The sequence below is a fragment of the Aythya marila genome, assembly GCF_965140915.1.
Source record: "Aythya marila genome assembly, chromosome: 1".
Lineage (NCBI taxonomy): Eukaryota > Metazoa > Chordata > Aves > Anseriformes > Anatidae > Aythya > Aythya marila.
This window is the reverse complement of record NC_139042.1, coordinates 71,432,839-71,504,927: the sequence shown is the minus strand read 5'-3', so window position 1 is coordinate 71,504,927 and position 72,089 is coordinate 71,432,839. Positions and strand designations below refer to the sequence as shown.

The 72,089-nt window shown below is 40.3% G+C and overlaps 1 protein-coding gene across 1 annotated transcript; it reads left to right on the top strand.

The window, feature by feature from the left end:
• The first annotated feature begins 38,665 nt into the window (after positions 1–38,665).
• Positions 38,666–54,069, top strand: CRLF2 (cytokine receptor like factor 2). Its single transcript, XM_082762796.1, has 8 exons — positions 38,666–38,768; positions 43,983–44,094; positions 44,850–45,022; positions 47,148–47,287; positions 48,007–48,169; positions 50,391–50,505; positions 51,637–51,721; positions 53,122–54,069. The coding sequence occupies exons 1-8, from the start codon at positions 38,693–38,695 to the stop codon at positions 53,392–53,394; spliced, it is 1,137 nt and encodes a 378-aa protein (XP_082618922.1). The 5' UTR covers positions 38,666–38,692; the 3' UTR covers positions 53,395–54,069.
• Positions 54,070–72,089: the final 18,020 nt, after the last annotated feature.

Genomic DNA, 72,089 nt, shown 5'->3' with positions numbered 1-72,089 from the left:
ACCTACAATGTAAATGATTCTAAAGATAAAAATGATGTTGAGAAGATAAAAATGCTTTGGTGCCTGGTGCAGCACTGGGTTGCACTGTGTTGTATCTCTGCATCTTATCAGAATATTGTCTCCCTGTACTCAGCTCTGGTGAGGCCACACTTTGAGTACTGTGTATTGGGCCCCTCACCACAAGAGGGACATCAAGGCCCTGGAGCGTGTCCAGAGAAGGGCTATAAAGCTGATGAGGGGCCTGGAACACAAGTCCTATGAGGAGCAGCTGAGGGAATGGGGGTTGTTTAGTCTGGAGAAGGGGAGGATCAGGGGAGATATTATTGCTCTCTACAACTGCCTGAAAGGAAAGTGTGGGGAGCTGGGGGTCTGCCTCTTCTCACAGGTAACTAGTGATAGGACTAGTACTAGAGGGAATGTTCTCAAGTTGCACCAAGGGAGGTTTAAATTGGAAACTAGGACACATTTTTTCTCAGAAAGACCAGTCAAACATTGGAATGGGTTGCCCTGGGAGTTGGTGGAGTCACTATCCCTTGAGGTGTTTAAGGAAAGGTTGAACCTGGCGCTTAGGGACATGGTTTAGTGGGTGACTTTGGTGGTGGGGTGATGGTTGGACCAGATGATCTTGGAGGTCTTTTCCAACCTTAATGATTCTATGATTCTATGATTCTAGTCACGTCAACATCTTTTTGTTAATCTCCTTGGAAAAAGCCAGGTGAAAAACAGAGTTTTGAGTGTAAATTGTTTATAAACCCTGTATCCATGCCTCTGGTTCTTCTGACATCTGACAGGCAATCAGTGACAAACTCCAACCATGGGGCTTTGGACAAATCATTTGATAATATGTTTTTGGTCTTTAGTTCAGATCATCTGGAGTGATACAAACCCAGAGAACCAGTGAACACCTGTGTCTAAACTATCATGGCTTTACTCAGACTTCTTATTACCACCCTCCAGTTCTGTAAAATCTTCTAAAAACACAGTGATACTTAGCTAGCTGCTGTAAATCCAAAAGTTATGAACATAAAAAAAAAAAAAAAAAAAAAAAAAAGAAAGAAAATAAAGCATTTATAATGCATAAGCAAAACAAAACTTTAACGAAGAAAGAAAGAAGAGATGGAAGCTGAGGGAAAGAATGAAAGAATTAGTATTTCAGTTCACTCAACAATATTTTTATGTTATTACTGTTTTGCACAGATTAATCTGGGTCTAGCAAGCTACCACTTCACATTTATATAAATGAAAAATAATCGTATTTGGGCTTGTTTGGGCTTCTGTTTTTTATTTTTATTTTTATTTTTTTTAACGGTATGGAAAATGAGAAATATGGTGATTATGTAAATATTCTAGATCATGCTAGCTATCTGATAATCTTTTCATCCTTGATTTTGTTCAAGAGGCCACTATGTGGGGAAATCTTTATCTGCATTTTAAGCTATAGGACTGCTTGCCACAGGATGTTGAAAATGTACATGGGTTCAAAAAGAACTTAGTCCATACCATGAAAAAATATCTATTAAAGACCTGCTAGACGCAAAGACAACTCTTCTGTTTCATGTGGTTCTCCATGCAAGACACAGTACATCTGACCTCTTACATTCTTTCCTGCCACCTGCTACTGCCACTATCAGAGCCAAAACGGGCCACTGGTCAGCCTTAGGACTGATCCATTATGACCATATTTATAGAGCAGCTGGAGAAACTGCTGAGGTATGTGTTTACTGAATGACTAATATGTTCATTACCAATATCAAAACCAACTGTATGACCTCTGTGTTCAAGTGAACAGCAATTCATTCTGTTCATCTAACATCTAAACACAAAAACACTCAGATAACCAGAGGGAACTTTGAAAATACTTCTAAAAGTCACCCAGTTCATCTTTACTGTGTTAATGTGGGGAAACTTTATTAAACCTGGAGTTCCAGTGATGGTATGAAGAGGGGATTTATCCACTTACATCATTTCAGTAGCTTCTTGAACCATAGGGTGTTCACAAAATATTTAATTTAAAATATATTGAATGGGAAGGCTTTATCTCTAACCCCTTTTGGACATTTAATAAAAAGAAAAACATGGTGTATATACCATGAACAATTCCAACATCTGGCAAAAATAGAAAGATGAGGATACAAGCAAAATTTGCCCACTTTTAACAGTCTGCAGAGAATTTACAGTAACATGTATTCATTATATTGTGAATGTAGTCAGCTTTGATGCATTGTAAAGCTGTCCTACTTGACTAAAGAGTTTCTGAACTATATATGAGGAATTCAGAGTTATATAAAAACTGTAAATTATTGGCATCTTTACATTTCTCAATTTATTTCTTTATGAAAACTAATAAAGAATAAAATACCAGAATACCTGTCCCATATGTAGCATGTATTTTGGATTCCTTTAGGTAGTAGACTGTGTGTTAAAGGGAAAGGCTCTTCTGAGCCTGGTGAGCAATTGTTAGTCTTGGCAATTTAAAATCAAGAGGTTTCAAGATAACCTGCTTGGGAAATGTATGTTGCTCTTCTCCTGCCATATTGCTAGGACACAGAATTTTACTAAATATGGTGAGGAACTGCTTTCCCAGCAGTGGGAACTGGGACAGTGTTGGACTTTGCGATGCCCTGGAACCTCCTAGTCACAGAGGTGCTAAGGCCACCTCACAGGAGAATGACAGGTTACTTCTCTACCAGATCTAGAACCACAAGTTAATCTTAATGGCACAGAAAGGTCTGAGGTAGAGGCAGTACAGTTCAGAAGATTAAGTTAAAAACACAGTGATTATCAAGCCTGATTAGGTAACACAGTATATCCTGTTATCTCTTTAATGCTTCTTTTCTAGGACACCTCAGCCCTCAACCTGAAGCACTGTTGATGGGGTGGTATTTTCAAATGACTGGGAGCTCTTTCTTTTGTTTCCATTGTTTTTCTACACACTTTTTTTTTTTTTTTTTTTTTCCTTTTCTTAAACTTGAATAGACTTTAAACACTAGATGTCAGTCAGTCACCTCACAACAGCAAATTCTTAAGCCATAGCACATTTATCTTTGGTAGCAAACATTTTTAAAGAGAACATTAACAATAAAGTAGACATTAAATAATAACTGCAGTAATGCCAAAGCCAGTTGCAGCAGTTATCCCACAGGGCTGTTTAGCAGACAGAAAGGTCCTAGAGACAGGGAATGTGGAGAAAAACATTTTGTAGAAAGACTCTTGCATACACAGTGGTGAGAATTCATATTGTCTCTGTGAAATCCTTGTTAAACTGTTGTCTAAAGCTACAGATGACTAATTCTTCTGGTAAACTGTTCATTTTATTCCAGCTTCTGGAGTACTTGCAGAAACTCATGTTTCAAAAGAAAGGACTCTCATCAGCTAAGATGAAAAACTGGAGCTCAAGAAGCACTCTTTTCTGTATTTTCTGCTCGCTAAGTTAGGACAATGGCAAAAGGTCATACAACTTAATTTGGAGAACTTATGGGCCCCTCTTTTTCTGATCTTTGGAGGCTGCTCTGCACAGAGCTGCACTGGCATACAGAGACTTAGGCCTGCAGCCAAGCTACATCAACTATGATTTTGACTACTGAGGGCTGTTTCAGCAAAATGTCCGCATTGACAATAGAGTTTAAAGTTTGCTTCTTTTGCCGGACCTCCAGTGGAGAGGCAGTGCAGTTGACTGGTGGTGAACCACTGCAACAAATGTCCTTGGACTTCTTGAGTCAGGCCCCTCGGGCAGCTCAGCTCTGTGGGTCTTTAGTTTTGTGGATCTGGCTTTTAGTGTTCTGGTACCAAAAGTGATTCAAAGATACTCAAACTGTCTCCATGCATTAATGATATACAAGGGGAGCTGTTTACTTAAGCACTGCCATGTGACTACAGGCAGATGTTCTGCCTCAGGACCCAAACTACTATGTTCTCATTGAGCTCCCAGAATGGATATGTGGGGTGGGATCCTGCTGCCTCTCTGCTATGTGACTTGGGCACCCAGCTTTCTGTTCAGGTTGTGTCATGGATCTGTCTAAAATGTTCACAGCCTTACTGGATGTCAGGGCATATGCATCCTCTGTGGCATCTAGCCAATGTCTTAAATCTGTGTTTATAACTGTGGAGTTTTTTTTTTTGTTTGTTTGTTTTTTTTTTTTTTTTTTTTATCATTTATATTTATAATTTTGAGCACTCGATTAGTTTTAAGACAATACCACTGCGTATCTTGAATGGAAACCTACTCCAGAGTGCATGAAGAAATGTATTCTACAATTCTGATCTCTACACATTTATAGATATATTAAAACTATATATTTAAAATTACTGCATCTCAATTGTGAGACTTTGAGGAGAAACATATTTTATCAGAGTCTGACTGCAAAATAGACATTTTTTTCAGCTAGTGTATGAGGTATCAGAGTCCTGGATTTACGATGATTTTGACTATGTAATCCTATGGTAACACAGGTTGGATTAGCACAGTTCTCTCCAAAAGTCAGCGCACAGGATGAAAGAAATCCTAAGATATGTCATCCGAGGCGGCAGGTAACAGCTTTCAGGCTAAATAACAGAGTTGAATTTTTCACTGCTCTGTACTTTGTGAGGCAGAATATAGCCATGTGCCGGACTACCCCATGAAAGCAGTTGTATTTACACCTACTCCACACTCATCTTGCCCGAGCATAGGTCACTGCAAAAGGCAAGAGGACTGGAAACCAGTCCCTTTGATCTCCAGAAGATCACTGCATTTGGATCTTTTTTATATTATTTACTTTGTTTGATCTCACATCAGTGCTTTAGTACTTTTTTTTTTTTTTCTTTTTTTTTTTCCCCTGGTGAAGAAACAGCTGTGAATTAGTTCCTCATCTTTGTACCTGTCTTCGTGCTGTGATCACTTGGCCATCCTTTCTTGTTTCCTTTTCTTCATGGTAGTTTTGCACTTGCACATCATCATGATGGCTGACAGGCCATCAAACCAATAAAATTTAGACATACTTGTATGGCTAGCCTCTTACCAAGATAAAGGCTGACTTGTGTGGAGCAATACGGAAACGCCTGTGCCCAAATTCATACCATTTAAATGAGGTGCCTTTGTTAGAAAACCAGAAAGACTCTGCAGCCCATGGAGAAAGACAAACACCTTCAAAACCAGGTTCATTTTACCTGAGGATGTCTGTTTGCATTTACTTTTCTCCTTTGACTGTAGAGGGATCACGGTCTTGCCACAAGAGCTCTAGCTCAACACATTAAGTTAGTTGGAATGAAGTAAGGGAAAGACATTAGCAATATCAAAGATGGAAAACATAGTTAAAAGTTGAAAATTTGAAAGACTGTGAAAAGTAGTGTAGTGGTGAATAGGAAAATGTCTCTCAAGGTGTCATGCTTCCTCAGACCTGTCATTGGAATGTGCCCTGTCTTGGACATATAAAGACCTGCTAGTTTGAAACTTCTGTCATTTTCATAATTCTTTTGAGAAGACACAAGACTGATCAATGTTATCAAAATGTCTTCCAGATTGCTTGAAATATACATTTATGATTCCTTCTAAAGCTAACTCAGAAAAGTGGGATGAATTTTGGATTTGTCTGTATGAAATCTAAGGTTGACCTGGTGTCGTGACTACTATCTCAGAATAGGAGCTAAGAACATGATATTAAACTGATTGATTCTGTGAGATATAGCCAGAAGCAAAAAATTATATCCTTCCAAATTATCATGTGGACCTTTTGTTCCAAACTAGCCATGTGAAGTTAAATTTGGTGTTTTAATGCTAGAGAAAAATGAATGAGCACTGTAATAAAAGCGCTCTACATCATTTGCCTATGGGGATTCTTTGATGGCTCTGAAGGTTGAATGAATTGGCTTGACAAAGGCTTTGCCCTCTGCCTTAATGACAACTTCTTCAATGTTTGTGAACACTGAATATTTAACTGTCTTTTACCTTTGGTCAAAATCTGGCTAAAGCTTGCTAACAGAATTAAAAGAAAAAAGAGGTGACTGATAGACACACCTCCATATACACACAGATTGATCAATCAAGCCTTATTTTCCAATAAATCAGGCTCAAATTTCTTGAAGACATTAATATTCTGAAAAATGAAATTATCAAAATGCTAATATATTATGTATAAGATCAGACCTTTAATGAGGTTAAACAAACTTATTGACCTTAATTAAATCAATACTTCCTAAGTCTCAGAAATATTAAAAATCTTCAGCAAATGAGTTTATTGGTGTTGTTCGCACTTAATAATAATTTTAAAAAATAAATTATATTTTTATGATCAATAGGGCAGAAAAGAACTCAAAGACTCAAAAAGCTGAAACTTTTTTTGTCTCTGCAAAAGAAGATCTTCTATTATGTGAAGCTGAGTTAAAGGGCTGTGTGAAAAAAAAACTTTTACAATGCATGTAAAAGCATGACACTATTTGTCAAAGAAACAAAGTGAGATAAACACTGAGCTCCTTGTAAATAGTATGGGTTTATTAATTATCTGATTTCCAAAGCATGCAACCCATTATTGTGGTTACACACATACTAAAGATGTGTTCGGCTCTCTCAGTCACTGAAATACAATTCTTGCACTTGTGGTGAATGCAAGTCAAACTATCACGTAAACTTTATGTGGGCACACCAATCTTTCTCCAACTGAAATTAATAAAAAAATTCTCACTGAGTACATGGATTATTTATTTATTTCACTGAAACTATGAGAAATATGTGAAATTACTGCACAAAGCCTGGCTGCTCAGCACAGCAAGGCAGCGTCTGATTTTGGAGTCCAACATCATCTATACAAAGAAGGAGAGGAAGACACCACCAGAGTATCAACTCAGCATGAAGGTATATCTTCCCTGGCTTGAAGAGGAAGTATAATTGTGCAAGCAGGACGTATTTCATAACAAATTTGATGCTCCTGAGACAAATGTTATTTCAATATTGCAAACATCACATCAGAGAAAAAACTAAAAAATTAAAAAAATAGTTTTTGTTTAGCTAGCTGGGGTTGGCTGGCTGGGGTTTTGTTTTTGTTTTGTTCCATATTTTTGTCAAAGTTAGATGATACTTGATATAAAGCTGCAACTTGATCTGTTGAATCATATCACAAACATCCTGTTAAGACAGAATGATGATCTATCTAGTTTTTTCCTGTATAGGGTGTGGGTATACTTTTCACCTACTTTTTGACTGGTTTTAAGAATGTTTGGAATTAATAGGAATGTAAGAAAGAGCAAACCAGAAAATATAATATTATAAAAAATCAGGGTGCATCAGTGGCTCAAAAAAATCACGCAGTTATGGTTGTCTCATCTAAAAAGAATATAACAAATGTAGGAAGAGAGAGAGAACAGTGGTGGAAGGTGCGAAATAGCTTGCATCTGAGAATGAACGAGGTAGACTAGGATCCTTCTGCCTGGAACAGAGATAGCTGAGGGTAAGTAGGATGTAAATTTAACAAGTCAGATACACCTCTTCCAACAACATACGTTGCTAAGTTGTAAAAATCTTTGCCAAGGAGTACTGTGGATGATGAAGGTCAGTATGGCTGCAAAAAGTGATTTTAAATAAAATAAATAAAAAAATAAAATAACTGTTGATTCAAGAAGAACTATTAAGCACACCTCTGAGCTCAGGGGCTTACTGAGCTACAGACAGCCAGAAAAGGGGAGGTTACTCACTGTGCTGGTTCCCTTCTTACAGCTTTCCCTTGGCCCTTGTGTGACCCACAGCTGGAGGTGTGGTTGTGTCAGTGGTACTTGGTACCCTCCCCACCTGCATCAAGGACATCCTTGGCATGGTGTCCTCCAGGCTGGTTTCCTGAGTACCGAAGGACTGGGGCTTACAACCTTCTGCAGGCCCTTTCTAATGGCCATTCTGGATGGACTGTAATGACCAGGCCACAGGTGCAAGCACAGCATTACTACAGAGGTTCCCATTTCTGCATGAGGACACATGCCAAGCAAAAGTCTCTCACCTAAAGCTGGTGGGCATATTTCATATTTTGGCTCACTTCTCTGCCTTCTTCTTCTTCTCCCTTACTGCAAAGAAAAATATTTGCCCAAATTAGCTGCCTGAACATGGACTTGGGGTAGAGAGAATCATTTTTGTTCAAAAAAAAAAATAAAAAATTAAACTTGCTCAGTTTAACTTGCTCTGCTATCTCTGCATTGTTGCTTGATGAAAGAGATAATGAATTGGAGATAAGAGGAAAAGGAAAAAAAGTCCTATCTTGATCTTTTTTTTTTTTTTTTTTTTTTTTTTTTCCCTTCTTGGTACTCTGTGTTAGGTGTCACCAAACTTTGTTTGTATTTTTTAATGTGGCATTGACTTCAGCAGAAATTGCTAGTCCCTTTTATCATTTGTCCAGTTTGTCATCCCCATGGGATGTATTCATCCTAATCAAAGTTTGCATTTCAGTGTGGCATTGGGCCAGAATGTGAGCCTCATTGATCCTTTCCATGGTGAGAGGGATGCCAGGGACTGGCTGCAGCCTGGGCTGGCTCTGCTGGCACAGATGCCAGCCTTTAGTTCTAACAGCATGAGGTGGGCTTATCCCTGAGTGAAGGAGAGAGTAAAATCTGTTATTTCACATTTTCATGACTGGTAACTGATCGATGGGGAAAAAGGCTGAAAACTTTCACTTGCAGGTGTGCACTTGAGGTAGCAAGGGAAAACAAGATAAGATCAGGTCATTCTCTTACAGCATTGTATGCTCAAGCAGAACTGCGAATCAAGGTATGTGTTAAAAGGTGCTGAGCATTCAGGCTGGCCACCTCTTAGCTGAGAGTGATGCTTTCCCAGTTTGCCGTCTAAGTGAACCAAGAAGGTTTCTGCTATGAGAGCCCTGCAGTTACAGTGACATAAATGGATTTGTCTGGGAGTGAAGCAGCGCACAGTGGGAGCAGTGGAGTTGGGAAGCTTGTGTTTATTGCTTCTTAATCATTTAAAGGTATTTTTTTCTCCCTTTAGAAGTAAAGTTGAGACTTTTCATCAGAAATTCAAATGTAATTGTCACATACTAATCTTTTGTGAGTATGTGCACTTTTTACTTAGATTCTCCAAGACTAGATTTTGTGACTACTGTATATCACTGAATCACTTTCTAGTGTAAGGTTGTAACTGAGGCTGGGCAAGAATTTGGCTCAAACCTTATTTTGCTGTAATTATCCATTGACTGTTGAAGCTGAAGCTGAATGATTTCAGGGAAAAAAAAAAAAAAAAAAAAAAAGTTTGTAATATAAATAGCTTTGATATATTACTGCATCATGAAAAGTACTCTGCTTACGTTCTTATGCACTCAGGCTCTGTCATACCCAAACAACAAATCAAAGGAGAACATTTTCAGGGAAAGCAGATATAATTTTTCTGCATGATTTTCCATAAGAGTAGTTAATACATAAGAGTATTTTAAACTGTAATAAAAAGAAAAGGACATCTTGAAAAGATGTTTGTTTAACAAATGCAGAGTCCTCCTTTCCAGCCCAAAAGCAATATGATTTTTCCATCAGCCTTCCCAGCCTTTATTTGCCCTTTCCAGATTGTTTTCTAAAGAAAACTAAGAAAAAAAAAAAGACCCCAAATACACGTTCTTCCATTTTAGATCTAATTTGATAAAAGCTGCCACCCTCCATTCCCCAAATGCCTGCCGGTCATGGCCATCACAAAGTTAATACTGTTACCAGAAATGAGCTTAACTTAACTCAAAACATATGTTTGCCTGTACAATGACATTTTAGAAAACATTGCTTATATTTCTCCATCCTTAACTTTTCTATGGTTTGTTTGTTTGAAAACAACATTAGAAATTCAATTACATTTACTGCAATTCTGAGAAGGGCCCCAACTTCCTGCTTTTTTCTTAAAAAAAAAAAATAAAGGAGGGGAAAACAAAATGGGGACTGTCAAGAAAAAGACCAAGCTGTTGCTGGTGCAAGAGACAGACTCTTTGGCTGGCTTCCCCTCCCCATTCATTTTTTGGACAGATTTTTTAATATTTAAGTATATTATATATACATACCTATCTTCCAATTAGTTTTGTACTGAAAGATCATTTCAGCAGACAGTAATGATTGTGGCTGGATCATATGGTAACAAAGGAAGAAGATGTCCTGGGTGAAGATTCCCCCCCAAACCAGAATTAACTTCAGGTCAAAAAATGGCAGCAGAACTGGTGTAATCATCAGAGTCTTATGTTCTGTCACCTTGGGATCCTGTTTGAGGATCAGCATCTCTTTAGGAGAAATGGGATGCAACTTCACTAAGTGGGGAAAAGATATATTTAATGATAGGATGGCTGACCTCATATGGAGGCCTTTAACTAGAAAGGAGAGGGCAGAGAGCAGGTAACCAGCAGCCCTGTGAAGGAATGACACATAGGGCTGCTGAACAAAGGGCATGAGGTTACATGGTAGGGAGTGGTCCAGCACCTGCAGATTAGCAAGGAAATGCCTAAAGGAAATATTACAGAATCATAGAATCATAGAATCATTAAGGTTGGAAAAGACCTTCAAGATCATCTGGTCCAGCTATCCCCCTACCACCAATATCACCCACTAAACTGTGTCCCTAAGCACTATGTCCAACCTTTCCTTAAACACCCCCAGGGACAGTGATGCCACCACCTCCCTGGGCAACCCATTCCAATGCCTGACTACTCTTTCTGAGAAAAAATGTGTCCTAATTTCCACCCTAAACCTCCCGTGGAACAACTTGAGGCTGTTCCCTCTAGTCCTATCACTAGTTACGTGTGAGAAGAGGCCAAACCCCAGCTCTCCACACCTTCCTTTCAGGCAGCTGTAGAGAGCAATAATATCTCTCCTGAGACTCCTCTTCTCCGTACTAAACAACCCCCATTCCCTCAGCTACTCCTCATAGCACATGCGTTTCAGACCCCTCACCAGCTTTATAGCCCTTCTCTGGACATGCTCCAGGGCCTTGATGTCCTTCTTGTAGTGAGGGGCACAAACCTGAACACAGTATTCAAGGTGCGGCCTCACCAGAGCTGACTACATGGGGACGATCACCTCCCTGGTCCTGCTGGCTACACTACTCACAGTAGAAGCCAGGATGCCATTTGTCTTCTTGGCCACCTGAGCACACTGCTGGCTCATGTTTAGGTGAGTGCTGACCAACACCCCCAGATCCTTTTCCTCTGCACAGCTTTCCAGCCACTCTGCCACAAGCCTGTAGTGCTGCATGGAGTTTTTGTGACCAAAGAGCAGGACATGGCACTTAGCCATGTTGAACCTCATCCCATTGGCCTCTGCCCATTGACCCATCAAGTCCAAGTTGCTCTGCAGAGCCTTCCCACCCTCCGGCATATCAACACTTCCCCCCACCTTGGTGCTGCTTGCAAACTTACTGAAAGTGCACTCTATTCCCTGAACTAAATCATCAATAAAGATATTAAAGAGGATGGGCCCCAACACTGAACCCTGGGGTACACCACTCATGACCAGTTGCCAGCTGGATTTAACTCCATTCACCACCACTCTCTGGGCTCAGCCATCCAACCAGTTTTTAACCCAGCAAAGAGTGTATCTGCCCAAGCCATGGGCTGCCAGCTTCTTCAGGAGAATGTTGTGGGAGACTGTGTCAAAGGCTTTGCTGATGTCTAGGTACTGATGTCTCATGTACTAGGAGAGTCATCCAGTCATAGAAGGAGATTAGGTTGGTCAGGCAGGACTTGCCTTTCATGAACCCATGTTGACTGGGCCTGATCCTCCAGTTGTCCCACATATGCTGTGTGATTACATTCAAGATGACCTGGTGGATAAGGAGACAGTAATAGATTTTCTTTATCTGGACTTCAGTAAGGCCTTTAACACTGTCCCCCATAAAATCATCACAGAGAAGCTGTTGGGATATGGACTGGATGAGCAGACAGTGCCATTGATCAAAAAGTGGTTGAATAGCCAGGCCCAAAGGATAACGGTCATCAGAGCAAAGTCTACTTGGAGTGCAGTAATAAGTGGAGTACCCCAGGGGTCAGAACTGGGCCCCGTCTTGTTTAACATCATCATTACACTAATGATCTGCATGATGGGGTAGAGTAACCCCTCAGTAAATTCTCAAACGACATGAAACTGTGGGGACTATCATATTCACCAGAGGGCCATGCTGCCATCCAAAGGGACTGCAACAGGCTGGAGAGGTGGGCTGACAAGAATCTCATTAAGTTGAGAAGGGAGAAATGCAGAGTCCTGCACCTGGGAAGAAACAACCCCAGGAACTAGTACATGCTGGAGACCACCCACCCGAAAAGCATCTTTGCAGAAATGGACCAGGTTGAGCATGAGCCAGCAATGTGCCCTTTCCAATAAGAATGTTAACAGTACTCTTGGCTGTATTAGCTAAAGTATCAGCAGTCAGCCAAGAGAGGTAGTCTTTCTGCTCTACTCAACTCTGGTGAGGCTGCACCTGGAGTAGCGCATCCAGTTCTCAGCTCCCCAGTACAAGAGAGTCCTAGACATACTGGAAAGAGTATAAAGTAGGGCCACCAAGATCCTGAAAGGACTGAAGCACCTATCCTATGAAGAAAGGCTGAGAGAGCTGGGAATCTTCAGCCTGGAGGAGGCTCAGGGGGGATGCAAAGACGATGAAGCCAGGCTCTCTTCAGTAGTGCCCATTTCCAGGACAAGAAGCAATAGGCACAAACTGGAACACAGGAGGTTCCCTTGAACACCAGGAAGCACTTCCGTGCTGTTCAGGTGGTGGATTGTCCAGAGAGGCTGTGAGGTTTCTGTCTCTTTGGAAATGTTCAAAAGCTGCCTGGAGATAGTCCTAGGCAGACTGCTCTGGGTGGCCCTGCTTGAGCAAGGAGTTGGACCAGGTGACTTCCAAAGGTCCCTGCCAGCTCAATCATGCTGTGATTCTCTGTGATTCTGTGAGCTGGTATTTGTGGAACAAACAAACAAACAAACAAAAGCAGACAAAGAGTCAAACTGTACCTAGACATTGTGACATAAGCTATCAAGCTTCTTTGATGACACAGTTCTCTTTTAGATAATTTTTGCATAATTGTCCTATTGTCCTTTCTAAGGACAATAAAGGGATTCTTCAGTCTAAAATGGCACAAGAATATTTTGTTGTTAAAAGTTCACACAGCAAAAGGTAAAGTACACGAACTGCATTCCCAGATGCAGAACCTTCTTCCCTGAGGGCAAAGATTTGCTAGACCTCCAGAGACTAGAAATGTATCTCCTACCCCTTGACTGCAGGAACATCAGCTACAGAGTGATTAAATAAATTTCCTTAACTGTCCTCCATACATGAGCAGTTTTTCCCCCAAGACTTGCTTCAAATCTGCAGCGTTACTTGGGGCACAAATAACAGTAACAAAACCACTGCTGTATGAAATTTTACTTTCTCATAGTTTTTCAGAAACACAGGTAAATTGGGGCCTGAGGGAGCAGAAGCATCTTTAGCCAGCCTTATGGTGGGCAGCAATTTGGTCACTGCGAGGGAGTATCATTAAATGTTTATTTATCCCTGCCGTCTTTGCCATTATAGAGTCTTCCACAGGTGCAAAAAGAGTGCAAGCTTTCCTCAAGTTAATATATCCTATTCAGGTTTAAGCTAATGGCAGGCGAGATAAAAAGCTTTGACTAAGTGTCCAGCATTGTCTGTTGAGCATTGAGACAGAATTGCTCATATGGAGACCCCAAAATTCCACTTGGGGTTAAACATAGTATAGGAGTTATTAGTAAGATATGTCTAGTCAAATTTAGGTGTTTCCACTGTGCTATTAATTATGATTAACAAAACAAATCTTTATAACTATTTGAAATATATATATGTTTCAGAATAATTAAAATATTATGCATAAAACACAAATAAATTTCATTATAGGATCTACTGTAAAAGATTAATGTAGGATTACTATCACTTTTATTATAATGGAGAAAAAAGCTAGTATATAAAAAAAGAACGTGGTGTTGAATTTTCATCATGTTTTTCTTCTGAAAATATCTGAATTTTGTTATTATGGACTAAAAAAAAACCAAACACACAAAAACAAACAAACAAAAAAATACAAACCACAAGCAAATAGTTCAGGTTAAAATTAGTCTTTTTTGTTGTTGTTGTCATTCAGAACTCAAACCAGAAAGATGGAATGAGTGAAGTTAATTTTCCTTTTGCAATTTTATTTTCATAAACTTTTGCATGTATAGGTTCACTTGAGAACAGATGAAAGAAGTGGGAAAACACCACAAAACAGACATGAATCAGGACAAATCTGCATCAGCTGGTAGTATGCAAAAGAAATGTCTGGGATTTACAAAACCTCAAGATACTGAAAAACTTAGGTTTTTCTAAATATTCAAATTATTATTATTATTATTAATTATTTCATTTGTCATTTTACCACAGGAAAAGCAAGAAAAATGGCAGTTACCCCCTCAGCCGCCAAAAACAAACAAACAAACAACAAAACATCATATTCTTAATTTTAATAGGAACACTTTAATATTAAAAATGATCAGTACGGTCCATGCAGAAATATACGGTGAAACAAGGTTTGTCAGGAAAGATGTGTTTTATGAAATCAACTCACAAGCAAATGTGAGGAAAACAGAGAGAAGATTTTAAGCACACAAACTTTTTAAAAGTCTGAAGTGGATGCAGCAATCCTACAGCTACACAGAGGTTGTGAACAATCAATATGTTTTTTTACATAAATGTGTTCATCAGAAAGTTACAATGAAAAATGGTTATTGCATGAATAATACAAAGGCATGTATCACAGGAGGAAGGGATAAGGTCTTTAGCCTTGTCACAGAGAGAAATTATGTTATATATGTACTTCAATGGGTAAAACAGAACAACCATTGAAGGAACTCAAAATAGATGACTACTCTTTTCTGCAAGCATGGTAAACCAGGATGACTCATTGTTTCCTTTAATTTGCATTTGGAAAAAATTTTGAATTGATATAATGCAACCCAATGTGCTTTTCTCAGGGAAGTGGGAAGGGGAGAGAAGAGGAACAAAGAGGGAAGGCTAAGCTTTCTTTGGGGCAGAGGCTGCTTTGATTTGTTTTGTTTTTAAATAGAGAACTAGAATGTTTCTACATCTCTGGGAGCCCGCCAGCGTACCAAATACAATTATACAATTTGAAAACAATGCTTTAGCTTTTATCTCCCAAGTGCTGAAATACTGGAGTCTGTACTGTTGACACCTGGGGCATAATGGAAGACAGCTTAGATGATATGCTTCAGTCCTCTTCTGCTGAGTTTTCCGTGGGGTGTTGAAGGATTGAGTCCAAATCCTTCAGTCTTCTTTGGAATATCTATTCCAGGGAGTTCTTTCCAACATGTACTCCTGTTTTTTACAAACATGAAAAATATAAACTTCTAATAACAATTCTTCAGTTGTAATCAGGACCTCCAGGTAATTTCCTAAAGATGTGACTTATCCTCCTAACTTCCACATATAACCTTACACGTGCAAGTAGTTCAATTGAAATTAATATTTTCTCACTGGGGAAAAAAAAATATGGCCAGCTGAGTCTGGAAGAAATGCTTTGTTAGTTCTGTGGCCTTCCTATGAAAGTTCTTTAAACAGTTTGAAATTTTCAATTATATCAACTGAAATAATTCTATTGTAAGTTTTTTCTAGATCTTTCTTTATTTTGAAAACTAAAAATTATGGATACTTTAATAGCATTGGGACTACAGATAAAGCTACCACTATGAGGATTTAGATAAAATTTTTGTTTTTCAAGTTGACCAAAGTGTATTACGGCTATAAACAAATTTAGGCTTTACATATCCATGCCATTTTGAGACTTCGAAATCAATGACGAGGTCACCCAGAGCAGTCAGTGGTCAGAGAACTCTGAAGAACTCCAAATTATCTGGGAATTATCTACAGCACTACTTCGATGTCCATCTGACAGCACTTCTCAGTTTAGGCGTAAAAATGCAGTCTAGCAATATCAGGCTGCCAAACATCCAAAATTAGAAAGCATTATCCAAACCTCTGGCTAAAATTTTGGTTGCAATGTGTTGATTCTAAAAATCTGCCTTCTGAGGTGTATGCAGTTAATGGCATTTTTCACTCCCTCCTCTGCTGTGTGGTATTTGGAACTGCTTAACCTGACAGTGGAGTAACTAAATTTCAGTAGAAAATCAAGGTATGTTCACAGATAACTGTTTCCTCAAGATTTGCACACAAAACTGTAAGAGTACCAAAGAAATCCAAATGACTGTTATGTGTTTAGCTAAGCACATGTCTTATTTTACCGAGCTTGTATCGTTTTCTAAATCACTTTGGGGCATAAACTAGTATAAATGCAAGAAATTCATATAATGAAACAATAATTTTATACCTAGGAAAAATGCCAAGATACATAACTATTGCTCCAACTAAATTATACATTGCCTGATTTTCTGAATTAAGTGGTGGTAATTATGTGCCTAATATGCATTCCTAGTTAACATGGTTGTCTCTATAAATTCAGTAATTGCCTATTCAAACAATACAACAGGCATGTAACACATAATTGGCATGCACAATTAGCTGATTTGCATCAGCAGTCACAGTAATTTCATGTCACACTGAGTATGCATGAAATCAGGAGTGTATTTTTAAAACATTTGAAAAAATAAAAAAGCAGACACAGCATAATCCTCTCGTTTACTTCCCCCCCCAAAAAAAAATATTTTATTTTCATGGTGATGTTCTATATTTTTGTGCTTTTACTTTGGTTTAGTTATTTGTGCTTTTCTTAATTCATTGTCCTATAACCAAGTCTGTAGAAAACTGTGAACAAAGTTTGATGAGAGGAACAGAGCTGCTGTGACCACCTGTGTCAGCTTAAATGGTGCTTATCGTTTTCATGAATGTTCAAAGAGGCCCAGAATTTTCAGTAAGGAAAGTCTGAATCATTTTCATCCAAGCATAGCTATCTTCTGAAAAGGAAAGTTATCTCTAAATATTTGGTATTATTGATGACTATGCATTTGCTACTCCCAGTTAGTGACATTCTTATTTCTATTTTTGAATTCAAAACCATTTTTAAATGTTACTGCAATTTTGATTTATTTCTTCATTTTAAAAAATTGGAACTTTCAGGAAATTACAATTTTCAATTTTGAAATATTTAAAATTGTTCTCATATGCATTTCTTTTACAAATTGAATACATATATTAAAATAAACAAGAAAAAAAGTATAAAACTTCACTGAGGGAATAAGTAAAAGGACGCTGTGCTCTGTTTTTCAGTGTAGAACATGATGCAGGGGGAAGCAGAGCATTAGAGTAATTTAACAAGGTTAAACACAGGTAGCCGTAGCCTTGCCGATGTCTTCAGAATGGGACAGCTGAAGCTGATTTGGCTGTTTCAGTGCCTGTGACTGGCTATATAACAGTTCTCAGCTCAGGTTTTCATGGGAGGTGAACTTAAACAGTTTTAAAATTTATCTGGTTTTCAGTTTTTCAGTTACTCAGACATTCAAAACCATTTTACTTCCCTGTATTTCCCAGAATATCCTCACTTTAGATTCATGAAGCTACTACTCATTAAACCTTAACTAGTGACAGCAGAGTGGTAACTTCAGTAGACACCAATTTTTCTTAAGAAATCTGTGCAGGACTTCACCCCCAAGCAGTTCATCCCCATGTCATGCTTGAAAAAGCACATTCAAATGTATGTGTCCTCCTGAAGAAGATATCATTCAAAGCCAGAGTGTAGAGTTATAGAGTTAGAACTCTAAGCTGCTCCTGGCCCCACATGAGATGGGGTCCAAAGGAAAGATACACGAAGTGTTTTCTTTCCTTCTTGCCTGTGACCGAGTTGTAGAGAGTCATATGGAAACTGCTGGCTACTGGATAGCAGCTTTGAAATATATTTCTCACAACTATTCATTTTTAAGGAGAGATTTATTCTGTCAGCAGCTGATTATTGCTGAGTGTTCACTGAACAGGCAATTGCCCATGAAAAAACTGCTTTCTATTGCCATATAGAGGGAGGTCGGGGTGGGCAAAAATACCAAGACAATGAAATGTGGCATGCACCACTCTATTATGACAGCAAGTTCCAGCTGTAGGTTGTAGGAAGCTGCCTAAAAGCCTTAGCATGAGCTGTCCTATCTTCTCAAAGAGAAAAGCCGAATAACACTGGAAATTGTAATTACCAACAGAGGAGTTTCATCTTCATTGTATGATCCTCAGGGCTATGCATGACTGGATGTGTCACCTGCAGCTGCATGATTGTACAGAACAGCTCAAGCAGCCTCACTTACCAACAGATACCTTCAGTGCTATATGTGCCTGCATTTCATCCCATTAAATGCTCTCTAATGCTTGATTTTTCCCTGTGCTAAGTTATAAAGCGAGTAATGGAGTACTGCAATCTGGGACTACTATTAAATGAAAAGCAAGAAAATAACTACCCTGTAGGTGAAAAAGATGAAAAAAAATAATATCAGTTGTATTACTGGGATACTTTACTAATAAGAAAAACATAAGGAGATAAGACTTAAAGGAGGAGCGTCAAGAAAACTACCAAATAAAAGTTTCATTTTCTTCTTGTCACTGTAATTGTTTCTATGGAGCACCTTGATTTCTCTTTTTAATTAATTTTAGCTACTTTCACTAACTACATCGACTACTTTTTTGACCAAAAATATATTAAGTGAAAATTTTGAGACTATATATTCGTCTTTTAATGTCTGGTAAACTCTGTTCCTTGGCTGCCAAATATTTTTGAGTTTTCTCTTTGATTTCAGGTGCTTCTGAGAAGACAGTTCTTCATTTTATAATACTCTTATATTACAGAATATGGTCACCTGGTACCCATCTTTTCTCATTTTTATTACTGCAGAGTAATGGGTGTACTGGAAGAGCAATTCTTGAAACTGAAGAAACAGGCTAGGCAGTAACACAGACCAAAGCCAGATGACAACATCAGCTGGTCTTTCACCTTGTGCTGAATCAGGCTACACTGCAGGACACAAATGGCATTATTTTGCATATCTGCAAATGAAAAACTTCCTTGTCCCCAACGCACTATGGAGTTATGCGTGAGCAATATGTGATGAAAACATTAAAACAGATAATATTTTAACATATACGGAACACAGTTACTTTTATAAAAAGTTTTCATTTTACAAGTTTCTTTTTGTGAAAATTAGATAATCTTACTTTTAGTATTTGTTTAGATCAAACCTGGATGACTTGTGAACCAAGTTTTCAAGAGTTCTTACTTCTTAAAAACAGTTTGAGATCCATCAAAGTACAACCATGTTTCTATTCAGCATGACAAATGCTAGAAGCTCTCCTGGCCATTGCTTGTCAGGATGTCCTGGTTTCAGTTAGAACAGAATTAATTTTCTTCCTAGTAGCTGGTGGAATGCTGTGTTTTGGCTTAGGATGAGAAGAGTGCTGATAACACCCCGATGTTTTAATTGTTGCAGAGCAGTGCTTATACCAAGCCAAGGACACCTCAGACTTTTGCTCTGTCCTGCCAACAGGCAGGCTGGGGGTACAGTAAGAGCTGGGAGGGGACAGACCCAGGACAGGTGACCCGAACTAGCCAAAGGGGTATTCCATACCATCTGACGTCATGCTAAACAATATATAGGGGTGGCTAGCCGGGGGGAGGGGGCCGGACTGCTCGGGGTTAGGCTGGGCATCGGTCAGCGGGTGGTGAGCAATTGCATTGTGCATCACATGTTTGTACATATTATTAGTAGTAGTACTATTATCATCATTGTATTATTATTATTATTATTATTATTATTATTATTTTCCTGTCTTATTAAACTGTCTTTATCTCAACTCACGAGCTTCACTTTCCATTTCTCTCCCCCGTCCCAGAGAGGGAGGGGGGAGGGTGAGCGAACGGCTGCGTGGTGTTTAGCTGCCAGCCGGGTTAAACCACGACAGTCTTTTTGGCGCCCAACGTGGGGCACGAAAGGTTGAGATAACGGCAGATCTGACCAGAGTGTGTTAAACTAAAATTGGTATAAGTATTAGACCTGCTTAATAGTCACTTGTCATAATGCTGATTGCTTTAATCTCAACTGTGCTGCGCCTGTTTTCCAAATTGAGTATTATAGCACGTTATTTTCCGTATGTGCTCTCTGTCATGTTGTTTATCCTCTCCGGGCCCTGGTTTCAGACCATTATGGTACTGTGTGTTGTATCAGTGGCTTATGAGATGATGAAATATCTGGCCATGACTCTAACCTGGTATTTGTACTCAGTAACATCTTCGATTCTATACTTTGGAAACTGTATTTTGGAAACTATTAGCAATTGTATCTGTTGCCATTTTTCATTAGGGAGTCAATCTGTGGAGGGGAAAGGGGAAGATAATTTTTCTTACTTGATCACTCTCCCTTTCTCCTTCACCACCCCTGTACCCTCCTTGATCACTCTCCCTTCCTCCTTCACCACCCTCTTATCGTCCGAGTTTATTACAATAGCTCTCCAAGATATCGAATATCCTTGGGATACTCAGACCAGCATAGTCCTGTTGTTCTGCCTCCTGAATGCACTTCAGGTTCTGCTTAAAGTTAAACAACTACTTAGGAAGCTCATCCGGAGATCTGCCCGGAGGCAGTATAGTTGTGGGTGGCAGGGAGTATGGGAGGATATGGGCAGGCATCTAGACCAGTTGGCACCCCCAGTGTTTTGGAAATTCACCCCTGAACAAGTGCAAAATCCTCAAAAACTGGCAGAATGCTTGAATAAAAGGTGTCGCGATTCGGGAAGTTCCAAAGTAACACAAATCATTGTAACATGCTGGGGCCTGGCTCATGCCTATCGAGCTGCCATGGATACTGCTATCAACTTAGTGACAGACCCTGCGGCCACTCCAAGTCCCGTGACAGATCCAACGGCCACTGTGACCCCTACGGTGGACTCTGCAGCCGCTCCAGTCCCAGCTTCTGCAGATGCTCCAATCCCAGCTCCTGCAGCCACTCCAGTCCCAGTTCCTGCAGCCGCTCCAGTCCCAGCTCCTGAAGCTGCTCCAGTCCCAGCTCCTGCAGCCGCTCCAGTCCCAACTCCTGAAGCCACTCCAGTCCCAGCTCCTGCAGCCGCTCCAGTCCCAGCTCCTGAAGCCGCCCCAGTCCCAGCTCCTGAAGCCGCCCCAGTCCCAGTTCCTGCAGCCGCTCCAGCTCCAGTTCCTGCAGCCGCTCCAGCTCTGGTTCCTGCAGCTGCTCCAGTCCCAGCCCCTGCAGCTGCTCCAGCTCCGGTTCCTGCAGCCGCTCCAGCTCCGGTTCCTGCAGCCGCTCCAGCTCCAGTTCCTGCAGCCGCTCCAGTTCCAGCTCCTGCAGCCGCTCCAGCTCCGGTTCCTGCAGCTGCTCCAGTTCAAACTCCTGCAGCCGCACCAGTTCCAGCTCCTGCAGCTGCTCCAGCTCCGGTTCCTGCAGCTGCTTCAGCTCCTGCAGCCGCTCCAGCTCCTGTAGCTGGGTCAGAGAAACGAGCTGTAGCAGTGCAAGTTGACCCTGCAGAGGGTATTCCAACCTCTGTGGCAGACCCTGTAACAAGGTCAGAGAAACGAGCAGTAGCAGTGCAAGCTGCCCCTGTAGAGAAGGTGAAAAAATGGTATAGAGATTCAGGTCGTTTAGAACGCAGAGAGTCTTCTGCCAAATCTAGGTATAGAGACGATGGAGACGACGACGACGCTGGGCCATCAAGGGTTCAGGAGGAGGAAGATGAGGATGCCGAAAAATCAACAGTAACTACCCGAAGCCTAAACGAGCGTGAGTTACGAGATGTGCGAAAAGATTTTGGTCGCTGTATAGGTGAGCAGCTTGTCACCTGGCTGCTCCGATGCTGGGACACTGGAGCCAATTGTGTGGAATTAGATGGCAGGGAAGCCAAGCGACTGGGATCCCTTGCTAGAGATGCAGGCATTGACAAAGCAATTGCAGATGGAGCACAATCTCACAGCCTCTGGAGGCGTCTCCTCTCAGCTGTGAGGGAAAGGTATCCCTTCAAGGAAGAACTTTTATGTCTACCAGGCAAGTGGACCACTATGGAGAAGGGAATCCAGTATCTGAGGGAATTAGCCGTACGGGAAGTGATTTATGAGGATCCAGACCTCAGACAAACATCCAAAGATCCAGATGAAGTCAGGTGTACGCGACCCATGTGGCGGAAGTTTGTACGGAGTGCACCATCATCATATGCCAGCTCATTGGCAATAATGGCCTGGAAAGAGGATGAGGAACCCACAGTGGATGAAGTGGCTAAACAACTCCGGCAGTACGAAGAAAGTCTCTCCTCTTCCTTACAGGCCTGCGTCTCAGCTGTGGAGAAACTTTCTGAAGAGTTCCACCAACTTAAAGAGAATCTATCTTCATCCCCACCTGAACCAACCAGTGTCCACCGACCAAAAGAGAACACTGTGGAGAAACTTTCTGAAAAGGTTCACCAACTTGAAGAGAGATTATTCTCCTCCGTACCTGTACAGAGCAGTGTCTCAGCTATCAGGGGTAGTCGTTCATCCACACAAGGAAGACGATATGGTGGGTACTCACCCCGTGCTACCCTGTGGTTTTACTTACGAGACCATGGAGAGGACATGAGAAAATGGGATGGAAAATCTACCGCGACCCTAGAGGCACGGGTACGTGAGTTGCAAAAGAAAACAATCAGGAAGAAGGGATTCTCTGAAAAGTTTGCTGCTCCAACTTCCAGCAGACAGTCCTTCAAACACAGAAACGAAGAAGATTCCGACCAGGATTAGGGAGGCCCTGCCTCCAGCCAGGGGGAGGAAAGGGATAATCGAGTTTATTGGACTGTGTGGATTCGATGGCCTGGCACATCAGATGCACAGAAGTATAAGGCTTTAGTAGACACCGGTGCACAATGCACTATAATGCCATCGAGCTATAAAGGACCAGAGCCCATCTATATTTGTGGAGTGACAGGGGGATCTCAGCAGTTGACTGTATTGGAGGCTGAAGTGAGTCTGACTGGGAATGAGTGGGAAAAGTACCGTATTGTGACTGGCCCGGATGCTCCATGTATCCTTGGCATAGACTATCTCAGAAGAGGATATTGCAAGGACCCAAAAGGGTTCCGGTGGGCTTTTGGTATAGCTGCCTTAGAGACAGAGGGCATTAAACAATTATCTACCTTGCCTGGTCTCTCAGAGGACCCCTCTGTTGTGGGGTTGCTGAGGGTCGAAGAACAGCAAGTGCCAATTGCTACCACAACTGTGCACCGGCGGCAATATCGCACTAACCGAGACTCCCTGATTCCCATCCATAAGCTAATTCGTCAATTGGAGAGCCAAGGAGTGATCAGCAGGACTCATTCACCTTTCAATAGTCCCATATGGCCAGTGCGAAAGTCTAATGGCGAGTGGAGACTAACAGTGGACTATCGCGGCCTGAACGAAGTCACGCCACCACTGAGTGCTGCAGTGCCGGACATGCTGGAACTTCAGTACGAACTTGAATCGAAGGCAGCCAAGTGGTACGCCACAATTGATATCGCTAATGCATTTTTCTCCATCCCTCTAGCAGCAGAGTGCAGGCCACAGTTTGCTTTCACTTGGAGGGGAGTCCAATATACTTGGAATCGACTGCCCCAGGGGTGGAAACACAGCCCTACCATTTGCCATGGGCTGATCCAGTCTGCACTGGAGCAGGGGGAAGCTCCTGAACACCTGCAGTACATCGATGACATTATTGTGTGGGGTGACACAGCAGAGGAAGTTTTCGAGAAAGGGAAGAAAATAGTCCAAATCCTTCTGAAAGCCGGTTTTGCCATAAAACAAAATAAAGTCAAAGGACCTGCACGAGAGATCCAGTTTTTAGGAATAAAATGGCAAGATGGACGTCGTCAAATCCCAATGGATGTGATCAACAAAATAACAGCTATGTCTCCACCAACTAACAAAAAAGAAACACAGACTTTCCTAGGTGTTGTGGGGTTTTGGAGAATGCACATCCCAAATTACAGTCTGATTGTAAACCCGCTCTACCAAGTAACCCGTAAGAAGAATGAGTTTGAATGGGGCCCTGAACAACGACAAGCCTTTGAACAAATTAAGCAGGAAATAGTCCATGCAGTAGCCCTTGGGCCAGTTCGAACAGGACCAGATGTAAAGAATGTGCTCTACACTGCAGCCGGGGAGAATGGCCCCACCTGGAGCCTCTGGCAGAAAGAACCTGGGGAAACTCGAGGTCGGCCCCTGGGGTTTTGGAGCCGGGGATACAGAGGGTCTGAGGCCCGCTATACTCCAACTGAAAAGGAGATACTGGCAGCATATGAAGGAGTTCGATCTGCTTCAGAGGTGGTCGGTACTGAAGCGCAGCTCCTCCTAGCACCCCGATTGCCGGTACTAGGCTGGATGTTCAAGGGAAGGGTCTCTTCTACGCATCATGCAACTGATGCTACATGGAGCAAGTGGATTGCACTAATTACTCAGCGGGCTCGAATAGGAAACCCCAGTCGCCCAGGAATATTGGAAGTGATTATGGACTGGCCAGAAGGTAAATACTTTGGGATATCATCAGAGGAGGAGGTGGGTCGTGCTGAAGAAGCCCCACTGTACAACCAGTTACCAGAAAATGAAAAGAAATATGCCCTGTTCACTGATGGGTCCTGTCGTATTGTGGGGAAACATCGAAGATGGAAGGCTGCTGTATGGAGTCCTACACGACGAGTTGCAGAAGCTGCTGAGGGAGAAGGTGAATCGAGTCAGTTTGCAGAAGTGAAGGCCATTCAGCTGGCTTTAGACATTGCTGAACGAGAAAAATGGCCAGTTCTCTATCTCTACACCGATTCATGGATGGTAGCAAATGCCCTGTGGGGATGGTTACAGCAATGGAAGCAAAACAACTGGCAGCGTAGGGGCAAACCCATCTGGGCTGCTGCATTGTGGCAAGATATTGCTGCTCGGGTAGAGAACCTGGCTGTGAAAGTACGTCACGTAGATGCTCATGTGCCCAAGAATAGGGCTACTGAAGAACATCAGAACAACCAGCAGGTGGATCAGGCTGCTAAGATTGAAGTAGCTCAGGTGGATCTGGATTGGCAGCATAAAGGTGAATTATTTATAGCCCGATGGGCCCATGACACCTCAGGCCATCAAGGTAGAGATGCAACATACAGATGGGCTCGTGATCGAGGGGTGGACCTGACCATGGACGCTATAGCACAGGTTATTCATGACTGTGAAACATGTGCTGCAATCAAGCAAGCCAAACGGTCAAAGCCTCTTTGGTATGGAGGACGATGGCTGAAATATAAATATGGAGAGGCCTGGCAGATTGATTACATCACACTCCCTCAAACTCGCAATGGCAAGCACCACGTACTTACAATGGTGGAAGCAACCACCGGATGGCTGGAAACATACCCTGTGCCTCATGCCACCGCCCGGAACACTATCCTGGGCCTTGAAAAGCAAGTCCTATGGCGACATGGTACCCCAGAAAGAATAGAGTCAGACAATGGGACTCATTTCCGAAACAACCTTATAGACACTTGGGCCAAAGAGCATGGTATTGAGTGGGTGTATCACATCCCCGATCATGCACCAGCCTCCGGGAAAGTTGAACGATACAATGGACTGTTAAAGACTACATTGAAAGCAATGGGCGCTGGGACATTCAAAAACTGGGATACGCATTTGGCAAAGGCCACCTGGCTAGTCAATACTAGGGGATCTGCCAACCGAGCTGGACCTGCCCAATCAAACCTGTTACGTACTGTAGATGGGGATAAAGTTCCTGTAGTGCATGTAAAAAATATGCTGGGTAAAACAGTCTGGGCTACTCCTGCCTCAGGAAAAGGCAAACCCATTCGTGGAATTGTTTTCGCTCAGGGACCTGGATACACTTGGTGGGTGATGCAAAAGAACAGAGAGGTCCGGTGTGTACCTCAAGGAGATTTAATACTGGGTGAGAATAGCCCATGAACTGAATTGTACCATCTTAATTGCTATATAATACTGTATGTTACCACTACCATGACTACTATAGGTGACTAATTAGAACGTATGGAAAAGAGTGTAACCTGAGCATGACATAAATGGTATGGAATAAGGGGTGGATAGATGTCCTGGTTTCAGTTAGAACAGAATTAATTTTCTTCCTAGTAGCTGGTGGAATGCTGTGTTTTGGCTTAGGATGAGAAGAGTGCTGATAACACCCCGATGTTTTAATTGTTGCAGAGCAGTGCTTATACCAAGCCAAGGACACCTCAGACTTTTGCTCTGTCCTGCCAACAGGCAGGCTGGGGGTACAGTAAGAGCTGGGAGGGGACAGACCCAGGACAGGTGACCCGAACTAGCCAAAGGGGTATTCCATACCATCTGACGTCATGCTAAACAATATATAGGGGTGGCTAGCCGGGGGGAGGGGGCCGGACTGCTCGGGGTTAGGCTGGGCATCGGTCAGCGGGTGGTGAGCAATTGCATTGTGCATCACTTGTTTATACATATTATTAGTAGTAGTACTATTATCATCATTGTATTATTATTATTATTATTATTATTATTATTATTATTTTCCTGTCTTATTAAACTGTCTTTATCTCAACTCACGAGCTTCACTTTCCATTTCTCTCCCCCGTCCCAGAGAGGGAGGGGGGAGGGTGAGCGAACGGCTGCGTGGTGTTTAGCTGCCAGCCGGGTTAAACCACGACACAGGAAGAGACGATTTCTCCTGATCCATGAAATGCCAGCTCTCATGCCAGCCGTCTGCTATAGAAGGGCACTCTGAAACTGTCTCAAGCACTGCTTCAGAAAGCATGGCACTTCCTAGGGTGGGAGAAGAACTTGCTAACTGGGAGAACTAAAGAAAATAAACAATACAATCTTCCTAGAGAAAGCACAAAACTTAGAGTCTTTGTTTTTTCCTCTTTTCAGCTGACATGTTGTATGTGTCTTCTTGGCCTGTGAGACCAGGGATCTATGCTCACTGCTTGCTGCTCCTAGAAGACGATGCTCTTCGAAGCAAACCCTTTTGTGACAAAACACTCATTTTTACAGCGAATTTAGCTTTTCTCAGGGTCTTCCAAAGTTTTAGCGTGATTCTATTCCTCTTCCCAAAGCTTAGCAAAAGCCAGTAAAGTTTAGAATGCTGGAAAACTAAGGACTGCTGCTTTCTGTAGGAGTGTAAATGTTACTTGTGCACTGCAGGTGCTATAACATAACACGATCTGTTTGTGTTTCCTTGGCACATTGAGATGTGCAAAACCACCACTGTGAGAAGTGAGATTATTTTCCTGGTGGCAACATCAACGCTAGAAGATTTTGTTCCCTACATATTTCATGGCCCCCTGCTCTCAGATTCAGATTCCTTCACTGCCCTATAGCTGACCTAAATTCTTTGCTGACTTGAAACTTCTTTTAAATTAACTCAATACCTGACTTTAAGGTCATGTGAAAACTGTTCAAAATATCTTTGGTGTTATCAGATTTTCTGCAAGATTTGAACTTGAGAACACTGAAATACATTCAAACAATAATTGCAGTCTGGAATATTTTTAGGAAAGTGCCGCCATTAATGGCAAAATGTGAGAGTTTTCAGAAACAGTAAGTTCAACTGGTTTATGAGAAGTTTATCAGCTATGATAACTTGAATGAGCAGTTCAGTGAACAAGTCCACAGAGCTGAATTTCAAATACTGGTGTTGCAGTTCTTTCTGTGACTGAATTTAGCCATGTTAGAAATAAAAAATGCTAATTCTGAGTCAATATCCATGTGGAAAAAAAGAAATTTACTGATTTGGGAAAGCAGCTACAAATTCTCAAAAAGAAAATACCAACAGAGATCAGTTCCAATTCTGGAAATAAAATCCTATATTCCTGAAATTCCTTGCTCAGTAGTTTCAGAGGAATTAAATTGTTATGCTGAAGTTTTTGGATGGTTTGTTCTTGTGAAAAGTTAATCTTGCGTAAAAAAGAACTGTAAAAGCAAATGCAGTAAACATCCCAATGAATTAAATGAGCATGGTACTTGTGTCTTTCAAAACACATACTTGACAAAAGGATTACAACATTTTCCAAAGATAAGAATTTGCAGTCATCTCAGTACATCCTGTGATTACAGACTACTGATTCTAACATTATTTAACACTGATAAGTGCTTTTTTTTTTTTTTTTTTTTGGTGTGTGTGTGTGTGTGTGTTTGTTTTTCTCCCTCAATGGAAAATTGTTGCATGTTGTAAATGTAGCCCGTTCCTTGAAATGTACTTGTAGCACAGGATTTGCTATTGCTCTAGCTCGCATCTTTGCAGTAATAGAAGATGCAGTAGAAAACACCTGTCACTTGGTCTTTTCTAATGAAAAACTCTAATGACTGTAAACAATAAAACAGACCTATTTCATTAATATAATTTGACTCAGAATGTTAGCTTTGGTTTAGTTTTGCTCTGCTAGGAGCAGAAAAATCCAACAACTACATTTTGTTGCGATGCATGAAAGCAACTGCATTCATAAGAACTTGAAAGTAACATGGAAAAAATCATTCTTAACGTTCTTATCTCAGTTTCAGTATCTCCTATGCAACTGTATGTGCAGATACTTCTCCGGAAGAGCTCTTAAACTGTGTCCTTATCTTGTCTCCATCAGTGTCTGTATCAGTGGAGGGAGGAGGGGGATGAAAGTGTGCTGGAAATTCTAGGGTGCATTTCTTGGAGTTTCCCAGCTCCTGTGGACCCACCAGTATGCACAGGAGCCTGTAATGCTTTATGAGAACCTTGGCTTGAAACCAATGTCTACCCAATGCCTGTCTTCTTTTTCCCTACCAGCAAGCTGCATAAAGCAGGCAAAATGCTCTTGACTGTCAACTCAAACTGTCAGCAGTTTCATCCCTCACCCAAAACCTGTGGAAATGTGTGCCTGTTCTTTACAAATGAAAAAGCAAATCAAGAATAAACCTTATTCTTTCTCTCCCTTATCCTTGCTAACAACTTTCATTAAATTTAATTTTCACATGATCTAGCTAAACGAGAACCAGATATCGTTATGGGCTCCAGAAGCTGAAACTCTGACAGTGAATCTCTGCACTAAACATGTCAATGCACAGTTTCCTCATGTGTGGGAAAGAAAAGTTTATATTCAGAACCAATAATATTTCTCTCACTATTTAAGACAGGCTAGGTTTTTGGTACTGCAGCCTCAGCTAGTGAGTGACTTATGGGAGAGACTAAGAATCAGCGAGACCTCTCTTCCTTGAAACAACTGTTTGACTCCCATCTACTCTAATTTCCTGTGATTTCTAATGGGCATTTCACCACTGTGCCTTGCAAGTATTTTTGGATCTATCCCTAAGTAGTTCAACTTTTAGAAGATGAAATAATGCTCTGACCTATTCCCAGTCCCCTGCCCATGGTATGCAGCCAGTGAGGACATGCAAAGTACCAAGATACATGCGATGAAGCAGCTATTAAGGGGAATAAGGAAAGATTTATGTTTTTGTATCAGCTCCCAACTTACCCTTTCTTTTTAGTAGTGGAAAAACTTGTGGCTAGTTTTGGACTACTTATTTTCTCTCTTTTTTTTTTTTTTTTTTAATTTTTATGTATGTATTTATTTATTTAAACGTGGGGAAGGTATGCAGAGAGAAGGATACAGTCACTTTAATAAAATGTGTTTTCTGCCACGTTGCAAATAACTGTTTAGGTATTTAGGTACACAATTACTCTTCCGTCCTCTACAGATTTATAGACTGTATGGTAAAACTTGCCTTGACATCTTTTTAGTTTAGATGTAGGACTAGGGCAGTGTTTTGACTTGTAGTTGAAAGACCCCACACATGTTGTTACTGTAAGTAGATGAGAAAATATAAATATAATAGAAATGCAACTGATTGTCCAGTGTGCATTTGATACAAAATACTCCAACAATACAAGAGAACTAGGTTCAGTTGCACCTCTGAACTTATAATTCTATTCTCGTCTTTCCCAGAAAATAAAAACATTATAAGAACAACAACAAAAAAAGTACCTATTACATATATTTTTAAAGAAATGCATAGCAAGTATGAAATTTAACAAATGATAGAGTAAAAATTAAGCTTTCACTACTGAGTAGAGTTATGAAAAGATTTTTTCTAAATTACGCTGGTAACCCCTGCTAATATACGAATTGTTCAACGCTTCTCATTTTATTTTGTTTATACTGTTTCACAGCTTTATAGCTTAAACTGCTTTTAGATAAGAACTTGGAAATTTTATTGGAAATTAAGAACTTCCAGTCATGGCAGTCAAGACATCCTCTTTATTTCTGTAGCACCTAGCTTTGTTCCAAGTATAATTTCCATGTTCTTTAGCATATCAAGTAGCATCCAATACATGAAAGAATCCTTTATGATCTAGTTTCGATCTATTCAAAAAATAGTTTCTTTCTGCCTGACGGACTCATTTCTCTGTGGTTGTGTGCAGGAAGCACAAAAAAGGAGCTGAATAAAGGGTTCATCCTATAAATCATTATTCTGTCTTTGGGATAATTCAATTTCCAAGCCTAATATTGATCTTCTGAAATTTCAGTTTATTTATTTATTTATTTTTATAATACAGATTTATCTTCCAATGAACTACCTACGGAGTCTACTTCAATGTAATACTTTTCTTGGTATAGGTGTGGTTGCCAGCAGCAAGTGAGCATGGGACAGGTATAAGGCAGTGCTAAATAATGATTGCACTGGTACAAATGACTGTGGATCAGGCTTTTATTCACTGCTCTCTGCAATACTTTTGGTGAGTTCACAGTTTTGACTACATGTTTTCTGTGGCTACTAGTAGCCGACAAGCAGTGCCTGAGAATGAATGAAAGCTTAGAGTTTCCAACAAGTACAGAAGGAAGTGTTGTTCAGCAGATTGTAATGATATCTTACAAATGAATGCAAAGCAGCAGGAAACTTTCAGTGCTCTTCAGTGATAAACCCCTGTACAACAATCATGTATATAATCTATAATGATGCTTACTTGCATTTTAATGCTGGAAAGGCAATGTACATGCACACACAAAGCTTAATCATTGCTTCATTTAGAACAACCTCTACTTTCCTACTTCAGAGCACCCTGTGACTAGTGGTATTCCTCAGGGGTCAGTGCTGGGTCTGGTCTTGTTCAACATCTTAATTGATGACCTTGATGAGGGAATAGCGTCCACCCTCAGCAATGATACAAAGCTGGGAGGAGTGGCCAACATACCAGAAGGCTGTGCTGCCATTCAGCGAGACCTGGACAGGCTGAAGAGATGGGCAGGAAAAAAAACAAATGAGGTTTAACATGAGCAAGAGTAGAGTCTTGCACCTGGGAAGGAACAACTACATGTATCAGTACAGGATTGGGGATGACCTGCTGGAGAGGAGCTCTGTGGAGAAGGACCTGAGGGTCCTGGTGGATGACAGGTTGACCTTGAGCCAGCAGTGTGCCTTGGTGGCCAAGAAGGCCAATTGGATCCTGGCATGCATAAAAAGGAGTGTGGCCAGCAGGTCAAGGAAGGTGATCCTCCCCCTATACTCTGTCCTGGTCAGGCCTCACCTGGAATACTGTGTCCAATTCTGGGTTCCCCAGTACAAAAAAAGACAGGGGTATCCTGGAAAGAGTCCAGTGGAGGGTCACAAAGAAGATACGGGGCCTAGAGCATCTTCCCTATGAGGAAAGGCTGAGAGACCTGGGTCTGTTCAGCCTTGAGAAGAAAAGACTGAGAGGGGATCTTATCAATGTTTACAAATATCTTAAGTGTGGGAGACAGTGGGATTTGGCCAACCTCTTTTTGGTGGTTAGTGGGGACGGGACAAGGAGCAATGGTCAAAAAATGGAGCACAGGAAGTTCCGCACCAATATGCGAAAGAACAACTTCACGGTAAGGGTGACGGAGCACTGGAACAGGATGCCCAGGGTGGTTGTGGAGTCTCCTCTGGAGATATTCAAAGTCCGTCTGGATGCATACCTGGGCAACCTGCTGTAGGGAACCTGCTTTGGCAGGGGGGTTGGACCTAATGATCTCTCGCGGTCCCTTCCAACCCCTATAATTCTGTGATTCCGTGAAATCGCTTCAACAAACATCAACCAGATAATTGAAAAGAGACAGATTTTACTCCCTACACAGAATGCTTCAGTGTAACTGTTGCATAACTGTCCAGAGAAAGAAATAGAATCATAGAATCATTCATTAAGATTGGAAAAGACCTCCAAGATCATCTGGTCCAACCATCCCCCTACCACCCTACCACCAATATCACCCACTAAACCATGTCCCTAAACACCATGTCCAACCTTTCCTTAAACACATATGTAAACATTAAATATGTAAATATTTGTTCAGTTTTAGTCATTGAATATGCCCACATTGCCAGCACAGGATTTATGAAATAAAATTGACTGCTATTTTCATACGTAAGAAGTCAGATCTCTTGATCATGATCTGATATTCCACACTTTGTCCATTTTGTTCCTCTTTCTTATCTGTACTAACAGAAACTTCAGGTCCCTGAGCATCCTTCCTCCGGCCATGTCAGGTCCTCTTTCCTGTGAACTGTCAACGTATTTATCTCTTTCCTCTGTTGTAGACAGACCTACTGTCAGACTTTCCTCTGGGTAGACAGACCCACTGTCTTCTTACTCTTATTTTGTGCTTACTGTTGCTGTCTGTATTGGCATTCCTAGATCCACCATAAATACAGTATCAGTTGCCAAACTGCAAGTTGCTCACTATAGAACACAGTCTGTTCTTCGAAGGTATATTTTCATGAATAATATTACTTGATATTTGTTATAATCTTGGTGCCTCATAACTTCATTTGTCAGGAAGCCCCACATTGTAAGAAAAGTCATGCCTTCATTACCATCCCATTATTCATAAACTTCAAGACCTATATCAGTTCTTCTCCCAGTTGTCTTTTCTATAAGTTCCAAAGCACCAGCCTCGTCAGTTTTAACTCTACAGTTCTGCTTGCTGCTGCTGCTTTTCTCTCTGCTTTCTAGCTCTACTACATCCTTGGAAAATGGGGAAGAGGAAGGTACCAGAACTGCTTCACTATTTCAGATGTGAAAATGAAAAGAGGTGTGACATTTCCTTCATTGTTACAATACCAGACTGGTTGAGGTTGGAAGTGAACCCCTTTGAAATCATTTAGCTCAGCACTCCGCTCAAGCAGGGTTAGATACAGTCGGTTGCCCAAGACTATGTCCAATTGGGCTTTGAGTACCTCCAAAGACTTGTCTCTGTTTTTGACAACCCTCACAATACAAAATGTTTTCTTATGTTCAGATTGATTTTCACATATATATATATATATTATTCTAGTTCAAGCCCATTGCCTCGTATCCTGTCACTGGTCACCATCAAGAAGAGTCTGGCTCCAACTTCTTTACTCCTCCCATAAGCTATTTATACACATGGCTATGATCCCTCTGAGCCCTCTCCACATTGAACAGTCCCAGCTCTAAGCCCTTCTTTGTATGCAAGGTGATCCACTCCCTTGATTATATTTTCAGACCTGCACTGGACTTACTCCACAAGGTTCATATCTTCCTTGTAACTGGTGAGCTCAGAACTGAACCCATTACTCCAGATGTGCCTCACCAGGTATGAGAAAAGGGGAAAGATCACCTCCCTCATCCTGCTGGCAATGCTCTGCCTAATGCAGTCCAGGAGTTTGTTGACGATTGCTGTGAAGGTGCATTGCTGGTTCATGTTCATCTTCTTGCCCACCAGGACCCCCAGACTGCTGCTCTGCAGAAGTGATTTCCAGCTGGCCAGTTCTCAGCATGTACTGGTTCATAGGGTTACATGTCCTGAGATGAAGGACTTTGAATTTAGTCTTCCTGAACTTCATGAGGGTTTTCTCTACACAATTTTTCATCCTTCTCTCAGATCCCTCTGCACAACTATCTGGTGTACCAGTAACTCCTCCCAGTTTTACATGGTCTGTAAACTTGCTGAGAGTGAAGTCTGTTCTAGCATCTAGGTCATTAATGCAGACGCTAATCTGTATTGGCCACAGGCTACACCATTAGATCCCTAGGCTACACCATTAGCTGCTGGCCTCCAGCTGGATTTCACACCATGGATCACAACCTTCTGAGCCTGCTAGTTCAGCCAGTTTTCAGTCCTCTTCACCTTTTATCTAGCCTGTACTTTGTTTACTTGTCTATGAGGACATTATGGGAGACACTATCTTAAGGCCTCACTAAAGTCAAGGTAAGCAGCATCTACTGCTTTTCCCTCATCCATCAAACTAGTCATCTTGTAGCAGAATGCCATCAGGTTGGTTTATCATGATTTCATGTATTTGGAAATGGAATTTCCAGGATTAGTTGCTCTACCATCTTCCTAGCCTGTAGTTCCCAATGCTCCTACATGTTCTTCTTGAACACAGGAATGATGTTTTCTGGTTCTTCTGGTTCTCAGGAATCTCTCACACCTGCCAGCTCTCTCAGCACTCATGGATTTATGTATGTTTATGTATTTTGGTATGTTCAGTTTTTTAAAGTGCTCACTAACCATGTCTTCCTCCACAGGGTGAATGTTCCTTGCTCCAGACTTTCCCTCTGATCTCAGGGACTTTGGATTTCTGAAGGCTGGCCTTGTTAATAAAGATTGAAGCAAAGGAGACATTGAGTACCTCAGCATTTTCTATGTATTTTCATTAAGTCCTCTCTCCCCCTTATCAGGGGCCCAAGGTTTTGCTTAATCTTCCTTTTGCTGTTTATGTACTTGTAGAATCCTTTCTTGTTGCTCTTCACCTCCTTCACCAGACTCTACTACAGGTCAACTCTGGCTTTTGTAACGCTGTTCCTGTGAGATCAGAGAACACATCTACGTTCCTGGATCACCTGCCCCTGCTTCCACTGCTTGTACACTTCCTTTTCATGCCTGAGTTCAGATAGTAGGTACTTGCTCCTCCATTCAAACCATCTTGCTATCATTTCTTTTTATTTCTTTTTATTATTTTTTCCCCTGTATTACTTTCCTGTCACTCACAAAGAAGGCTGGACAGACCAAGCCATGGTGATATGATGGAAGAACAAATGACACTTTCCAAAGTGATTGTATAGGAGTTAGAATGTCGGGGATCCTTGAGGTTTAATTCTCTAAGCTTTGCCCACGAGTAGAATATGATCTCCAAAAAAGCACAGGAGAGACCACTATACATGCACTTGGCAGCAAATTACCAAAGGGAGCCATATTCTGCTATCAGAACAAAGGACTGAACTAACTAGCTGACTGAACTGATTGGCCATGGAGCAATGGGACTATTTTCTATAAATGAGTCAATGTTCTTTTTATTCCACACATTCTAACCATGCTTAAATAACTTCCTGATAATGTTTAAAAATACAAGGAATCATCATTACAAAAGAAAAAAATACTATCTATATCTTTTTGTGAACCATTTTGTGGAGCCTTAGCAAGGCCATGAGTGATAAGTAACATTCGGTGAAAATTGCTCACAGGCTATTGTTTGATTAGGTTCTAGGTGAAGGAAGAAATAATTTTCTTCCAATTTGTTTTGCTTCACTATGAGTTGATCAGAGACCCACTTCACTCCACTGATGACATAATAAGGGGTTACAAAATGGAGGAAGGAAGCTGATGAAAGTCATAGAGGGTGCTGGAAGTTGCAGCTGACAATTGAAGCCACCTCTAAGAGCTGTTGCCATGGGTGGAGGAGTTGGCAGAGGGACAAGAGCTGTGAGGTCCAAAGTGCAAAATGAAGTGAAAAAAGATTTGGTTGGATTGCAGATATTTTAGGTCAAGTCATACAGTAAAAAGCACCATCCTCATTCTCTGGTTATCTTGTTAGAAGTTGTCTTTATTGGCAGTCAAAATCACTAACCCCAGATGCAAATTATCAGTTCACTCTCACTCTTTCCTTGTTGCTGAGTGAAATTGCAGTAGTAGGATGGTTCTTGTTTGCTCAGGCCAAACATGCCAATTCTGCATTGTGCATGAGCTATGAGGAGAGTTCATATTGTTGTGCAACATGGCCTTGTCAGCATGGGATCCATGACCAGGAGGATGTGGGAAAGTTAATGTTTCCAACACATTTTCAGACAGGCAGAAAACCATTTGGGTTACAACCGATCACAGGCAACTGTTCAGTTCACATATTGGGATCATCTGTATTTGGAAAAAATCAAACTGGATAATCAGAGGTAGTTTTGAGAAAATAGAATATGAGGCAAGTGGTTGAGCAAGTGGCTGGACAAGTCTCCCTGCATGGGGGTGAACTGGGAGGTGCACGGGCCCCACTAGGTTTGGCCATCAAATACCAAATTTGCTATTTGTCAACAGCAGTAAAAGTAGCTCAACAGTCTGTCATCTTTATGTAACTAATTTGTTTGACCTAGTTGCTGTTTTTTTTTTTGTTTGTTTGTTTATTTTATTTTATTTTATTTTATTTTATTTTATTTTATTTTATTTTATTTTATTTTATTTTATTTTATTTTATTTTATTCCCCTAGTTTATGATAGTTTTTTATTTTTATTATTGTGTTAATTTATTTATTTAGTATTTTCCAGGACGTTGGCCCTAGATTTTATTTCAAAAGTAGTTAGAGTAATTTTGTTTGACCTCAAGAGGACTACAGTGTTTTAAAAGGAAGTAGAGATTAGTGAGAGGGACAATTTTTTTAGGTCCCAAAATACATGGAAGGAGGAAAAGGTCAGTTAAAATGGGTTGTTGTCATCTGATAATTAGACTTTGGTTTCACATATAGAGTCTCAAAATATTTCCAGAAAAATTATAAGCCAGAATGTATGTTAGATACTTTTTCTTTGCGTATTTTCTCCCCACAACTCTTTGCTTCAAAGAATGAACTGTCTTAAGAAGACTTCAATCAAGTGTGTTTCACATGTATAAGAAGCATACAGGGACAAATTTGTATCTGTTACCCTCTGCTGAAGACTAGACACATGTCTGGGGAAGAAAATGTCATTTTAACTCAAATGGTTACATGGGAGTTGCTCTGTCCTGAGGAACAGTTTGTCCTGAGATAGGTTTTCCTCTATGTCTTCATTTGCTTATCACACTGGCTTCTGCAATGCTTACTGTAGAAAGAGTAAGAGATTCTAACTTTCCATGAAATATAATCATCCATGACCCAGCTTAGTGTTTCAATTCTCTGTTGCTTGTTATTTTCATTTCAAGAATTAATGCCCACCTAGAAGAACTTGGTCAAAGAAGGGACTAGACAGGCAGCAGAATATTGTATGTGTGTCAGACACTGACAGTGAGGTTTCCAAGACTCTCTGAAATTTGAATAGGTCTTCCTGGATGTATAATGGGTAAGTGAGTGGAAGAAGCTAATCCAAGAAAAGTGAATAACCAGATCAAAACTGGAATGACATCATCTGGTTGGAGACTTTCCTGATACAACAAAGCTGATAAGGGTCTCATCTGGCATAAGTAATGTGGGTTTAAGGATGACAGTGATAGATAAGGGTTAAGGGAGGCTCCAAGAGGAATGAAAATAAGCTTAAACAGAAATCATGGCAGCACTTCTCTGTGTATTTCCACTCATGATACAGCTCCCTATCTTGGGAGCAGTTTGGCACTAAGAGCTGTCTTCCTGAACTTTTGCTGGAGAAAGCAGGAGGGTGGAGTAACACTGTCTGGTCAATTCAGATTAGGCCTGGCTTGTGAAGTCAATCTTCCAATACTCCCTATGTTTTTCTTCACATGGAGCTGCACTGGATTCTTCTTGCATGAGTCTAACCTAGAGGATGAGATCTAGCAGGGCACCCAGTGGACTCCCTTCACTACAGGGGATTCAATTTCTGGTGCTGGACTGGTGCTAGTCTAAGGAAGTTCTCCCTCTGCCCCTTCCCCATATACATTGCATGGCTCTTAGGTCCTCAGTGCTGACTGCTTCACTCCACTGCTTCATCACTCCTGCTTGCTACACTGCTGTATGGATGTAACCTGACCCCAGTTTAATCCAGACCTACGGACAATTGGCCTCTTTAGACATGCTGACTGTAATTATTACAATTTCTTGAAGTTCTACTTATTTCCAAAGTATATTTAATATCAGGTAAAGCACTATTCCCCATTTTCTATGTATAATTTTAGGTATATGGATATATAAATATAGAAGCCAGAGCAGCATACAGCATACATAATTCATTCTAATGTTACCTCTTGTGTAATAGCCTACCTACCCCTGGCAGATCTTTCTGCCACAAAAGGCCTTCTTACATCTGCCTTTGATCTGGGGGACAGAGGTGGGCCAAGCCTTCTGACCTGCACCAGGCATGTGGACGGGCAGTATAAATGTCTGCTGACAGCTCCCAGTTAGTAAGTGGGGAGGAGATAGACTGCTTGTACTTCACCTATCATCTGGTTACTGGGTAGTTTGTGGTCAGTGTGTTCATGTTTATGATGTGGTCACAGCTCCCCACAGCTACATGATCCTTGTTTGTATCATGGCTATTGTCACCTCTGGTACAATTATGAAAAGATAAAGCAAGGCTAGTACTGACATGGAAGATATTCTGGAAGTTTCTTATTCTTTTCTTGTTCTTATTCTTTTCTTGTTCTTGTTCTTAATTATAATTATTATATTTTCTTATTCTATTACATAGTAGAAATAAAGCATGCACTCTAAAGACCTGCATTTCTAATTTGTTTATTGCTAGAGATATGTCATTTTTTAATTTCCTGTAGTCATTTCCTCCAGTTCCCTCCTGTCTGTGATATAAAGTGATCAAATGGTAAGTCCAGAGATAACGATTATTCATCTCTTCACAGCCTGTTGTGTGATTCCAACCATGAGACTCATCTTTCAAGCATGTTCTGTGATCTTCACACTGGGCAACCTGATGGCTTCTCAGTCACAGTCAGGTGGTAAGTTCAATAGATATTTATTTAAGTGCTTGATATACTAATTAGTAATATTTCTATGGGTACTTCATGTGTTACCTACCATATTCAGTACTTTTTTCGTGAAAAGAATCAACCAAAGAGAAATCGAAATCCAGGAGAGGTGAATGAGTATTCTTAAAACAAACAAACAAACAAACAAACAAACAAAAAAACCTACTGAAATTTTATAAATACAATTCAAGAAAGAAAATGGTAAGCTTGTGCCTATTGTTAAAGAAAGAAATATTCAAATTGTTAAGCAGGACTACTTGCTGCCTAAGACAGAGATTCTTATAGAGAGGACTGCATCAGAAAATGACTACGATCTTCCCATTGAATAAAGTTGCATAAAATGGACAAATGAATAAAACTTCAGTACTTAGTATTCTGGAAGAATGAACAAGATTGGAAAATATCCAGCAATATCTTGTGCCTGTAAAAGCAATGAGGTAAAAAGACTATTAAAGAGCAAAAATAAGAAAGGCTTTAAAGACCGGTAATTTGGCTACCTAAATATGAGAACACCTCTGTTTCACTTGTTTGTTTGCAGTGCCATTGCTTCTAGTTTCCCAAAGGCAAATAGACTGACAATCTAATCTTCACTCTTACTAATTTATCACATGGTCCCTGTCTCTATGAGAAAGAAATACTTTAAAGTTATGCCCTCTTCTTATCAACCTGTACATCAATTCTCTGTTCTGCTGTACTTACGATAAGTCCTTTTTTTTTTTTTTTTTTTTTTTTTTTTTTTTTCTGGCAATGCATAACTGATTCTCCAGTGTTAATTGCTCTTGTGAGTTGCTGTCTGTGCTGTGAAGGGACATGACTCTTTCCTGCCTTGAGATGGCTACAACCTGTAGCTATGTCATACTGATGGCATGACTTTGTGGGACAAAAAAATGAAAATTACAGTTGTGATGCTTATTTAATGTGAAGTGTGGTGATGCCTAGAGATGGTTAACTATCTTCTACTGGAAACAAAACAAAATAAACAAATTTAAAAAATCACAAAATCATCGTAATCAACAACAAAATAAACAAACAAAAAACCCTGCACCACTCAATTTGATGAGTTATGAGAAATATGCTATAAGGATATAAGGAAATATGCTTTGCCTCCAAATGTCTGTAAAAACCTTCTCTTGGTGTCCCGTTAGGTCTCTTGAAAAGAGACTTTCTACTCAGTAGTCCTGTGTGCAAGGAGTTTACCTACATGAGTTCCTATTAATGAAATGAAACAGTTCTCATAGATGAGTAGTAGTAAGAGTTATTAGACTGTAGGCCCAGGTTTGGGTATTGCACTCCCGTTGTTTCTATACAGTGTGTTGCTGCAATATGTGGAAGTTCAGCATGTGGTTACTTATCAGATTGCATCAATGTAAGAAAATCAAAAGGGTTTTTTCTTTGTTGTTTCAACGCAACTGTTCCCATACATATATGTTCCACTCTGTTATCTTTGCAGATTGACATTCTTTCTCTCCTTTTTCTCATTTCTGCTCTGTTCCATGACATTTGGGCTTTTTACAAGGTTCCCCTTCAAGCTTGAAAAGTATCTTAGAGGTGGAGTATACTTGTTCATGTTATTGCTCATGTTATTGGTTATGTCTGCATAATTTATTGCTCAAGGAAATTTCCTTTTTTTTTTTTCTGCTGTAAAAGTACTTTCTCCACACACAATAGTGGTATTTTCCATGCTTCTCTGTCCTGAGAAGAGCAGTGTTTATGATGCTAAAGTCTTGTGTGGAACCCTACCAGTTCCCCTCTGTTTTTAATGAATGTTTGGATAATTCTTTCCGAAGCTTATGTTCCAGGGTACTGGTATGCATTCTATACCACTACAAGGTACTGCCATCTACTCATCTAGCCAGGAAAGCAGGTCATCCTCAGGCAGAAAGCTTCTGTGGCTCCTCTTTCATCTGGGGCCTGCCTCTTCATTATACTTTTGACCTTTATTCTAGCTATTATCATAACAAAAAGAATAATGATAAACATTTTACTGTTGTCTGTAGGATCATGAAAATAAACATGCTTTAAATAGTTACAATTATTGTGGAAGAACTGGCATATTAGCTGAGAAAGACCCATGGTGGGTTCATAAAACTTGCATCATAAAGAACGGGAGACAAGGAAGGAAACATCATTTTGGATAACCAGTGCATACCCTCAGAGCATTTGATGTCAAATTAATACAAACTTTAAAAGTCTTACTTAAGCTTTACATCTTTTGATGTTGAAATAGCAAGGAAACATGGATAATGCAACACATATATGCTATGGTTTGAAAAGATGCACACAATTTTTTATTGCACACTTGCACAAAACGTAGCTCATGCCACATTAATAAGGTTACAAAACCCACTCAATTAGAAAGTATAGTAGAAACTTGCACTAACTAGAGGTCTGGAAAAACAACCTTTAATAAGAAAAGTTATTTTAAAGACTTTATTTGTATTATATAGCTGAATACATTTCAAAGTAATTAATTATGTTAAGGCTGATTTCTGATGAAGTTCTTAAAAACTAGAATGCGGTAAAGAATACGTATATATCACCAGACGTTTATTACAATTTCTGTTCCATTTTAATTAAATGATTCTATTTACTGTTAAGGTATTTAATAATGCATTGTCTTCCATTTCAGTTACTGGAGTTTATATATAAATATTAAAATCCCAGAGTTCTAATTCATAATATGTAGGATTATTTACTTATTTATTTATTTTACAGGAAAAGAATCTGAGTTTAGCAAGATTTATATATGGGGTTAATTTGATGTGCTCTGAGTAATCCTGCTGAAGTCAAGTGGACTATTCAGAATGTGCAAAGTTAAGTTAATCCCGAAATCACTTCAGGGCTGGAGCAAAAACCATATTCTTTTCTGTTATGCAAAAATATACCTCACCAGACCACAGAGCTAGAGTTCCATATAAATATTAGTTCCATACACTAACATTTCTATTATTTTTTATAAAACTAGTTTTATTTAATGAAGGGGAACATGCAGTTATACAGTCAAATATGTTAAACATATATTTAGCTAATTTTATAGAAAATATAACTCTAAGTAGTCATATGGGTTTAATTTACATTAACCATAACACTATATACTGCAAACACAGGCATGTAAGAATTTAGTACATAAAAATTAAAACGTGTTAGTGTATTTGTTGACCAATAGTCCACTGTAGGGCACTTTGCCATAGAATCATAAAATGATAGAATCATAGAATCATAGAATGATTTGGGTTGGAAGAGACATTAAAGATCATCTAATTCCTCACCCCTGTGTGGAAGTGGCATCTTCCACTGGACCAGGTTGCTCAAAGCCTCATCCAACCTGGCCTTAAACACTTCCTGAGATGGGGCATTCACAACTTCTCTGGCAATCTCAACTAGATCCTCATCATGCCAAAGCATAAGTAAAGAATTACTTCTTAATATCTAAGTGGCTAACATAATATTAATGGCTTCAGCTAAAGACAAGATGATCTCTTAGACTTGCTGAAGGGACTTGATATCTCTTGGGCAATCTCTTGTACAAAGGTAGAACTAACTGAGTAAATTCCATTTTATGATAGCTTATGAGGTTTTGAAGTTTTTGCTTCAGTGCATAATTGCATCGACTTCTCCATTCTTCAGAAAACCAAGATTTTCAGTTTGAGAAAGCAATATAAAACAAGCCTGCAGCCACTAGTTAGGAAACAGAGGAGTTGGGTTTAAGTACCTCTCTTGAGTAACAACAGAATCTTTATTTATTTATTTGTTTTATTATTTTATATTAGAATTCCATGAACCATGTAATAAGGATCTGCATCTAAATCTAGACAGATGCTTTTGGACTTCTGTCATATCTGTCTCTAGAGTGATTTTGAGATAACAACATATTAGAACACAATGACACCTGTACAAAAATATTTTGATTATCTGTAATTGCAGAAGTCGCAAAATCTGTAGACACAGAGATGTAGCCTTGAAAATAGTTAGGCAACACCATTATTTGAATCCAAGTTTCCACATGCTTTTCTCACATGTTTGTGTTGATTACTGAGCAAAAATATAGCAAACTTGAAGATATGTAGGCCTGATTCACTTGAACATTCAGGATCTTTATCTGTAATAAACAGTTCATCAGAAATGTTTTAAAACTTTTCCACTTTAAAATCTTCAAAAGGACAGAGTAGAATAAAATATAAATAGGAATCAGGGTCTAAATACTCTATTGTCCTGTTAGACAGCAATGCTCCTGCAGAAGTTTTTAGTGGGAGATATTTCATGTCTGGAGATTGCAGCCTGCAAATTGTACCTTCAAGAGGTTTTCTGCCAATATTCACTGTGTATTTTCCTCCTCTTTTTTTCATTCAACTAAATATAGTTTCACATCTTATAGAACTTAGAAATAAATAATTCATACTTCTTGATGGATTTCTATCATGGATTTCTAATCTTTCTGGTTTCTTATCTTCTTCATTTTTCAATTTCAGAATTATCTCCAGTGTCTAATTGTGGAATCCTGATGGACACTGAATTAAAATACCTGTGTCCTGGAAAGAGCTATAACAAGGGGGTGGTCAGAAGAAGAAAAAAATATCTGTGTGCAGTCAAAGGACATTAAATGATCTTCCTTTGAGAAAGCCTGTAAGGTGGAATTGGCCAAGACCCCATAGATTGTGGTCTATTCACCTATTGTGGTGACTAGATTTATGGTCAGTTCACCTATTTGTGCTGGTCTGCATTGGGTTCCTATAGGTGTATCTGCATTAGCCACCTGGTGGACAGTAAAAAAAAGACATCCTTGTTTTTTGTGGTAAGCATTACAGACAGTTTACACACAGGATTCATGTAGCATTAGTTCCCAAATAGTTCTCCTCAGCAGGAAATTCTTAGCAGATATTAGGGGGGAAGGTTGGTCTCAATATTTAGGTCCTATGCACAGAATACATGTGAACCAGTGTATAATTTTTGGCCCAGGGATGGTTGAACTTTCTCTGGTGTTGCTGTGCATATTTCCATTTTGCTATTTTGAAATTCTATTTTATTTTTATTTTATTTTTATTTTTATTTATTCTGTTTTCTTGTATTTTAGACATTCTTATGTCTTAGTTTTTAAGATTATCTGAGTCTACAGCAATAGCGATATCAGGTGATGTTTCTCATAAACACTGCTGAAATCATATTCTCTGTAAATGTACCTGGCAGGTCAGAAAGATGCCATCAACACCAAAATAATCAACTTCAATAACGAGAAGATGCAGATCACGTGGGCAGTAGGAGAACTATTCCCTGGCGAGAATGTGTCATTTTCTTATACGTGAGTATTAATGATGACTATTCTCTTGCAGGACTTACTTTGGAAATTTAAAATAGCTAAGTCCATTTGACTCTTCTGTGAACTATATCTGGAAATGCTTTTAACATTTTTGTAATCATCTGACATGAAACCTGTTTATATCCATACCTTGCTACAAAAGTGTACAAAAGTGTACTGCTGAATAGTCAGTCATAACAGACAATATATGAAAGCTTCATATCTTTTTTTCTTTGCTTTAAATGTTAATGTTAATTACACTGTTGAAAGTAATGGTGGTTATTTATTTATTTATTTATTTTTTATATATATTTGAGTTATAATGTATGTATATTTTACCTATGTCATTAGTTGATGTAACAGAAATTCATTGTTTTGGTTAAAGGCAGTTATAGAGCTTGATCTTCCCTGTTCTTTCTGGTATGTGAAGGAAGCAACAGTACAATATTGGAAACAGGTTCGTGAAAGCACCTGTTTGAGCAAGGCATTTTCTTATTAGAGAAACAAACAAAAAAAAAAAACACAAATGAAACTTGGTAATTTCAGACTGCACTGAATCCAAGGACTGGAAAGTCAGTGAATTCATGTGAATGAATTGCCTCACACCACTATGAAAGTTCCTGATTCAAGAAGTTCCATATGTAGACTTCTCTTGGTAGGACGACTGAAAACATACAAACAAAAAGACAGTAGCAAAAAGGAATTAACTGGTTAACTGGTAAGAGTGTTTCCATTCAACAAAGTTTTTTCATTCCTAGATTTGAAGAAGGCAAGCAGAAAGTTTGGAAGCCATGTCCCACTTATTTATTGGATCAAGGTTATAATTCCGGATGTCTTTTTAAGACAGAAGGACACACCCTTGCCTTCTCTATCATGAACAGCAATGGAAGTGAAGAGCGTTTTTCTAAAATACTAAAATCTGATTTCTACAGTAAGTATGTAAAATCACAGCTATGTCTTTTGGTAGTTTTAGTGTCTTCCCACAAGCATGAGAAGAAATCATTTAAATGTGTGTATTAAGTGCTAATAGTGTATACCAATACCAAACTATTGGTATTTGGAATTACTGATGCCAATTTTTGTCACTTGCTTTCATCAGTAGCAACGTAGGCTCTCATGGCACTGTGGTTAAAGTGGATTACACAGGACAGTCAGATTTGCCCCAAAATACAGTTTCAAATTAGAATTAAAATATTATATGGGTGTGCCTGATGTAATGTAGATCTACTCAGCATTCATACCAGGAAAATTAATACAACTTGTTAATTTCTTGTCTTAGTGCTGGCGATGTTTGTCGTATTTTAAATCTTTAAATCTTTGGCCATTTTCCATAATATATGAGGCAGCAAACTACTTCTTATCAAACAAGCTGTGGTACAAACCTAAGGGGATGTAAACAGAAGTTAGTCAAGTTGCTCTGGTATAGACCAATGTCATAAAAGAGATCTCCTCCTACTAGCAGAGATCTGATGATCCTGGTTTACTAAATCCCTCCCATATCTGTTTTTCAAATCTAGTGTGAGGTTGATTTATCAAAATTTTCTGTCATTATCCTTATTTATAATGTTTAAAATGAAGGGATTATTTTTTTTTCTGATAAAAAATCATGCGAGAAAATGTAGCAGGCAGAAATTATCTGGAAAATCATAATCTTTTAAGTATGTTGTTAGCATTTTTTATTAATGTTTTAGTAAAAGAGATCAATTAAAAACATGTCAAGACATCTAACTTTGAGAATACTTTTATGTCCCATCTGATAAACCATGGAATGTTGCAACTTAGTTCCTGAATTTTGGCTATTGAACTCCCCCTGATACCAAAATTATGTTAAAGATTGATAGATAACAATGCAGGAATAACAAGGATTGGACTTAAATTTTGAAATTCAGAAGGCAGGATCTTTATAATATGAAAAGGAATCTAGAGGAATTGAAAAAGCAAGTAACACTCTTCTCACCCATTTATTTCTTACTACTGAAGACTACCTAGCTACATAGGTCAAACCATTGCATTCTCTTTGGATCATCTGAAAATAGTGAGGGGTAGATTCAGTTGTGCACAGGTAAGCACCTTTTTTTTTTTTTTTTCTTTTTTTTTTTGCATATTCCTCACCATACCCCACGTGGTCTCCAGAAGATGAACATGTGTCCTGTAGGTTTGATGGTACTGAATTTGTCAGATCTTTTCCAATGAAGAAGCATCTTCCTTTCTCTTGACTGAAGGAGATTAGAGTCATTCTTAAAGTAGTTTCCTGCTTCTACTCTGTGCTGGTGCGGTCTCACCTTGAGTACTGTGTGCAGTTCTGGGCACCACAGTACAAAAAGGATGTAAAACTGTTGCAGAGTGTCCAGAGGAGGGCGATGGAGATGGTGAAGGGCCTAGAGGGGAAGACATATGAGGAGCGGCTGAGGTCACTTGGCCTGTTCAGCCTGGAGATGAGGAGGCTGAGGGGAGACCTCATCACAGTCTACAATTTCCTCACGAGGGGGAGTGGAGAGGCAGACGCTGACCTGTTCTCCATAATCACCAGTGATAGGACCTGCGGGAACAGTGTCAAGCTGAGGCAGGGGAAGTTTAGGCTGGACATCAGGAAGAGGTTCTTCACCGAGAGGGTGGTTGCACACTGGAACAGGCTCCCCAGTGAAGTAGTCACTGCACCAAGCCTGTCTGAATTTAAGAAGTGATTGGACTGAGCACTTAGTCACATGATCTAAACTTTTGGGTGGACCTGTACAGTGCTAGGAGTTGGACTTGATGATCCTTATGGGTCCCTTCCAACTCAGGATATTCTATGATTCTATGATTCTAGTTACAGTAGTTTTCTGAATCAAGATGATATCTACTTTTAAATGTGGCACCTCAAATTGTAAGTAGTGTCATGATGCCAAGTTATATTTTGACATTTAGTAAGGAGATCAGATGCAAAAGTGTATTATCCAAGAATGTCCACCTTCTTTACTTGCTACTCAGGGAAACATTGAGATATGGGGAAAAAAAAAAAAAAAAGTAATTTTTTTTTAAGAGTCTATTGCATGACTTTTTTCTTTTCTTCTTAGTAAAGCCCAGTCCACCAGAAAATGTGACCTTCTTCTGGAAAGATGACACCGTTACCATAACCTGTAATAAACCAAAGAGAGGTGTGAAGTGCTTGAGACTTGAGCTTCAGTACAAAAGCAAATTTGACAATGGGTGGCAAGTGAGTTGGGCATGACATTTTTAATCAACATTGGAAGGAGCTGGAAGTAGCATCTCCTTAGAAAGTGAAATGGTGTTGTTTTCAAATTACTCTCCCCTCCCATGTTTTCAGGATTGATGGTAGCAGAAAACTGTTGGATATTTTGGTTCCTAGATCCCTGCCATGCCAGAAATCATTTACTTTTTAAGCTATAACCATCTTCTATGCAAACAGCTGAGAACAATCTAAAGAAAAGGTCATACATTCAAAGTAGAAGACTTAGAAGGTAAAAGCAGAAAGCAGAGTAGAGTTAAAAGACAGAAAAAGGGAGAAACAGCATAAAATAAAATGAAAGAAAAGAAAAGATGAAACAGGATTTTTATCTATTCTGTTTTTCTGTTAAGTATATCTACATATTATTTCATTGACTTAAATCTTTCCAGTCACATACATAATATATTTTGCGGTTTTAAAGTTTTTTTCTTCTATATTGCAAATAGCAACTGTAGCATAGTATTCTATGTAATGATTGTTATGCCCTTCAGTTCACCAGCAGATGGTAAGCAATGGGCAAGAATAGGTAAAGAAGAGGAATTCTTCAAAATTCAGAGAAGTTAAATTTCACTTATGAGGTTTTGGTTTGGCCTACCCCTTATCCTAGTCATGCTCACACCTGAATGTAACATTCTGAAGCTTTGTCTTGAAAACTGGAATTAACGATGATGTGCCTTCCTTCTCAGTCCAGAACTTCTAAGTGTTGCAGAGTTGGAGAGCAAGGCTTTGATCCAAGGAAATGCTATTCTTTCCGTGTCAGACTGAAGAGGCTAGTACCCTACTGCAATGTAGTTAATTACAGCAGTGACTGGGAAGCAGAAACATTTTGGATGAATGGCACATTATTAGGTAACAGCTGTGCTACATTCATATGTTATCTAAGTGTAAATGGGTAAGGGGTGACTGCAAAAGAAGCTCAAAAGCTGTATCAGGTTCATGTTGCACTGTCACGATCCATCTTCTGTCATCAATTATCTTGGGGGTTTGGGCCAGAAGATCTCCAAAGGTTCCTTCCAACCTGTGAAAAAATGCCTGTGAAAATTTTGTGATCAGAGAAAGTTTATGTGGGTGTCTGAATGCCCACTTTTAATTCCTGTCCCCTTTGTCCTGATGATTCATAACACTACCAATTCATGCAATAATCCATAAAGCTAAAAGTGTTCTTATTTTTTTATGTTACTATAGTGTCTAGGATACCCCAATGACAGTGATGTGATACATACTGTGTACATATTGTGTATATATATATATATATGTATGCACACACATACATAAATATATGCATATTTATGTCTGTGTTTTGTATTTACATGCACATGCAGGCACTCTGGTGACAAATGATACATGGACATTAAGCCTGAGCCCTAAGAAAGACCTTTATGCCCAAATTTTAAGGCCATTTCTTTTAAAATGCATCCAGTTTAATTACAGAATCAGAAGTCATAGCTGTCTGGTGCTCATAACTGATGAATTGATTAAAACAAAGTATGGGGGAAAAAAAGTGAAATGGCAGCAAAAGCAGTATCAGCATTGTTTTCCTTCCTGGAAGACCCATTTAGATAGGCATGATTGCCTTGGACTAGATCTTTGATGGAAACTATTTTAATGGTTATCAAAACCAAGAGACAGATTTGCTGTAGTAAAGCAAAGACTGTACACCATCCAACACATTCGTATCAGCTAACCTCAGAATGCCACCCACTAGGCCTTATCAAAATGATGAAACGCCCAGATGTCCATTGCACTAAGATCTCAGTTCCCTAAAATGCAATGAGCTACTAGCTCACCCCAAAAAAATCTGTACACACACAGCTGGGCTGAAATGCTGGAATAACAATAACTATGTGCAAACTATGCACTAGTAGTAGGAATAGAAAAGCCTCCTCCACCATGCAGACTGTGAGCCTGCAAGTATGTCCTCTGCTGTGGCTGGCAATGTCTTTCAGAATACACAGTAGACAATGTACATCTCTGAGAGGTGGGTACATACAGCTCTACCTGCACCCTTTGACCAGAGGCTGCCAGCAGGCAACTACAAGCATGGAAAACACAGAAGAGACAGGCTAATTGTGCAGTTGCTTTGAGTGCCTCTGGATCAGAAATGACATTGGCACAGCCCCTTTAATGGGACAAACAACTCACTTCAGACCTTTATTGAGTTATTATTACCTCCAGATCTACCATCACAGGAAGACTTTCATAGCCTCTGAATGCTTTACTGGGTGTTCACAACTTTTCTTGTGGCTTTCTGGCAGCCACAGAGAAAGAAGTGACTCTTGAGTCCTATTTATAGAAAAGTTTACCCTTGATTAATAATTAAGTTTTCATAGTAATTATTTGGAGAGCAGAAGATCAGTAGTAGGAAGTATAGTTTTGCAGTGGCTTTACAAAAGCTGCAGAAAAAAATGCTGAGAATGCCAAAAGGTGGAAAAATATATTTGTTTATATACCTATGTGTTGGAATCTGACAATAGTTCCTTTCTGGATGTCAGCACTTGTGGTTTGCTGACTTTTTGGTATATGGGATGGGGAATTTATTTATTTATTTGTTTATTTATTTATTTATTTTGTCATTTGTTTTGTTTTGAGAAATAAGACATTTAAGCTATGTAAAAAATCCCACTTGCAGCTTTTTATCTCAGGAAAGCTTAAGCTACTTGAAAAATTGTAGGCGTAGCTTTTGTGACTGTATGTAAGATAGATCTTAGCACAGAATTGCTGCATCGCTGTCTGTGCATTGAGAGGAGCATAAGAAGCATCACTCTGAATGCTTCGACTCTTTGCACATATACCTTTGTCCTGTACCAAGTCAATTTAAATAAAATAACAATTTTCTTTTGTTGCAAGATTTGGGTAAGGATATATTTCTGTTGCTGTTTTCTTTTGTTGTTTGTTTGTTTGTTTTGATTTGTTTTTCAATTGTTTCAGTTGAACAACTGAATTTGTTGCATTTGTTCCTAAATACTATTTTTATTTTTTTAAAAAGAAAAGTCAATGCTGTTGTGTAATTAAGAATAATTACTGTTAAAACAAATGAGGTTTTCACATGCTTTTTTGTGATTATTCCTAGATTCATGTGATGATGATTTAAAATCTCAGTCAAACACAGTAATTCTTTTAAGTTGTTTGCTGGCAGTACTTCTAATGATATTTATCCTCTTGATTCTTCTGTGTAAATGGCAGAGGTAAATATAATCTTACTGGGTACTACTAAATTATAATTTATATCATGAAAATAGAGCGATCTTTTAGGATCAAATCTTTTACCACTCAAAATTTCTAACTGATGAAGTCAGAATCAAAATGTAGAAGTAATGTCTTAATTACTTTTTGGCAGCTAATTTATCCTGGTCTTTCAAACATCAAGGTCTTTATCTTTCAACATTATTGTTATTATTATTACTACTACTAATATTATTTTTTATATTATTATTAATAAAATAAAATAAAATAAAATAAAATAAAATAAAATAAAATAAATAAAATAAAATAAAATAAAATAAAATAAAGCAATGTCTTAGAAAAAATTTGTCTCTTCCACGTCATTTCTTCTCTTTTTCTAGAAATCCACTTAAAGAGACTTAAATCCATTATTCTGTTTTCTGCTTCTGAATTGTTTTATATTTTTGTGCAAATTTCATCAGACTCAATGTCTAGTAGCAGTAAGCTGAAGTGAGCCTGAATGCACTCAACTTTCATAAGACTATATCAATATTTGTATTTGTTGTCTAATGACTGTTCATGTTTTAAATCTACAATTAAAAAATAAAATCTGCATAGGTCCCAAATTCTGGTCTTTTTCAGTGGAAAAAAAATATAAAAATGCAGTACTGTTGAATATAGATCTTTTCAGATCATAAATTCATTTTTTCCCCTCCAATATTTCTTTTTACATTGGTGTTCACTAAGTCAGCCAGTAAAGCTTTCTGTTTCACCATCTTCCCCATCTTGGGGAACACAGCCAGGAAATGTAAAGTTCTGAATTCTACATAGTAAAAAATGCCACTTGCTGACTAGCTGTAAATTTACTTATCTTCTAGATTTTGCTAGGATGAGAGTGACTGAAAATCCAACAGTAAAATCACTGTTAGCCTGATAATCTTATCGTTCCATTAGATTGTATTAATCTCATCCGATGATTGTTTTAGTGTAGTAATGTAGTAATACTGCTTTTCCACTTTAACACATGTATAAAAGAAATCAAGCCTAGAGTATTGTCATATAGATTGTATTTGTGGCTACACCACTGTGTTGAAGTAGACACTTGTATGAATAACTACATCATAACAGAATGCCTTTTTGCATTTTTCTTTCAGACTTCAGAAGTCTGTCATGCCTACCATACCAGATCCAAAATATGTATTTGCTGATCTCTTCAGTGATCATAATGGAAACTTCCAGGTAAACATTCTATTCCCAGCAAGTCTGTGAACTCTGCAATGCTGTGTATGCTTTGAAAGTAGTTACTGACACTTGTTCTGGGCTGATGTTACAGCAAGTGACCCAAGAAAAAAGCTCTTCCTCTCATGCAACAGCACCAACAAAACTCATAAATTCAGTGTAGTGCTGCACTGTGTAAAGAGGATTGTTGTTTCAAGAGAAAAATTTAATGATGTCCAGAGACACAACAACGTCTAATTAGATGACAGTGTGGCATTTGCATCCACTCTTGCTAATGATAGTTTAGGGAGCTTGCTCTTCCCTTTATGTTTGTGAAATACAGGGAGACTTACTGCCGAACCAACGATGGCACTCATGGCTTTGTGGGCATCAGTCACAGTAGGAAACATACATGTATTCTCTCTCATCACAGAGAGCTATGATCACTAACTATTTAGACACAGAGCAGCTGTGAAATGAAAGCACTACATGTTTTGCATTTGTTTTCTTACTGTTCCTTGAATCCATGACATCACATAAGTGATTTAATATCTGTATTAATTCAGTTGTCTTTAATTACTACCATGTTTCCTCTGAAGGTAGACAGGTCAAATATTTTCAAACTTTTTCAAACCCAATGACAACACAAAAGAGTAGTAATAACATTTCAGTGATGAACTGAAAAGGGACCATACATAGGATATATTTAAAACATAACTGAAGAAGAAAGATATAAATGAAATTAATACAGAAGATTCAATCCAGACATGTGCTATTGTGTAAATCTCCCTGTAAACTCAGTCCAAATTTAGATTGTCAGGACTCAGGTCCTGACTTAATGTGCGAGTCTACCAAAGAAAGAATACAGGATACTTTATATACCCAAAGTTTTCCAAAGGTCTTGATTAAATACAAAGTTCACTTGGTTTGTTCAGTTTGGAGAAGAGAGGACAGAGGGGTGGCCTCATCATGGTCTACAATTTCCTTGCAAAGGAGAACTGAGGGGGAAGTGTCAATATCTTCTCTGTTGTGACTGGTAGTAGGGCTTTAACCATACTCTTGGAAGTATGGTTAAATTTTCAGCTAGTCCTGTGTGCAGCTAGGAATTAAATTCAATGATTGTTGTCAGACCCTTCCAACTCAGGATATTCTATGGTTTAATATGATTCTGTGATTTTATAATATAATTTGGTTTTGATAATTTGTAGGCATTTATATACAATTGTAGAAAACTGCCTTTCTTCCTCTCTTTTTTCCTTGCTTCTTATTTCCTGCTTGACTATGTTGCTTCATTTTCATCTTCTCCATTGTGGCTGATCCTGGAAAGATGCCATTATTAAAGGAAAATCCACATCTGTACTGCCAGACTTCTTTTGATTGGATCTTAGAACCTGCCACTAACAATGTTTTAATTCTCCTAGGAGTGGATAGACAAAACTGATCATGCAATGGTACAAACCAAGCTAGAATACGAAGAGCCAGAGTGCATCATTGAGGAGGAAAGCCAGCAAAAGGACAAGAAGAACAGCAACAAACAGGAACCTAGGGAAAAAATCTTCAGCTCTTCAGAAGCAGCTGGAAATTACAGTCCCAAAGCAGGTCAGAATGCCTGCCTGATGCCAACATCCAATAATAGGGTTTCCTTTTCTGGCTTCCAGAATGTAATGGATGATGACACGTATGTGATGTTATAAAATTTGCATAATTCAGGAGGTATGGACAACGGTTAACTAAAGCAAGCATGCAACACTCTTAGTGGTATGGTTTAATTTTTAAGTAGTCCTGTGTGGAGCTAGGAGTCGATCTTGATGATTTAGGCAGGCTTAGTATTTAAAATAAATGCCTGATAACTTTTAAAGGTCTGGTTTTGGTTCATCTTTAGGACTATATGAAGCCCTATTTTCCTGCTATGAGCAGGAGAAAAGAAGAGCTCCTCCACGGTACATTTTCAAGAGCTGAGATTCAGTCCTGGTGCTCATGTAGTGCAAACTACATTATTATTCTTCCCAAATTAATAGGAAAAAAAAATAAAGGTATTTTTCTGCTAGTGGGCTTTGTCTCACAAAAGCCAGATGATATAACATTCATTCTCATAGGGATAGGATACTGCTTCTAAAGATCTCTTTATACTATAAATTATTGCTTTAGTAAGCTGCTTCTCCCAGTGTGAAATTTTGAGTTCCATGGAACACATCAAAAATTTAAAAAAGAGAAAGAATAGGTCACATGTCTAAGATCAGAAGAGTGAGGATATACAGTACTTAGTCATGTTTAATCCTGCAAGCAGCGCAATGTAAGCAGCTTCCTTCAAAGTTTCCAGTGATGCTTTGTGGGCCTCCTCTGAGGTCAGGGTCTCAATATCTTACAGTGTCTTTTTGTATGACTAAGCAAACTCTTCTAAAAAGATGAAGTTCAATTTGAACAATATTTACTTTAACTGAGTTACATGTATTTTAAACCATTTTTAATATTATCAAGTAGCATTGAACATACTTCCTAGGACTTACTCAGATTAAATATATCAGTCTTTTATACTTAAATGGTATTCTAATGTTTTGTAAAGCATACCATCTTTTAAACATTTTTTTTGTTTAAATTTAAATTTAAGTTCAATATACTATGCAGTTAGATCTCAGAAGCAAAATCTTAACTATTCTGTAAATTTCTCTGTATCACTTAAACTACATGCAACTTGAAAACAGATTTTGTAAAATGTTAAGTGTTAAATGTATCTATGATATATGCCAGATCTTGTAGATATACTGTGATTATATGTTGAAGCAGTTCCAGTTATTCACATGGACATCAATCAGTCACTGAATAATTTTATCAGTTGACTAAACTTTGCCTAATTAATACTTTTATTAACTAATTCATAGTGTAACTTGCAGATTGGACATATCAGAAAATTACTGTGATTAGTAGGCTATTTTTAACTCAGCACTTAAAAAAACTATAATGCCAGGTATCCTTGGGAACTCTGTACAGTAATGTAAATCCATTAGGTTTCAAAATCGGTTTCTAGGTCACCAGGTTTGCTGTACAAGGAAAAACTCAGATTTTTTTTCTGGCCAATAATTGCAAAACTTAACTGGGAAGATAGTTTATACACATTTCCCTTGTTTTGCTTGACATTACCTTAGACTTAATTTTTCACTACAAGAAAAACAGGCTAAGAAAGTATTTCTCATAATCCTGACAAATTTTCTTCCTTTTACTATATAAAACAGATGTATGCAAACCTTTAGGGTCCTTTTGTATACCGCACATTTCTGGTTTTTTTTTTTTTTTTTTTTTTTTTTTCATTTTTTACAAGGACAAATATGCAATGTTTCAATAGCATAGTAATATTACTATTCACAGTATTTTCCTGAAATTTTAATTTTGAGGGAAAAGACGAAAGTCATGTGAAATTGTGCTGTCTCAGCAATGTCTCTGAACTGAAAATGTATAGTCATTTAAGTTTTTAGTATGAAGTATAACTTGTATTATATTTTTTAGTCATAAAGTTTCTGTTTGCAAAACTATACAAGCATATTTACATAGTGTATAACAGATAAGAAATAAAAGAAACAAAATGTCTACATTCTTGGCTGGTTAAGCCTGGAAAAGAGGAGGCGAGGGGAGACCTCATCGTAGTCTACAGCTTCCTCATGAAGGGGAATGGAGGGCCAGGTGCTGCTCTATTCTCTCTAGTCACCAGTGATAGGACCCAAAGGAATGGTGTCAAGCTGAGGCAGGAGAGGTTTAGGCTAGACATCAGGAAGAGGTTCTCAACTGAAAGGGTGGTCATACACTGGAACAGGCTCCCCAGGGAAGTAGTCACTGCACCAAGCCTGTCAGAGTATAAGAAGTGTTTGGACTGTGCACTTAGTCACATGGTCTGATTTTTTGTGTAGACATGTGCGGTGCCAGGACTTGGACTCGATGATCCTTATGGGTCTTCCAACTCAGGATATTAGGTGATTCTATAATTCTATATATCTCAAATATTTATTTTAAAAACATCCCCTTATGAAGAAAGTGCAATGAAGGGAATTATTGAAATTCAAAGCAAATTACTGTTCTTTAAAAAAAATATAAAATTTCCATTCTTGAGGAATTCTTTAAAAATGCCTAGAGAAGGATGAAGAACATGATTTAAGCAATGGGAAAAGGCCTTTCTGAAATACTGATGCTGATTCTGTCAAACATGGTACAAGAAGACATAAATCAGATTAGCAACACACATTGCTTATGGCCACTGGGTGCCCTGGGAATGCCCAAGCATACCTCTAAGCTCCACATTTGTGGTGCCTGTCATAGCCCACCTCTGTTGAGATGTAGGCCCTGGTGGCACTCAGCCACATCAGGCACATCTCTATGAAGCTCTAGGAAGGAAGAGCTGGGAGCCAGTGCTCCTGGGCTTTGGCTGAATCACTGCTCAGAGAAACATCAGTGAGAAGGGTGACAGTATGAGAAGCTGGACATGAATAAAAAATATCTGAAGGTTGGGGCAAAATACCTTAAGGAAATGTGTGGGTTTTACTCAGGTGGGCAGCTGAGCTCCACAACAACCTTTCTCTCACTCCCCATCCTCAAAGGGAAAAGGGGACAAAAAAGGAAGGAAAGGGCTCAAGGGTTGAGATAAAGACAGGAAGATCACTCAACAATTATCGTCATGGGCAAAACAGACTCAGCACAGGGAGATTTGAAAATTTAGTTATTACTAACAAGCTATAGAAGTGAAAAACAAGGAAAATGAACTAAAACCACCTTCCTTCCCTTCATTCACCCTCTTCCACCTCCTCCCCCTGAGTGGTGCAGGGGAACAGGGAATCGGGGCTGTGGTCAGTCCCTGACACTTCGTTTCCACTGCTCCTTCATGGTCACTCCCTGCCTCTGCTCCACATGGGGTCCCTCTCACGGGATGCCGTCCTTCCCAAACTGAGCCTGTGGGGGCTGCCCACAGGCAGCAGCTCTTCAAGCACTGCTCCCACATGGCTCCAAACCACGGGGTCCATCCCCCAGGAGCAAACTGCTCCAGCACGGGTCCCCCATGAGTGGGTGGCAGCTCCCCCCAGACCCCCCGGCTCCTGCGTGGGCTCCTCTCCATGGGCTGCAGCTCTGGCCCGGGGCCTGGTCCTGTGGGGGCTCTCCATGGGCCGCAGCCTCCTCCAGGCCCCATCCACCTGCTCCACCGGGGGCTCCTCTATGAGCTGCAGCATGGAGATCTGCTCCATGTGGGACCCATGGGCTGCAGGGGGACAGCCTGCTCCACCAGGGGCTTCTCCACACACTGCAGGGGAACTGCTGCTGCCTGCCTGGAGCACCTCCTGCCCTCCTGCTGCACTGACCTTGGGGGCTGCAGGGCTGCTTCTCTCTCCTCTCCCAGCTGATTTTTTTTTTTACCCTTTCTTAAATCTGCTCTCACAGAGGTGCAAACAACACCACTTACTGGCTAGGCTGTAGGCAGTGGTGGCTCCCTTTGGAGCCAGCTGAAACTGGCCTTTGCCTAACATGGGGCAGTTTCTGGATTCTTCTCACAGAGGCCATGCATGTAGTCCCCCAACTACCAAAACTTTGCCATGTAAACCCACTACATGAAAATAGGATTATATGCCTTCTACAGCAAATTTAAAAGGGGTTGTATGGATCTAGGAATTTAGATGGGAATATTAGCAAGACAGGTAAGTTCAAGAACAGTTTCCTTTTGTTTATGCCATATAACCAATCACTTTGTCTTCATACCAAGATTGTGTAAGGGTATGTAAGAGAGTGTCACTTTGGTCTCAAGTCATTCAAGAGAGACAGTTGCCTCCAACAAAATTCTTAATCTTCAGACTGTGACAAAATACTGCATATGACCTTGCTGTTCAATTAAGAACATTACATAATGTTCTTTATGTTATAAAGGTTTATTTGTTTGTTTATTTATTTATGTATGAATTTATTTATTTTTCCTTTGTGTTTTGTCTGTTGGCCTAATGTTTGCTTTGTAGGAGAGGTCTGGGCAGCAATGCAGCCAAATTCAAGAGCCTTTGCTCCCCAGGGTTTACTGAAAAGAATTGCAGGCTGGCTTGCTGCTTTCAACTACCATCACAAGCAGCAAAAGGTTGGAAAGTCTGTTAACTTAGGTTATGTTAGATGAGGTTTCCCTTCCCCTTCCCCTTCATCTTCCCCTTCCCCTTCCTCTTCCCCTTCCCTATTGTAATTTCCCTGATATTTGCAGAGCCATGAAGCCCCTCTCTCTGAGTAGGCTTGCAGTGATTCATGAAAACCTAGCTACAAACAAGCAAATTAAATGGGCATCCAGGAAAAAGCCTGTTCAACTCCCCACAGCGAGAAGAAGGGTGCATAGCAACTTTCACATCTTTCCTTTCACGTATTCAAAATTTGTCATGTTTCTTCAAAGGCATGAGTCCCTCGAATGCTACATCTTGTTCCTAATTATATCCCACAGAAAGACAGAAACTGTGCATCATACAGTAGTCCAGACTAATTGAACTATATTTTCTGAACAGCAGAACAAACAGAATGTATATTTATTCCTCATGCAATTTATGTGCTAGCTATACCAGTACTGAGCCAATTTGCATTGATAGATTGAACATCTGTACTGTTTGCTTTGCTTTTGATGTGTGATTTGCAGTGAGAGAAAGAATAGGAGGAAACCACATGGATTGTTTTTAAGCAAGTAACAGGACTAATTTAAACTGGTCTTGCAACTTCCACTTTCCTTTATTATTATTATTATTATTATTATTATTATTATTATTATTATTATATTAGCATTTTTCAATCTATTTGGAAATATGTTTTGAACAATCATGAGCAGAAAAATGTTCCTTCCTTTCCAATGAACCTAAAAGTTTCTTACAGTGCTTTTATATAAGCTTTTTAAACCATCTTTGCTTTTTTTTGGTGGCTTACATTTTCCTAATTACTAAAATCAGACATGCAAAATATGGTTTATTTTGTTTACTCAGCTAAATAAAATCATTTTCTTTGGAAAATCCATGCAGCTCTAAACTTCTTGAAATACTGAGGAAAAACAGTTAATTATTCATGTGGGAAAAGAAAACAGGCTCTAACTGACACTCTGTCTAAGAGTATATAAGTAGACACTGACTAATCTAGTGTACAGTCCCTATACATAGTCACCTGCAGGGCTTGATCCTACACAATTTCTCGCTGGCAACTCCTGGCACAAGGTTTTGTGGGCCAGAAGACAGGTGTACACTTGCCCTGTGCAATAACCAGTCCCTTCATGCATCTAATTGCCATGTGGGAGGTTGCAGAGAAGCCCCAAATTGGAAAGATAAGAAGCTGCAGCTGCTTAGGGTTCCTCTCCTCCTCACCTGGGAGCAGTGGTAGGGCAGAGCCCACTCTTCTGTGTGTCCACTGCCCAGCAAGGGAAGGGACAGCTGGCTCTGTCTCCATCCTCTCACAGGGAACTGCCAAAAACCACAAAGAGGCACTGGCCACCAGGGCAGTCACAGAGGAGGGGTGGTGGAATCAGCATCCGGGCCAGCACACCTGCCTGCTCCACTCCGCAGCCCCAAAGCCTACTAGCATGCTCTCATTTCTCCTTAATGAGCTGCAGCTGAGGAGCCTGCATGTGTTTCCTAGTGAAGTAATACAATTTATTTCTCAAAATAAAATCCCTGAGACTAGCAATAAGGTTTGTGCCTACCTGCCCTGTATCTAGGTCTTCTGGTTTTCTGGTCTTAGAAGTGCAAGCAAGAGAAAGTAACAACACACCATATCAAACCAAATCTCTCTGTATGTACCTATGCAGCCTGAAAATATTCTCAGAAGAGGGACCAAAGAAATATTTTTATCTTTTGGGATTATATGATAATATAGTTATAAACATAGAAGAGGAACAAATATTCTTTCATGCCTATATTTTGCTTTCTTCCTCTCCATTGTTCTACCAATATGCCCAAGGAGTAACATTTTTTTTTTTGGTAAATGGTTTCCTGTTCTATAGTGATCTCCTAAAGACTTCAGTTGAAAAGTAACCTCTATGACTGTCTTCTTAGATGGCTATTAAAGGGAAGAATATAGTCATGTTCAGATTTTTAATAAGAAAACAAAATGGGTTGATAAATCATGAACAAAAGGCCTTCTAAGGAGGTAGAAGAATATCTTACAATTAGATTTCTGTACTCCTAGATAAATACATAAGTTGCCCAAGGAAACATTACAACACAATCTCCTTAAAGGGTGATAAATTCATAATTGCCAATTGCAGAAGCTTGGACATGAATACAAGGAATATGACTTCCTTAGAGAGTCTCTTAGACTCCCATATGACTCCTTTAGAACACCTAGGAAGAGCTTAACAACAGTAAGATGGAGAGGGAGGTCAGGCACTGGAACAGGTTCCCCACAGAAGTAGTCATGGCACCAAGCCTGTTGGTATTCAAGAAGTGTTTGGACAATTCTCTTAGACATAGGATTTGTTTTTGGGGTGGTTCAGTGAAGAACCAGGAGCTGGACTTGATGATCTTTGTGGGTCTCTTCCAACTTGGGATATTCTATGATCTGCCTTACTGTATGTTGGCATGGTCAGCCAAGAGGTGTGGTGAAGATGAGTGAAGGTGGCACACATGCACATACAGTGTTTTTTTAATGAGTATAGGAGGTCCTTCTCACTAAAACAAAGAGCAATTTGGACCTGACTTCTACACACCCTGTGAGTCCTCTATCTGCTGAGCTATAGGGTCATGGAGAGGAGGAGGATCCAGTGGAAACGATGGAAAAATATCAACCCTCCTTTTCTATCACCTCACATTCATAGAATCATAGAATCATAGAATATCCTGAGTTGGAAAGGACCCTTAAGGATCATCAAGTCCAACTCTTGACACCGCACAGGTCTACCCAAAAGTTCAGACCATGTGACTAAGTGCACAGTCCAATCTCTTCTTAAATTCAGACAGGCTCGGTGCAGTGACCACTTCCCTGGGGAGCCTGCTCCAGTGTGCAACCACCCTCTCTGTGAAGAACCCCCTCCTGATGTCAAGCCTAAATTTCCCCTGCCTCAGCTTAACCCCGTTCCCGCAGGTCCTGTCACTGGTGTTAATGGAGAAAAGGTCTCCTGCCTCTCGACACCCCCTTACGAGGAATTGTAGACTGTGATGAGGTCTCCCCTCAGCCTCCTCTTCTCCAGGCTGAACAGGCCCAGTGACCTCAGCCGTTCTTCGTACGTCTTCCCCTCCAGGCCTTTCACCATCTTCGTAGCCCTCCTCTGGACACTCTCCAACAGTTTCATGTCCTTTTTATACTGTGGTGCCCAGAACTGCACACAGTACTCGAGGTGAGGCCGCACCAGCGCAGAGTAGAGCGGGACAATAACCTCCCTTGACCTACTAGCGATGCCGTGCTTGATGCACCCCAGGACACGGTTGGCCCTCCTGGCTGCCAGGGCACACTGCTGGCTCATATTCAACTTGCTGTCTATCACGACCCCCAGATCCCTCTCTTCTAGGCTGCTCTCCAGCGTCTCATCGCCCAGTCTGTACGTGCAGCCAGGGTTTCCCCGTCCCAGGTGCAGGACCCGGCACTTGCTCTTATTGAACTTCATGCGGTTGGTGATCGCCCAGCTCTCCAACCTATCCAGATCCCTCTGCAAGGCCTTTCCACCCTCATTCGAGTCCACAACTCCTCCAAGTTTGGTGTCATCAGCAAACTTGCTCAAAACACCTTCTATTCCTACATCCAGATCATTTATAAAAATATTGAAAAGTACCGGCCCTAAAATGGAGCCTTGAGGGACCCCACTGGTGACTGCCCGCCAGCCTGACGCAGCCCCATTTACCATAACCCTTTGGGCCCTGCCCGTTAGCCAATTGCTCACCCATCGTATGATGTTTTTATTTAGCTGTATGGTGGACATTTTGTCCAGTAGGATCCTATGGGAAACCGTGTCAAAAGCCTTGCTGAAGTCCAAAAAAATCACATCAGCTGGTTTCCCTTGGTCCACCATACAGGTGATCTTATCATAAAAGGAAATCAGGTTAGTTAGACAGGACCTACCCTTCACAAACCCATGCTGGCTGGGACCAATGACTGCTTTGTCCCCCAGGTGCGCCTCAATAAGTTCGAGAACCATCTTCTCCATGATTTTACCAGGCACTGATGTGAGACTGACAGGCCTGTAATTGCTAGGGTCTTCTTTCTGACCCTTCTTGAAAATTGGCACAACATTTGCCAGCTTCCAGTCTACCGGGACCTCTCCAAATTCCCAGGATTGTTGAAAAATAATTGAGAGAGGTTCTGCGATGACGTCCGCCAGCTCTTTCAGCACCCGGGGATGAATCCCATCCGGACCCATGGACTTGTAGGGATCCAGGTGGAGTAGCAAATCCCGCACACGTTCAGGGTCGGTTGGGAGTTTGTCATCCCCACCATCCCGGTCCTCCAGCTCAGGGCACCCTGGGTCCCGAAGCCCATCATCAGCATTGAAGACAGAGGCAAAGAAGGCATTAAGCGTCTCTGCTTTGCCTATGTCATTGTCTGTGAGGAGACCTTCCCTATCAAGGAGCGGCCCTATGTATTCTTTAGTTCTCCTTTTTCCATTCACATATCTAAAAAAAAACCTTTTTAATTTCTCTCACAGACACAGCCAGCTTCAACTCTAGGTGTGCTTTGGCCACACGAATTTTCTCCCTACAAACACGAACAGCATCCCTGTATTCTTTCCATGACACCTGGCCCTCCTTCCAGTAGCGAAACACTCTCTGTTTCCGCCTAATCTCCATTAGAATGTTCCTGGTCAGCCACACCGGCCCCCTGCCCCGCCTGCCTGACTTGCGATATTTAGGAATTGCCTGATCTTGTGCTTCTAGGAGGCATCGCTTAAAGAATGACCAGCACTGGTGGACATCGAGGCCTTCAAGAGCAGTTTCCCAGGGGACCTTGCTGACTAGTTCCCTGAGCAGCCTGAAGTCCGCTTTCCCCATATCTAGGGATGAGGTTTTTGTGGCACTTTTCCTTCTGTCACTGTAAATTTTGAACTCAACCACTTCATGGTCGCTATGACCAAGGTGGCCACCAATCACCACATCTCCCACCAGACCCTCTCTGTTTTCTAGCAACAGGTCTAGGAGGGCACCTTTCCTAGTTGGCTCCGTTAGCACCTGCACCAAGAAGTTATCTTCTAGGTGCTTCATGAACCTCCTGGACTTGCTCGTGCCAGCCGTGTGGCACTCCCAGTTAACGTCTGGCAAGTTGAAGTCCCCCATAAGGACAAGGGGAGTTAATCTCGAGGCCTCTCTTAGTTCTGTAAAGAATAATTTATCGACGCTATCGTCCTGGCCAGGTGGTCTGTAATAGACTCCCACAACGACATCCCCTTTATTCGTTCGTCCCTTGATCCTTACCCAGAGGCTCTCAACTTTGCCATTGCCGACCTGAAGTTCCACACAGTCCAGCCCCTGCTTCACATACATTGCCCCCCCACCACCTCGCCTACCCTGCCTGTCCCTCCTGAAGAGCCTGTAACCATCTATCGCAACACCCCAGTCACAGGACTCATCCCACCAGGTTTCGCTTATGCCGATGATGTCGTAGTTGCGGGACTGGGCCAGGACTTCTAGCTCATCCATTTTATTCCTCATACTGCATGCGTTCGTGTAGAAGCACTTCAGGTGTGTCTCCTTACACTCAGCACCTTGTGGATCTGACCGAAGGACCTCACTGGCACACAGCCCCTCTGATTCTAGCATACCATCCCTTAGGTCTTCACTGGCGCGCCTGGTTTTAGCCCCTTCCCCCTTCGACTCTAGTTTAAAGCCCTATCTATCAGCCCTGCAAACTCCTGACCAAAGATCCTTACCCCTCTCCGAGAGAGGCGCATCCCATCCAGTGCCATCAGGCCCGGTGTAGCATAGACCTTCCCGTGATCAAAGAACCCAAAGTTCTGCCGGTCACACCAGTCTCGAAGCCACGAGTTTATGTGAACAGCACGCCTTTCAGCTTCGATCCCCCTATCGGAAGGACAGAGGCAAACACAACCTGTGCCCCTGATCCTCTAAGTAGTCGCCCCAAATCCCTAAAGTCTCTTTTGATCGCCTTCAGACTTCTCGTTGCTACTTCATCGCTACCAGCCTGAAAGACCAGTAGCGGTTAGTAGTCAGTGGGCCGTACCAGGCGCTTGACTTTCTTGGCAAAGTCTCTCACCCGAGCCCCAGGGAGGCAACAGACTTCTCTGCGGGTTGGGTCCAGTCGGCATATCGGTCCCTCTGTCCCTTTCAGATGGGAGCCCCCCATAACAATAGCCCTTCTTTCTTTTTTGAAGGATGATGTGGCAATGCGACGTGTAGGTCGCCTTGTCTTAGGTGCCCCCTCCAACTGGGACAGGTTTTTATCTACTTTGTCATTCAGATTGTCTTGTTCTAGTCCTTCATATCGATTATTTAAGGGTAGATGAGAAGGTGAGGTGGGCAGAGAGAGGGCTCGCCTACCACCCCGAATAGGCACCTGCCTCCATTCCCCCCCTTGATCTAGGTCTCCTCCTGCTGCCTGGCAGGAGGAGGGAACCTCCGTCTTCTGCATAACAGGAGACGCCTGTGCCGTGGCAGTCTCGTGAGCCTGCCTCAGAGAGGGTAGAGCGCACCTCCACCAGTCAATTTCCATCTCTGATTCCCTGATGCTCCTGAGCCTGTTCACCTCCTCCCGGAGCTCCGCTACCTGGCTGAGCAGTTCTTCAACCTGGGCACACCTCCCACAGGCATATCCACCACTGCTGTCGGAGACCGACAGAAGGCTGGGGCACACTCTGCAGCCCAGGACCTGGACGGCTGCGTGTTTCCCCGAGCCCTCCATCTGAGTAGCTACACTGGTGACCATGGCTGGAGATGCTGCACGAGATGCGGAGGCCAGTTTTCTGCCTGGTTGATACCATGGTCAGGTTCTACGCAAGCAGGTTACAAGCACCGAAGGGAGAGGCAGCTGCAACAGAGCGACGATGGGCCCCCCGCTTGCCCTGCCCGCACGAACTGCCGCGCAAACTGCCGCGCCACACCCTTCGACGTGCCACACCCTGTTTGCCCGTCCTGGTCGCCGCGCTCCTGGTCGCTTGCGCTCCCTAGGGGCAACTTTTAAACAGCCTGGGAGGGGGCGCTGCTGGCTCCGCCCGCGCCTCATCAGCCTCCCTCGCGAGGACTGCCGGGTCCCGGTGGCTCCCCCGAGTGGCCTCGATGCCGGACAAAAAGCCCTGCCCGCCTCGGTCCCCTGCTCCACTGCAGAACACGTCTGCCCCGGAGCCGATCGCCTCAGCAAATGGCCAATTCTTTAGGACTTGAAGGTGAGAACTCTGTAAAATGTGCACAGTGAAGCACAATGGTCTCTAAAATGCTTTAACGCTTTCAACTATATAAATCACAGGGTGGGGACTTCTTAATCTGAGTAAAGGGAGGCACCTCCCCAGTTTGCAAAAATCTCTGTAATATAATGCTACTGCTAGCCAGATCATGAGTTCAAGTGTCACACACCACTGAAGTCATTCAGAAATGTTGCCTACACAAGAAGCTTGAATATTAAAACAATGTTTGGCCAACAATAACAGTAAATAAAGCTTTTCATCTTAAATTCTTAAAGGATGGATTTCCAAATATTATTTCTACCACCTCTTAAATGCATTCATAGAGGCAATAGGACTCCACAGGCATTAAACCAGGTCATTGAAACGTTACCAAGCATCTGATGGGTTTCTGGGGAAAATATACAGCAGGCCAGCGGAACCAGGCACACTGGTTCACCTGGTTCAGAACCTGGCCCACTGCTAGGCAACCAGTCATATCTACAGTGCACTAAATTGCCATAGAACACATGAAACTAATATATATATTCAAAAGACTCCTTCTACTTTGCAGCAAGTTTTGCCATGACCAAAGATGTTTCCAATGGAAAATGGAAATTCTGGGGGCTTTCTCCCTCCTTTTGTAGCCAAGATCTCCATCTTCATTTCCATCCAAACAATTCATCCAGAAGCTGTAAAGCTGAAACAAGTTTACTATAGGTCAATCTATGAATATGTGTTCTGCCTCTTAGTATCTTACCTCTATGTATTGAGTTACCCCAGGGCTTTTTACATATTAAAAAGGGAGAAAACATGTTAAACAGCCTGGCCTCAGGTTTACTTATGAGTCACTAGACAGGCTCAATACAGCAAAGCCACTGGAAACAGATGTTTTTGCTTCATATCATGTTCTACAGATGTTGTTCATGAAAATATTAAAGCTGAGATGGGGGGCTTCTTGTGCAATTTTTTCCCCATTCATTCCAAAATATTTGAACTTCAGTACAAAGAACATCAGTAAACAAAGGGTCTAGCAGATGGTTGAGTGGAGTTATCGCTCATGGCATCTCAGTGCGTGCAAATGTCTCATGTCTCTTGCATGCTATTTTGCAGAAGGTGCTAGATCACAATCAACGATTAAAAGGATTTGAACACCCAGGTACTGGAGAAGATCTCCACATCAGAAAAGTCTCAGAGGGTTACCACCCTTGTGGACTAAAACAGGTAGCATCGTTAATATGGTGTAGATTGAAAACAAGAGGTAGGAGAGGCAGACAGAAGAGAGTATGTATTTCCTTGTAATTTTGATTAAACTCACAACTGTGCTGTCACTCCACATCTTAGGCTAAAACCAGTCAAATCAGAATTGTTTTCAGAGCTTACATCCTGGCTGAGGTGCTTCTTCTACTAGCATGGGACTCAGTGGGAGGGCTGTTACCAGTGAACTCAAAGAAATAGGGATAAAATAGGTGCATTGAAACATTATAGCTTAAAGAAACAAAGCTCAGAGAACTGAGTGATGTGTTTCAAATAGTATGATTTTACCTCAAATTTTATGTACCAGCCTCTTACAGAACCATTTGTTTTGATGTGAAAGCATCTTTAAAGAAACCAAGCAAAGAAATATTGCAACATGCCCAGAAAGCTACCTTAGTACTAATGGACTCTGTTGTATGTCAAGGAAGAACTTGAGAACTTGGCAGCATTTCTGCATATTTTGCTGGGCAGTGGGCAGAATGTGATATTTGTTGAATGCTGAAAGAAAATCCATTTAATGTTTGTTCTGTTGCAAGATATTTTGATGTGCTCTTTGAAGATGAGAAAGCAAAGGAGTTGAAAGACAGAAAACTTACATGACCTTTTGTTCCATTGTTGCTTATACCGCTACAGGGAAATTCATAGAAAAATGAAATGTCTATTTTAAGAAAAGGAAGAGCAATCTGATTGGAAGGAGACTTTTAAAAATGATGACTAATAATCTTTCTTATATGAGCCTCTGTGATTTTTTACTGCAAGTACATTACCACAGAATCAGAAAATTTATAATCAGTGCAATACAGACATCCTCCATTAACTTACAATTCAAATTTTATTTCAGACTTTCAGGTGTTGTTTAGGAAAGACACTTAAAGACACTTAGACAGTCATTCCTAGAGAATAACAAAAGCTGATAAATAAATAAATAAAAGGGTATGTTCCTTTTCCTTTCTTGCTGCTGTTGCAAAAAGGTAAATAATCTGTTTTCAAACGTATGGCTTTGCTTAGCTAGAAGATCAATCATAGATCTACACTGAATCATGGAATAGCTGAGGCTAGAAAACACCTCTGGAAGTCATCTAATTCAACCCATAGTGGGATCAGCCACAGCAGGTTTCCCAGGACCACATCCAGTCAGATTTTGAGCATCTCCAAGGATACTTCACAGCCTCTCTGGGCAACCTGTCCCTGTGTTTGACCACCCACACCATGAAATTTTCATGATATAATTGTTTTAAATGGAATTTGCTGTGTTTCATTTTGTGCCAATTGCCTATTGTCCTGTCCCTGGGCACCAATGAGCAGAGTCTGTCTCCATCCTCTTTATTGCCTCCTTTCAGGTATTTATAAACAATAAATTTATAAACAGTTCCAGCAATCTCAGCCTCTCCCTGTATGAAAGATGATCCAGTCCCTTGATCATCTCTGTGGCCCTTTGTTGGACCCTCTCTAGCATGCCCACGTCTCTCTTGCACTGTGGAGTCTTGCGCTGGATCCAACACTCCAGATGCATCTCACCAAGGCTGAAGAGAGGGAAAGAATCACACTCCTTGACCTGATGACAAAGCTCTCCCTAATGTAGCCCAGGGGACCACTGGCCTCCTTTGCAGCTAGGGTGAATTGCTGGCTCATGGCTAACCTCTTGTCCACTAGCTTTGCCTTGCCTGAAGAGATGTTCTCAAGGTGGGTCACCACAAGCTGGTGCCTGGGCTTGTCCCTCTCCAGGTGCAGGACTTTGCCTTTCCCTTTGCTGAACTTCTTGAGTTTCTGTCACTCCATTTCTCTAGCTTGCTGAGGTCACTGTACAAAGATAAGTTATTTTGCACTTGCTTCTATGCAAATACAAAATGTGTGGCTCATCTGCTCTTTTGAACTGTATTCATGTAGGAAGTGGTACATCGTGGAGTGTGGTAGTTGATAACACCCATTGTTATAACAACAGTATAATAAAATATTTTTTTATAATGATTAATAAGACTATTTAAGAGACAGTTGAGCGTGGGACACTTGTACTAGAGACAATGCAGAACACAGAATTATAGGCAACATGTTACAGATGGCAAAAATCTGAACTAAAACAGAAGCAGGAAGGTAGGTGAGGTAAGAAAGGGATAGCACACAAGTTCTAGTAAACTTAGACAATAGATAACAAACTTTTCTGATGGCTTGATGTGATTTTACTCTCAGGGCTCTAAAAGAATCAAGAGTTGGAGAAGGAATACAAATGTACTGATGCCATTCACACATTTTGTCAGCATTTACATAGGGGTTTGCAACTCCATCTTTGAAGACAAAGAAGAAACTTTGCAAAAAAAGTCAGCCTGAAGGGCAAAATGATTCAGCAAATCAAATAAAAATATGTCCTCTAAGATACAGATAAGCTATCAGACCACACACCAACACAGAAGGTATCTTAGTAGTATCAGATGTGTTTCTGTCCTCATAGTTGACAATACAGTCAATTGCCTTTGGGTATTTTGGAAAAATATCATTATCAAAATGTCCTCTGTTATTTCATATAGGATTTTAGTTCATTGCTTTATTGCTTTTATTGCTTTTTCATTTGCACATTAACTTTGTAAGTGTAAGAATCCTTAAAGGGTTTTAATAGACTAGAAGACAAGAGTATACATGTCATACCACAGAGGAATTTAAAAATGAAAGACAGCTGAGGACAAAGAATAATAGTCCTGCTGGTCAGAAAAAAAAAAAACAACACTATAAATTGCAAAGTTTGATGTACATAAAAAGGTAATTTGATTTCTATAGGTTTCTGTTGAACACTAAAAATTGCATAAAGCATTATTTCAGTAACCAATATGCACATCCCATATCTTAAAATAAAACCTGGTTGCATGATAAGAATATCTTGAAGCAGTCTGTACTTCTACCAAATCCAACCTCAAAAATTGCTCAGGACTATTTCCCACAGAACTTACTCCAAAAAGATTGTTCTTCCTAGTTCAACAAGCCCATCACGTGCACTGAAATCTTCAGTGAGAAAATTTTTCATTCTTCTCATGTTTACAGCTCAATGAGATCTGTACACAAGAGCATTATCTTTCAGTTTCTGCCTGGCTTAATACTATATTTGAGCTATAACATGTGAAAAAATATTTCAGGTACAAGCATTACAAATATCAAATCCAAACATTAAAATATTGAAAAAAATGAGGCCAAAATAATCTTTCAGGTGTTTACAAATTAGAGAATGAGTTCTCAATTTTTATCTAGTGTTATTTCTACATCACTGCTGTCTCACAAAGTGGGAACAATGATTGCTTGCTGTTCTTCTCCTTATATTTTATTGCAAGAGAACATTTTTTTGATTCTGAATTCCCAGTAAATGCCTTCTTTTTCAAAGTCTCCACTGAAGATGTCTCACTGATATTATCATAGTATCTGGGATTAGAGTGGTTAGTTTTAAAGATTAGAAAATAACATAAAATTAAATTTACACTGTGTATTCTAAATTCAGATTGAAGAATTTATGTCAAAAGAGTTTGACTAAGTATGACTTCAGAATGAAGTCAGTATTGACTTCAGTTTGACTCAGTATGATAATCCTTTTATTTCAGTTTGTCTCTAAACACTAGAGGTTGAAGGTAGTTTTCCATACGTTGTGATGAGTCATATGGCTCATATATCCCTACGTACATCCATTGGTCTCACAGGATACCATAAAATGAGCAGCCAGATTTCTTGCTCATTAGAAGCTGCTATCATATGAACCTGAGTTTCAAAAATCCAATTGAGAAAAATTACAAAGACTCTCTAGGTTACTCTTATTCATATTGGTGATCCCACAACCAAGGAAGAAAGGGGCAGCTTCCTGAATGAGTATTGATGAAAGGTAGAATTATTGCATTAATTAAACCCTACAATTTCAAACCTGAAGTTCCCTCCCAGAACTGGATGGATACAGCAAATTCAGTTTTTCAGCTGAGCTGATACCATAACTTTTAGCTACAGCAACAGGGCAGCTGTCATAACATCCTTTTTCTACTTTCAGGATTAGTGATGCCACCATAAAGCAAGTTTTGTTTCAGAAATCTTTTGCAGAGAGCTGGAGGATGGGTGCTGGACAGAACAGGTGTGATTCATATTATCAATTGTGGCCAGTTGTAATATAGATGTTACCTCTCAGCTAATCACACAGAATCACAGAATTTCTAGGTTGGAAGAGACCTCAAGATCATCGAGTCCAACCTCTGACCTAACGCTAGCTGTCCCCACTAAACCATATCCCTAAGCTCTACATCTAAACGTCTTTTGAATCAACTCAGTCTCTCCTCATCCCCCTTCACGGTCAGTACAGAGAAAACAGCACTTTTAGGGAGCTATTCATTTCATCCTGAAGAAAACACCAAAAGCAGGTCAGGTGAATTATACTCCTGCGCTCTCCTTCTCTCAGCTGACATTAGGCTCAGGAAGATGAACTCAGACGTGAGCAAGCACACTGTAAACATTTAAACTGGGAAGGGATGAGAGCTACCTGAGGTCCCTTTCTATGTTGTATTCTTTCTCAGTGTTTCAGAGGATCTATTACACCTCCAGAATCAACAATTATATGACAGACAAGGGAAGTTTGTTCCTAATGCAGGGTGGCAGGCTAGGTCATTCAATCCCAAACTGTAGACATCTAAATGTAGTCCCCTGAATGTGGGGTCTGGCTTCAGTTTTGTCCACAGATGGGTGGACATCATCCATCACCTGAGATGCCCATGGTATAATGTCTGGTCTCCAGCTGTCACACTAGACTTTACATCTCTCCCACAGCCCCTGGATTGTAACTGACCCGCACCTGTGGATTACTCTGATACCAGAAGGCATACAGCTAAAGCACATTTGACCCTTCATGTTAAATGCAAATTTAAGTATCTGACTTCCTTCTACAGTCAGTGGATATCTGGAGTAGTTACCTAGATCACCCAATTTAGATGTTTATTTTAGCATGAGCTGAATAGCCCTCCAGACTCCATGGAATTTATCAACCAGATCTCCACTGGCAACACGTGGTTTAGACAGAAGTAATCACCCTATATTTCCATTGTACTCCAAATCTTCTCTGCAAAGGCAATTAATTTAACCCACACCTCTTATTTAACTATTCAGGTAGAGTTTGACCTGCTAAGCCTACAGAGTAGCAGGGCTAGTAATACAAAGCAGGGAGGAATTAATCTAACTAAAGTATAATAAACATCAGTAACCATCCATAAGCTTTAGTAAGATGTCTTTTTGAGTGAGATTTTGCTCCTTGATATCTAGGAACAATATTTTAGGCAAACACTGTGACATTCTTAGCAGTGTCTTCAAAAGGAAATTGATATGAAAGAATGACTTTTAGCTTGCTGAATTCCAGCCAACTAAATGTTAGATGTCTCATCCACTCAGACAAATAATTTTTCATCTCCCCGTGGAAATTCAATGGCATCTTGGTAGAGCAGTTAAACCCATCTAAGATATCTAAGTAAGTTTGAACTTCTGGGGTTTCATGTTTCTCTACACTGACTAGAGTGAAGCTAAGGCAGCCAGCTCAGACTAAACCAATATCTTTTACATGGATGAGCTTGGAAGGTATAAACATTATCCAAATATCCAAGAATGCAGCTGTTGTTGTGGTACTTCTATGTTTTGTTTTTAATACAGGAGAGATCAGAACCCCACACTTTCATGTTAGTCTGGAGAAGAGGAGGCTCAGAGGAGACCTTATTGCTCTCTACAACTACCTGAAAGAAAGGTGTGGAGAGCTGGGGGTTGGCCTCTTCTCATAGGTAACTAATAATAGGACTAGAGGGAATGGCCTCTAGTTGCACCAGGGGAGGTTCAGATTGGAAATTA

Bases quoted from the DNA above. Each gene is read 5' to 3' on its own strand.
- CRLF2 (XM_082762796.1), top strand. From the start codon at position 38,693: ATGAGACTCATCTTTCAAGCATGTTCTGTGATCTTCACACTGGGCAAC. The intron at 44,095-44,849 runs GTGAGTATTAAT...TTTCATTCCTAG, and splicing joins AATGTGTCATTTTCTTATAC to ATTTGAAGAAGGCAAGCAGA. The intron at 50,506-51,636 runs GTAAATATAATC...TTTTTCTTTCAG, and splicing joins CTTCTGTGTAAATGGCAGAG to ACTTCAGAAGTCTGTCATGC.